Source organism: Eschscholzia californica, unplaced genomic scaffold, assembly GCF_041429995.1.
Source record: "Eschscholzia californica isolate CP2 unplaced genomic scaffold, dmEscCali1.0.p SCAF_3, whole genome shotgun sequence".
NCBI lineage: Eukaryota > Viridiplantae > Streptophyta > Magnoliopsida > Ranunculales > Papaveraceae > Eschscholzia > Eschscholzia californica.
Window position 1 is genome coordinate 44,522,588 of NW_028238420.1, and position 68,959 is coordinate 44,591,546.

The 68,959-nt window shown below is 37.5% G+C and overlaps 7 protein-coding genes, 2 long non-coding RNA genes and 2 pseudogenes across 12 annotated transcripts; 6 read left to right on the forward strand and 5 right to left on the reverse strand.

Annotated features, from left to right (window-relative positions):
- Positions 1–5,965: 5,965 nt before the first annotated feature.
- LOC147550721 (uncharacterized) lies at positions 5,966–12,347 on the forward strand. Of its 2 annotated transcripts, none has more exons than XM_086668837.1 (8): positions 5,966–6,636; positions 6,799–8,499; positions 9,355–9,445; positions 9,607–9,764; positions 9,865–9,916; positions 10,150–10,232; positions 10,530–10,623; positions 11,393–12,347. In XM_086668837.1, exons 2-8 carry the CDS (start codon positions 6,895–6,897, stop codon positions 11,953–11,955), a joined length of 2,646 nt encoding a protein of 881 aa, XP_086524963.1. In that variant the 5' UTR covers positions 5,966–6,636; positions 6,799–6,894; the 3' UTR covers positions 11,956–12,347. The 2 variants fall into 2 exon arrangements, with proteins under 2 accessions (XP_086524963.1, XP_086524964.1); XM_086668838.1 differs by having other exon boundaries at positions 6,179–6,636; positions 6,832–8,499.
- An 11,672-nt stretch (positions 12,348–24,019) lies between these two features.
- LOC147550722 (protein STABILIZED1 pseudogene) lies at positions 24,020–28,308 on the reverse strand (annotated as a pseudogene). Its single transcript, XR_015237451.1, has 3 exons — positions 28,255–28,308; positions 24,239–27,273; positions 24,020–24,091 (listed from the first exon to the last, which is right to left on the reverse strand). The product of XR_015237451.1 is annotated as a protein STABILIZED1 pseudogene (transcript).
- Positions 28,309–30,935: 2,627 nt separating this feature from the next.
- On the forward strand, positions 30,936–33,893 carry LOC147550723 (putative polyol transporter 4). Its single transcript, XM_086667559.1, has 2 exons — positions 30,936–31,538; positions 32,248–33,893. Exons 1-2 carry the CDS (start codon positions 31,331–31,333, stop codon positions 33,618–33,620), a joined length of 1,581 nt encoding a protein of 526 aa, XP_086523685.1. The 5' UTR covers positions 30,936–31,330; the 3' UTR covers positions 33,621–33,893.
- Positions 33,894–33,977: 84 nt separating this feature from the next.
- On the forward strand, positions 33,978–36,938 carry LOC147550724 (epoxide hydrolase 2-like). Its single transcript, XM_086667560.1, has 5 exons — positions 33,978–34,780; positions 34,884–35,098; positions 35,396–35,563; positions 36,041–36,276; positions 36,586–36,938. Exons 1-5 carry the CDS (start codon positions 34,711–34,713, stop codon positions 36,830–36,832), a joined length of 936 nt encoding a protein of 311 aa, XP_086523686.1. The 5' UTR covers positions 33,978–34,710; the 3' UTR covers positions 36,833–36,938.
- A 1,063-nt stretch (positions 36,939–38,001) lies between these two features.
- On the forward strand, positions 38,002–40,420 carry LOC147550725 (epoxide hydrolase 2-like). The gene is made up of 5 exons (XM_086667562.1): positions 38,002–38,277; positions 38,381–38,595; positions 38,895–39,062; positions 39,519–39,754; positions 40,053–40,420. Exons 1-5 carry the CDS (start codon positions 38,208–38,210, stop codon positions 40,297–40,299), a joined length of 936 nt encoding a protein of 311 aa, XP_086523688.1. The 5' UTR covers positions 38,002–38,207; the 3' UTR covers positions 40,300–40,420.
- Positions 40,421–41,237: 817 nt separating this feature from the next.
- Positions 41,238–43,452, reverse strand: LOC147550726 (mitochondrial import inner membrane translocase subunit TIM22-4-like). Its single transcript, XM_086667563.1, has 4 exons — positions 43,131–43,452; positions 42,761–42,951; positions 42,350–42,422; positions 41,238–41,473 (listed from the first exon to the last, which is right to left on the reverse strand). Exons 1-4 carry the CDS (start codon positions 43,297–43,299, stop codon positions 41,388–41,390), a joined length of 519 nt encoding a protein of 172 aa, XP_086523689.1. The 5' UTR covers positions 43,300–43,452; the 3' UTR covers positions 41,238–41,387.
- A 914-nt stretch (positions 43,453–44,366) lies between these two features.
- LOC147550727 (wings apart-like protein 2) lies at positions 44,367–52,045 on the reverse strand. The gene is made up of 13 exons (XM_086665035.1): positions 51,083–52,045; positions 50,375–50,474; positions 49,642–49,981; positions 49,114–49,226; positions 48,040–48,168; positions 47,860–47,953; positions 47,633–47,725; positions 46,888–47,435; positions 46,312–46,598; positions 45,690–45,843; positions 45,305–45,402; positions 45,137–45,215; positions 44,367–44,731 (listed from the first exon to the last, which is right to left on the reverse strand). Exons 1-13 carry the CDS (start codon positions 51,649–51,651, stop codon positions 44,648–44,650), a joined length of 2,688 nt encoding a protein of 895 aa, XP_086521161.1. The 5' UTR covers positions 51,652–52,045; the 3' UTR covers positions 44,367–44,647.
- A 3,665-nt stretch (positions 52,046–55,710) lies between these two features.
- On the forward strand, positions 55,711–59,379 carry LOC147550728 (ribosome biogenesis protein BRX1 homolog 2-like). The gene is made up of 8 exons (XM_086668839.1): positions 55,711–55,948; positions 56,027–56,168; positions 56,790–56,868; positions 56,991–57,115; positions 58,030–58,131; positions 58,257–58,325; positions 58,405–58,503; positions 59,038–59,379. Exons 1-8 carry the CDS (start codon positions 55,755–55,757, stop codon positions 59,170–59,172), a joined length of 945 nt encoding a protein of 314 aa, XP_086524965.1. The 5' UTR covers positions 55,711–55,754; the 3' UTR covers positions 59,173–59,379.
- A 1,776-nt stretch (positions 59,380–61,155) lies between these two features.
- LOC147550729 (uncharacterized) lies at positions 61,156–65,499 on the reverse strand (annotated as a pseudogene). The gene is made up of 2 exons (XR_015237520.1): positions 61,892–65,499; positions 61,156–61,782 (listed from the first exon to the last, which is right to left on the reverse strand). The product of XR_015237520.1 is annotated as an uncharacterized LOC147550729 (transcript).
- Positions 65,500–65,608: 109 nt separating this feature from the next.
- LOC147550730 (uncharacterized) lies at positions 65,609–67,041 on the forward strand. Its single transcript, XR_015238299.1, has 2 exons — positions 65,609–66,080; positions 66,671–67,041. It is a non-coding gene; the product is annotated as an uncharacterized LOC147550730 (long non-coding RNA).
- A 312-nt stretch (positions 67,042–67,353) lies between these two features.
- On the reverse strand, positions 67,354–68,914 carry LOC147550731 (uncharacterized). Its single transcript, XR_015238298.1, has 2 exons — positions 68,634–68,914; positions 67,354–67,821 (listed from the first exon to the last, which is right to left on the reverse strand). It is a non-coding gene; the product is annotated as an uncharacterized LOC147550731 (long non-coding RNA).
- Between the last annotated feature and the right edge of the window lie 45 nt (positions 68,915–68,959).

A 68,959-nucleotide genomic window follows, 5' to 3' on the forward strand; every position in this document is an offset into this window, starting at 1 on the left:
TAGAAATACAAATTACGACGAACTAGATAACATTTCTTAATTTGATTTTTCATATTCTCTAGCTTTTCTTAATCTTGAACAAACACCACCTCAACATTTTAATTAATTAAGTAAAAAACAAGCTTTTTCAACAAAAAAAAAAAAAGTAAAAATCAAGCTAATTAGGATTATCTATATTATATTAATTGATTTTAAAACTCCACACCTATTGCTCACCCCAATTTCTTGTGTGTAAATTCAGATTATTTATCTTAATAATCAACTCTAAGTAACTAACAAAGCTGAAGCCACATCCCTTGTGTTTCACTTCCACCGCCTTTCACCGGCCCTCTCACACATTTTTTTTGTTTCTTTTAACACTTATTATTTCTTCGGCTTAATTGAATATTTAATTTATTTAACAAAGTATTGACATAAAAATGTAACTATTTTATGGCACGTATTATAATAAAGAATAAAATTTAAATATCAGTGATTCGACTCTAGAAGAAATCAGACTAATAATGATTTTTGAAAAAAGTTTATGACCGAGCTAGTTGATACGATATGTTACAAGACATTATTACGGATTAATAGTTGGTCGAATTAATAACTTTTTTTTGTTTTGTTTTTTAATGAAACAACTTTTTTTTTTTTGAACGGTCGAATTAATAACTTTGAGAACTAAAACAATTGGGCTTAGATGGTGGCAATGTCCACAGAGAGGGACAAAGTTGGAAGATAGGGTTTACAGGTTGGTTGGTTAATTGTTAGGGTTTGCTTGGTGTCACCTCACCAACATAGTTTAAATGGAGAGGCCGTTTTCAGATTTAGTTATATAAGCAGTAAACATTTACACATTGTGGTCCCTTTTAAGCCATTGGAACCCGAGTCATTCTTATGACCAACTACTTACTTTAAATTGCTCAACCAAGTACAGCTTGCTCCTCATGGGTTCTATAAATTAATCTCCATTAGATCTCTTTGTTCTTCTATGTCTTGGTACAACTTGTATGCTCCAAAGCTATTGATCTACAATTTATGTATTTTTTTTCTTTTGTTGGAAGATCAAGAGAGTGTTTGATTTTTGCACTTATTAAGTGATTTTTAGTTAATAAGTGCGGGCCGACAATTTTAGGCCGTTTGTTTTTTCACTTATAAGTGGGATCAAAATACGTGCAAAAAGTAAGCTCCAACTTGAAGCTTATTTTTTTGTAAAGACATTTTTATCGTTCTTTGAATATTATAATTACTAATATAATTATAACTAAAAAGAAAATCTTAAACAATTGATTAGTAAAAAATCTTTTTATAACTTTAGCGATGACTCTCTTCCTTCTTCAAACATCGTTCACCTAACCTTTCTCCGAACTTTTTTTCACATCTCTTCCTTTATTAATCACGGAACCACCCAAACTCCACGATGCAACGTGCGTTCTTTCTCCTTCATAATTTGTAATTATTTGAGGTTAATATTTCGAACACAAAATATTCATAAACCGTAATTTTCTTGTATCCAAACTCGCTAACATAATGAATTAATATGAAATGCTAATATGTAAATACTTTAAGGTCAATATAGATAATTTGTCGTTTTTATGTCATTTAGAAGTGATGTAAAACAAACGTCATAACACTTACAAGTGATATCATTCCAAAAACACCCTCCAAGTCACGTATATGGAAAGAACTTCTGGTAAAATACTAAATATAAGGCAAAAGTACAAAACTCATTTGTGTGTTAGACTTATAGGACTATTAAAACCATTTCTTAGATTTGAAATCAAAATTTCCGTCTGTTGGCCATTGACCTCATATTGATATTGGTTGTCTATTACTTTAAGTCAATTGAGGCCGTCCTAAAATATAGAGTTGGGCCGTTGGAAATAATTGGTTATTGGTGATTGAGAAAGTATAAACTGATCCTATATAGGGTGTGGCTGTTGACCACACAAAGATGTTACTAGAGAATACCATTTTACCCTTTTTGTCATTGTTTACCTTTTTTTTTTTTTTTTTTGAGAGAGATCTTCTTCTCGTTGTTTTGTCATTGTTTACCCTTTTTTTGAGAGATCTTCTTCTCATTGTTTTGTCTTTTTTAATACTGACTGCAATGGTCATTACAAATGCATTGATACATTTCTATAAAAAAAAGTATTGGTACCTGAACGTCGATACAATGTGATAAGCAAAATAATTAACGAAATACTAGTGGCCTAAAGTCCGACGAAATTAAATAGCTTTAAAGTCTACAAAAATAACTTTATTTATATTCAAATTCAACATTCCTGGATTTGCACTTCTTCGAACCTCGGACCCTCTTATATATCATTGTTGAGGCATGGATATTTAGGTACAAAAAGACGATTGTTTTGGGGCATTTGTTTTCAGTTTTGGGGCACATAAACTTTGGTCCATTATACTTTGATTCTAATGGACTTAGAGGGCAAGTTTCACCTCAATTTTCGTATTCAACATTTTCACCGTCACTACCACATTCAAGTATTCAACCACCAATATCTCTGGTCACCAACGCTATAACCATTTTCATCAAGTTCCTTTTTCTAATCTCCTCATCTTCTTCTTTCATCATCCAATATCTTTTTCACTCATCTCTCTGTCCAAGAGTAATATCTATTCTTCCTGAGACACATGCCTATCCACTTCAAAACTCCACAGAGAGGGATAGATATGGTGGTTGTGGTAGTGAAAGTTATGAAGTTAAAGATTAAAAAGAGATTTGGACATAAACAACTCAATCTTTTTAATAAAAATTAAACTGTGATCTCGAAATAAATTACAGTCGATTACTATTTACGAAAGTCTATATGTCGTGGAACTAGAAGTGGATGATCCAAATGGTGGTCGAAAGGATATAGGGGAAAGACTTGTATGTTAGTGGAGTGGAATTTAATGTTGACACTTATTCGGATTCTGAAACCACAGAAAGTACCATCTACTCCAATCCTTTAGTTTTCTTTGCAGTTGCCCATCTTATCAATTTGAATTTTCAAATTCCTCTAAATTAGTTAGATTTTGTAGTAGGAAAATTGTGATGGATAGGATCACAGTTCACAAGGGGGAGGGTCTCCATGAATCAATTTCTAATTAGACTACATAAATGTAATAATGTGAATGATGATTTGCACTATAACCTTATTAGCCGAATGTTTATATCGAAAAAGTCAAATGAAGATTTCACATCTTTATTACGTATGTTTTTTGTTGAAACTTCTGCTTCTTTATTTTAGTTAATAAATAGTAAGTAATACCGAGTAAAAAGTATTTCTACCAACAAGAAATGAAGAGTCTGGAAGTACTTTTTAAATTTGAATCACAACCCATTTTGACTGACTATTAAGTTGGACATTAACTAACAATCATGAGGGGATATATTATCATTTAGGTATTACATGTAATAATGACATATACAGTATTTTTGTTTTTTTTTTTGAATTGTTCAGCGTGCGTCTCGAACCCTTAACTTTTAAGGTGAAAGATTATACTTTTCACCACTACAACCAAAAGTTGTTGGCACATATAGGGTTGTTATATGGCCTTAAGGAGTTCTATTAAAATAGTAGTGTTAATTATGAGCATATTCCACCATTTGATGTATCAAAGTGACGGATGCAACATAATCATGTGATTTCAAGAAAATCTTGTACAACACAAAATCGTTAAATCGTAAATCATTTCATAAGAAATAAGTTCACAACCTAACATTTTTATGTTGTTAAATTTGTTTGTCATCAAACTTAAAACTACACGATGATGAGTAAAAAAATACATAGACATTATATTATACCACATTTTCTCATGTACACCAATATGACTAGAGATATAGGTATCATGTAAAATCGGTTTTAAATGATGAATTGAAAGATGCTAAAATTATTTTTAGTGATATGAGATTAGGGGTGGGAATCGGTTCGAACGGGCGGGAAACGGACACTAAGTCAACCGGTCCGGGCGGAACGGCCATAAGTCTTAAGTGTCCATTCGGACTTCCGAACAAAACGGGCGGACATTTCGGATTTTTCTCTAACAAAGTGTCCGCCCGTGACCGTTTTGATAGTCGGGCAAACTGGGTATCGGTCGGTCGGACACCGGTTACTAATGAACAAATAAAAAAAATTATCCGAAATTAAAACTGTTTAGTAACTAAATACAACGTTCAAAACTCCCACTTTACAATTCCAAAAAGTACATGAATACAAAATTAAAAGATAATCATTGAAATTTCTCATGGATTACGATCAGTTCTATTCTTCTTTACATGGATTACGATCGGTGCATTGTGGGTTCTACGGTGTATTGTGGGTTCAAAGGTTACCGATGAGATATTGAGATTTTGGAGGAGAGAGACTAGAGAAGTAGAGAGGTGAAGATAAGATTAAGAAAAGTGATTTATAGGGTTATATATTTTTACTCTTGAAATCTGACGGTTGTAGCTAACCCTACAAATCTAAAGGCTTAAAATCAATCATATAGGCGGGCGGGTATAACAGGTAGGATAAACAAACGTGTATGGACGGATTCGGTCGGGCGGACAATATAAGCGGGCGGATTCGGTCGGACCACCGGGTAAGGACCTATGCCCGCGTCCGTCCGCTTAAGCTTTTTCGGTCGGGGCGGGTACGGACCGATTCGGGCAACGGACGGTCAAGGACGCTTCAGACTCGGGCAGTCGTGGGCGGATTCCGGATTTCCGGACCAAAATTCCACCCCTATATGAGATAGACTTTTGGAGCTATTTTTACTACAATTATGTAGTTTTTTTTTTTTTTTTGAAATACTACAATTATGTAGTTATTTGGGATTTTATGTATGACTCGACTCTGCATTATGTCAATACTATGGGTATTAGCTATTGAGGTTAGGATGACAAATAATATTGGTGTAACTCGTATGAGACTGGTGAGGTGGTTCGACACTAATTAAGAGACCTTGAGAGTGAAGCGGTCAACTCACTAGCCATTAGTGCTCGTGCCTCAAGCTTGGGGAGATACTAGTGGATTTGTTAGTGTTAACATGTGAACTTAGGTGCTGTTTGTTTTTTAAATTATTCAGATCTGAAATCTGAATTGGAATAAATTCAGATTTCAGATGTTTGTTTTCCTAATTTAGGGAAATCTGAATGGTTGGCTGAATTAGCTCCATGTCTGAATGGGCTGAAAAATACTCCACATTTTTCAGACTTCAAAAGAAGTCTAAACAAGGTCCATCATCTGAAATGAGTCAAAATGACAGTTATGCCCCCATTAATTAGAAAACTTCTCTCCAAGCATTTTACCACCACCACAAACCAACCGCCTATACCACGACAACACCCACACCGCCACCACCAACCATACCGGCTCCACCACCAACAACCTTACAATCACCACCACCACCAACCATACTGTCACCACCACCAGAAATCACTAGCACAATCATAAAATATGCCATAACATGAGGAAGATCAAACCCTCACCGGATCTTCTATTGAAAGAGAGAGAGGAAATTCTTCGTCGATCTACTACTGTTCGAAAGACAAGACGATTGAGAGAGAGATACTAAACCCTCACCGTCTACTGTTAGAGAGAGAAAACGATTGAGAAAGAAAGCAAGAAGAAACCCTTCGTCGATCTACAGTTAGAGAGAGGGAGAGAGCAAGACAAAACCCTTACCGATCAACTGTAAGAGAGGGAGAGAACGAGACGAAGCCATTCGCTAATCACTGTTGGAGATTCACTTTTAGAGAGTGAGAGAGGGAGGGTGAGACGAAAACCTAGGGTTTTCTGTAGAGAAATGTAGAAGGAGGGAGGAACTTTTAGGGTTTTTTTTTAGGTTACTGTTAGGGTTTTTATTCTCACAGAGATGGAGAAAGAGGGGGAGAGGGATTAGGGTTTTGTAAAAGGGAGGATAAATAGAGATTAGGGTTTTGTTTGTCCAAAATAACAAATAGGGGTATAAATGTCAAAATGTTATTTCAGACCTAATAATTCAGATCTAGAAAACAAACATCTAACTTGTAAACTAATTCAGCAAATTCAGATGCAGGCAATTCAGTTCAGCAAATTCAGATTCAGCCAATTCAGATTCAGACTATAAAAAAAAAAACAAACAGCACCTTAGTGTCCACCTCCTCCACCAAAGGATGGGGACCCATAAGAGATTGTGGATATATTGATCTTATTTTTTGCATAATGTAATTAACCAACCGAAATTAAAACACAAGAACTTTCAACAAAAAAAAGAAAAGAAATTAAAACACAAGAAATTTGCTAATTTTAAAAAAAACTATATTTTTGATTTAGCCGCGTAGTTAATGATTTTAGTAACAGTAGAGAGTAGAGAGAGAAACAGTAGAAAATTAAGGTTTTATGATCAAACAGGACGAGAACAGGACAGAGAGAGAAAATAAAAAAAAGGAAGAAGAAGAAGAAGAGATTGACCTTTCAATTCATCTTCTTTAATTACTCTGCTCTCTTTTTAGTTGTTGATTACAGAAAAGTTGAAATTCTAGGTATACAGATTAGGTTTATCATAGATCTACAGCAACACCAGTAAGAGCAGCACCACCATCAATTCCACGAACGAACAGAACGAACTTCATCTTCATAGGGTTTCTTCCTCTCTCTCTCTCTCTATACGACTATACCTATTCATTCGGTTAGTTTCTCTCTCTAAAATTTGGATCTGTTCTAAACAAATTTATATTAAGATCATTATTATATCACTCATTCATCAGTATTCTCAGATCTGAGCTACTTCCATTTCCAACTTTCAAGTATTGATCTTATTTTTGTATATCTCATTGGATCGGAATAACAGATCTCTCCTTTCAATTGTACTTTCTCTCTCTAGAGTGAAGGAAATTGCTCGATGTGAGGAGAGATAGAGAGAGAAAGAAATGGGAGTGGATGAACGATGAGCAAACTGGAGGACGAGGAAGAAGAGGAGTATTTTTACGAATCTCTAGATCGGATTCTTTCTTCTTCTTCATCTTCATCTTCTTCTTCTTCCTCAGCTGAAGAAGATAACTGTGACGAATTTAGAAACTTCAGTACTAATTATGCATCAACTAGTCATTTCTCAATTCCTGCTAAATTTCCAATGTCTCTTACTAACTATGATATTTGGACAATGGAACCTTGTTCCGTTGAAGAACGCCGAAAGAGACTTCTTTACCAGATGGGACTCACTCCTCAATCTGAGAAAATCGAGTTCGAGTTGAACGAAACCTTTCTAGTTCGATCCGAATCTGATAGTACATCTCAATGTATTTCTTCATCTTATGATCACTGTAATAATTTGTCTACTTTTTCTTCTTCTACTATTCATTCATCTGATTCTATTCAATCTGTAGTTGATACCCTTCCAAAATATGTAAATAGTCACCAAAATAATGTTGTTCCCCAAGTACAAGATGAACAAAGAAATGGATCTTCTTCTGTGGGTGTTAGTAGTTTTGCTTATCCCAATAAACCTCCTATGAAAAAACAGCATCAAACAGTGGAAGAGATTAGATTTGATTCCGCGAATTTGAACCTTAATCCTAGCTTGATTTCCTCATCCGTTTTGACGAATCCGGGTTGTGAGGAGGTTGATGAAAATTATTCATACAGCAATGGGGTTGTCAAAGATAAGGACTCGGACCCTGTATGCACAATCAAGAATTTGGATAATGGTAAGGAGTTTGTTGTTAATGAGTTCAGAGAGGATGGTATGTGGAACAAACTTAGGGAAGTTGAGACTGGTAAGCAACTCACCATGGAGGAATTCCAAATGTCTGTTGGACATTCACCTATTGTTCAAGAACTGATGCGGAGGCAAAATGTTGAAGAATTGAATGGTAGGAAAGATGGGTCTGACTCTAATGGGAATGGAATTAAAGGAGGTGAAATGAAATCAAAGAAAAAAGGAGGCTGGTTTAAAAACATAAGGAGTGTTGCTAGTAGTGTAGCTGGTCATAGGGAGCGAAGAAGCAGTGACGAGAGGGATACCTCGTCGGAGAAGGGTGGAAGGAGGTCAAGCTCTGCAACGGATGACAGCCAAGACATTGGCTTTCATGGCCCCGAGAGGGCTAGAGTTCGCCAGTATGGAAAGTCTTGGAAAGAACTCTCTGCGCTCTACAAGAGTCAGGAAATACAGGCACACAGTGGATCCATTTGGGCCATTAAGTTCAGCTTGGATGGCCGGTATCTTGCAAGCGCAGGCGAGGATTGCGTTATTCATGTTTGGCAGGTCACAGAATCTGAAAGGAAAGGTGATTTGTTAATGGAGAAATCGGACGATGGGAATTCACATTTTTATTTTGCCATCAATGATTCAACTGAGTTGACTTTGGTATCCTCTAATGTGGAGAATCACTCGGAGAAGAAGCGAAGAGGAAGGCCATCTATTAGCCGGAAATCTATCAGCTTGGACCATATTGTGTTGCCGGAGTATGTCTTTGCACTTTCAGAAAGGCCAGTCTGCTCTTTCGAAGGCCATCTCGCTGATGTGCTTGATCTCTCCTGGTCCAAATCTAAGGTTAGCTACTAGTCTCTATTTCCATTTTACTATTATTTTTGCCTTTCTAATCCTTCTATTACTGTGTTGTTAAGTAAATTGAGGAGTTTGCTTCACAGTAATTCAACGATTACCGACGAGGCACTTTCGTTACTCCTACACTTTATTACATCGTGAACCCAGCTCTTATCTTCTGAAAAGAAATTGCAGTAATTGAAGAAGTTTGAGAACTCATGACGTATGTGGTCAATTTTCATGGGGAGGTGCTCAAGTTCACTGAGAATTCACGCTTTGATAGACTCCATGGATAATCCTTATTACCCATCAACTGTATTCTATAGTTTTACAGTCCACACTGTGGGGGCTCATCCTCGTATATAGCTGTGCTAAACTTAATCAATATTTCATGTATAATCCAGTTGTTTGTGTAAAAGGAAATATTATATTGCAAAGTCGGCAAAAGCTATTGTAGGTAGTTATAGCCTCTGATTGGCAAAGAAATCAACATCCATACCCATTCCATGAAATCAGAGCTCCATATATCGAAGTTTGTTCCTCGATAAATATTTTCATGCAATATAAGCTGCACATTGAAGTTCTTAATCTTACATGTGCTTCATTTTTGTCTTAGTGGAAATTGAAAAACTCTATTATCCCACATTCCGGTCATTTCCATGCTTTGTTACTCAATTAGTCATGTCTATTATTCTTCTTAAATGCTACTGCCGTTTGATGAACATTCTATCTTTTTGTACTTCATTTTTATAGTTTGTGTCGTTCTTTAATGAAATTATGTTTGAGCTTCTGCAAAAATAGTGAGGTTAAGTTTCTTATTTGTGGAATGGTTTTTTAAACTACACAAGTTTTCTTCTGCAGTATTTACTTTCTTCTTCAATGGACAAAACAGTTCGATTGTGGCACATGGCTAGCAAGTCTTGCTTGAAAATGTTCACACATAGTGATTATGGTGAGTATAAGTTATATAATGTGATCTGTAACATGCAATCTCAGTAAGCTTACTTTTCATTGTTTCACTCTAGTTGTGTTTGCAGCCTATTAGCTCTTCATGTTGCATTAAGTTTTCTTGCTTTATGAAACTTCTTTTCTTATTCATTTGCCTTGATGCAGTAACATGTATCCAGTTCAATCCTGTAGACGATAGATACTTCATTAGTGGATCCTTAGATGCTAAGGTTCGAATTTGGAGTATTCCAGATCGTCAAGTTGTTGATTGGAATGATCTGCATGAAATGGTCACTGCTGCCTGCTATACACCTGATGGCCAGGTCTGGGAAATTCTATTCTTTTCTATCACTTGTGAAACTTCAAAGATATTGTAACATGGTATTAAGTGAGGCTCACGAGTGTGTGCATTAACTTTTCAAGGGTGCATTGGTTGGTTCGTACAAGGGGACTTGCTGTCTGTACAATACATCCGGTATGTCCTAAAGACTCCTTCTCTTATTTCTTGTCTTTTGGCCTCTTTCCGTTTTCCTATTATTTCCCTTCAATTATCATTCCTTACTAGTTTTAGAATAAAACAAGGTCTCCTGAATCCCTTCAGTCTCCATGAGTAAATTATCCTAACGCCTAATTATACATTGTTCTTTACATTCTTAATCGTCCGCACCTAATCTTTAAACTCATCTTCTTATCCTTTCTGTCTTTCAGAAAATAAGCTTCAGCGGAAAAGTAAGATTAATCTACAAAATAAGAAAAAGAGATCACATTTGAAGAAAATCACAGGTTTCCAGGTAACAAAAATGGCGTTTTTTGTCTTAATATTATTATAGCCTTGTAAATTTTCATGTTTAGTGAATCATCTCTATAGCTTTTGATGGGATAAGTAGAATCTATTAATCATAAAAAAAGGGATTGTAGAGGGTAGATCATCCAAACAAGGATGACCAGAAGTTCACAACCAATTAATCCAAAATAAGGCATCATATATTCATATCTTCATTGACACATTCTAAATAAATTTGAATTTTGATTTAATTGCGCTTCAACATCTTTATGTTTCGCTCAGTGAGTCTTCTTAATTTCAACAGTTTGCCCCGGGGAGTTCCTCAGAAGTGATTGTAACATCTGCAGATTCACGAATCCGGGTCATAGATGGAGTTGATCTGGTTCACAAATTCAAAGGTACGAGTAGGGGAGAATACCTCTCATTCTCTTTAGTTCTGGACTTGTCATTCTCAACCTCTTAGCTACTCCCAGGATCTTATTCAATGCGTGGCACACTAACTGGAGTTGAAATGAAAGCTAAACTTGAATTAGTTGAGTTAACTCGATAGATCTTTCTCCTTCCAGATGACAAATTAAATGTATTGCAACTTCAACTATATTATAGCGCTGCTGACTTGGAATTTCAACTATATCCCAAAGTTTCTATTCAAGAGAAAGGAGTTGATTGTAGGGCGTGCTGGAAAAATCCAGTAGGAAGAATAACTAGGAAGTAGTGAGTATGTTATGTCTCATCGGCATGATAACCGTATAATGTGGGTGTCTCTCAGGTCATAAATAAGTCTACCAAGCAGTTATGAAATGAGATATTCGCCACAGGAAATTCCTTGATCTCCTTCTGCTTATTCTCTGGCAATTTAGTCTGAAATCTTTCTTGAGATGGTGAAAACTTAAAATTATACTATCATTCTTGTAGAGATGTTAAAGAATAAATAATAATAACTACTTTTGTCATTCACAATATATATACCTCCGTTCTTCTATAAGATTGACTTACAGAGACTACTTGGATGATAAAGTCATATAAACAGGAGATTTTCAGAACCTTATATTATGTTTTGTTTGAGCTAGTGTAATAGTATTGGCATTTAATTCAGTATTTGGATTTTGGAGGTATTTGATTATGTCTTGGACTAATATATTTTTGTTGGGGCAATCTCAATTTCAGGGTTTCGAAACACAAGTAGTCAAATCTCAGCTTCTTTGACAGCAAACGGAAAACACGTGGTATGTGCCAGTGGTGACTCAAACGTATTTGTTTGGAAGCACGAATTCGATTCACAACCAAGCAAAACTAAAAATGTCACTGTCACACAATCATATGAACATTTCCACTGTCAAAATGTATCAGTTGCCATTCCTTGGCCTGGCTTTTCTCGAAATGGAGGAACCCATGAAACTAACACCGAAGAACTCAACGAACTTTGTCATCATTCAGCTTTCCATGCCCATGAAACCACATCATCTGTGAATGGATCCACCAATAGTATCCCACTTCATCGTCCGCTTTCCAGTTCAAGCAACAGTTACTTCTTCGACAGATTTTCAGTAACTTGGCCAGAAGAGAAATTGCTTCCTTCAACTCATAGCAGAAGTCGTCATAGCAGTGCTGATTTCTCTAATGGGATAAAACAACAAGATAAATCAGCTTGGGGTATGGTAATTGTTACTGCATGTCTAAGAGGTGAAATCAGAATATTTCAAAATTTCGGATTACCCGTTCGAATTTGAGAACGGAAGATATCGATAGCCAAATGGTGAAGTCTGTGTATAAAGAAAACTAGGTGAGCAGAGGCTTGGAAATTTTCATAGTTCTTCTGTTCCTTGTTGTCATGTTGTTTGTGATATCTGGATATGTTGGAAATAGGGAAGAGCTTGGTTTTGCCGAGTTTGGATTTCCGTTGATTCTTTTACGGGCTCAATGAAGGCAAACCCTAGCAATGAAGTGAAGCGAACAGATTATTCGATGAAATTAGATTGTCTCTTCCCCTAAATATGTTTAAATCAATTGTTTACATGTAATTATGGAAGAATTTCTTCATTCAAAGGTGAAAAATATAAACCAATTACACAATATGTCTACCCCCTGTTAAATTAATCAGAGGAATAGCTTGCAAATTCAATTATTTATTTCATATTTTACCTCAAATGTGGAATTCTATGTTTTTTTTTTGTTGAAGGGTGGAATTCTATGTTGATGGGGATATTTCTCCTACCTTTATTTTACCATGATTATGTGATGATGTAGTAGAAGACGATCGCATACATCTCCCATGACGCGGACTAGATACACACCATACACTGCCGTCATGGAACGGATCAACAGTACAACCATCGAGAAGTCAAAGTCTGATTTCTGTTTGGAGTTGCCTTGCTTTTTTTTGTTGGAGTTGCCTTGCTTTGTTATGTGGTTGTTTCATTTTTTGTTAAAATACAACAAAGAGAAAGTCTCATAAAATATGAGAAAAATGATAGAAGAGACGACAAAAGTAAATGTTACCCCAAACTAAACCTAAATAGCAATAAAGAGAAAGAGAGGGTTGACCAGAAAATGGACCTATCAATTTTGTGTAGGTCTAGAATAAACTTAGACTTGTAGTCTCTTTAACATTACTCCAAGTAAGAGCTTAATATTTCTCACTTTCACGTCAATTTTCTCTCATTTTTTATTTGGTTTTCACTTTAAATCAGCTCGGTGAATTTCCATTTAGATATGGGGGAAGTCTAATTTTTATAGCCTTTATATCATCTTTTTTAAGAAAATGGGTTGGATTAGAATGCACGTAAATAGAGAAAAAATAGCACAAACAAATTCAAATACATGACCATATTCAATAAGAAAAAATGTATTTTATTTGATTTGATGATCATCATCCTCCCATTGCTACTTCAAATCTGTTGTTATGAATGTGTTGATATCATGAATCCATTAAGTTGCTAATAGTTGATAATACTTGCCATTGATTTGAAATCAACACACTTCTTGTGGGATAAATATAATTTGTGAGGTTTCCCTCACTTTGATTAGAATCATTAGAAGAATGAAAAGATCTTCCAGGTGATGACAGAAAAGAAAGATGATTCCCAAAATTGTTCAAGCTAGTATTTCCTTTAGGCCCCCCTTCTTTCTTCTTTGTGACTAGCTTCCTTTTTAGCCTCTTACTGTTAATAAATTCAAATTTGGGTCCCTATTTTAATGTAAATGCCATAACTACCCTTCCTAATATTTTCAAAATAAAATTATTAGTAAATATCTCTCTCCACCTCACCTCTCTCTCCACCACACATCTCTCTCCCCCTCACCTCTCTCTCAACCACACTCTTTCCACCTCACCTTTCTCTTCTCCGTCGACCTTAAAAATTAAAAAACAAAAAAAAATTCTCTCATCTCTCTATCTAAACACTCCGGCGAAGGGTAACCCCTTCGTCGGAGTGTTTAGAGAGAGAGAGAGAGGAGATATGTGTGGTAAAGAGAGGTGAAGTGGAGAGAGATGTCTGGCAGAGAGAGGTGAGGTGAAGAGAGATATTTTCTAATAATTTTATTTTGAAAAAATATTTATGGGAAGGGTAGTTACGACATTTACATTAAAAGAGGGGGCTAAATTTGAATTTATGAAAAGTAGGTGGCCGAAAAGGAAGTTTGTCAAAAATTAGGAGGCCAAAAAAGAAATAACTCTATTAGAAATGAAGATGAATTAGTCGAACCCATAAATCTGTTCTTCTGGTTATCATCACTACTAACACTATTTCTTGTGCTTGTTGTTAATGGTGGTGGTTTTGAGATGTTTGTTCTCTTGGGCACCGCCCACTTGAGCGTTTCGAAGAGCGACTCCTTTAGTCCAATATCATCAATATGATTTACAAAAATAGCAAAGCTGAGTTCTATTATTTTTTTATTTGAAATTGTCAACGGGTTGTGAGAAATAATTCAAAAAGCACAAAAGGATAGATGAAAGGAAAAAAAATTACAATCCACTCGAGAGAGTCGCTAATTACACCCCTCTTATAATCACGCAATATCCTTTTTAGGTCTTCTCGGAACAACCGGTAACATTTCAATAGGCCCCATTGTTGTTTGCATTTCAGAAAGATAATCTGCCGCCTGATTAACTCACTGTACACATGTGTTTTCCAGCATCCATCAAATTGCAACCGTAGTGCTCGAATCTCACGATAGAGACAGGTAATTTGCCAAGAAATTTCTTTCACATTTTTGGCCCGAACAGAAACAGTGACTAAAGAATGTGTGGCCTACAACAACGGGTAATTTGCCAAGAAATTGCAAACCCTGGTATATATTCCAAGCAATTCATGTGCTAGTACCGACTCTTTCCCTGTTTTAGCCACGACAACAACTTGGGCCTCCTGAATAGCATGGCCGATTCCTGAGATTTCAGATGCCCGAAGTGAGTGTTTAAGAATGTTGCCCACATTCGTTTCATAATTTTTTTTTCTTTATATCAGAATACTCTACATTTTTCTTACACCTAATGTGGGGTTTAAGCATGAAAATTATGTTCATAACTATTTATGCTCAGATGATCTGATTGAGTGACTCGAAAGTTGGGTTAGATTCGAATCAAGTACTAGTCCGTCCTTACTCGAATTCCCGATTCAGTGGTTGCACGATTAAGTGAGTAACTCAGTGAGTTTGGAGAAGTTAATAACTTGGTTGGTTTCCTTTTTCTTTTAAACAGAAATTAGAAGTGAGAGCAAAAGTTTCCAGCCTTCTTTCCTTCATTTTAGTGGTGTAGTTGTCTGATGGTGATAATGTTGATTTTGGTATGATGATGGTGGTTGTGGTTCTGGAAGTAGATGTGTAGTGATAATGTTTATGGTTGTGGTAGTGAAACTGTCAAGGTGTGCCGGGGGTTGTTTAGTAAGTAGGGTTAGTGGTTCTTGTTTACTTACACGGGGGGTTGATGGGGGGTAAGGGAGGTCTGATAATGGTCAATAAAAAGACACAACTTTAGGTTGAGAAAAATTAAAACTTTAAAGAAAGTTAATATTTTGGTTTAAATGAAGTCATAGGATTTGCGATACTAAATAGGTAAAAGACGTATTTAGCTTCTGTTACCAAGCGACGCCTAACAAAAACCCTAAAGTCTAGTTGTCAAGTGTCAAATAAAGATTCTCTTTCCTATGTGTCAATAGAGAGACACTCTAAATTTTTTTGGTCTCCAATGGAGATCTCTAAAATTTCTCTACTTAATACACATGTTACTCTTAAATTGAATATGAAAAAAGTATTTGAAAAGAAAAGGTTTCTATTGGTTTAAATTTTAAAGTGCCACTTAGAGAGTCTCAAAGAGACACTCTAGTTTTAGAGTTTATCTCTCTAGACATTCTATAATAAGTGTGTCCACCTCGTAATAGAGTGTCTAACAAAGTGTTCGATGTTTTTTTTTAACAAAAACTCCATAAATCATATGTGGCACTCTAAGTGTTAGAGATTGAATGTCTCATTGGAGATGCTCTAAGTTGTGCCAACCAAAGTGTGATAAAAATAATATAATTCAAATAAAATGATGCATTATTGGGTGGGAATTGAACCTGAGTTGATTGGTCTCCTCACCAAATCCTTAACCAACTAAGCTAAAGTAAACTATTTGCTACTTCTAGAATTTTTATCTAAAAACATATACAATGTTGAAAGTCCCTTTTACTTCCATTTTTGGTCTTCCTGGAGACCCTTTGACTCTGGAGGTCGAAGCGAGTCCCTTAATATTGAACCAAAGCCACCTGAAGAAGAGTCGAAAGCACTGTTAGTATTAATGAGGGTTTGATCGATGTCTGGTGCCAACATGTGAAGACTAGACTGCCTAGTCGACCAAGTATGGTATTATCGTAAAACGTTTGTATACACCAGTTTAACTCCTCTGCCAAATGCTAATGTGGTTTCGGTTAATACCTAACAATGACAAAAGTTCAGACCAAATAGTAGGCGAGAAGCTTTGGAACAAGATGTGTTCGTCTGCTTCACCCTCCAATTTACATAAAGGGCAGACCTCATCGATCTCCATACCCCCACAACCGCAATTTGGTTTTCATCTTCAGATCCCACTAAGAACTATCCACGCTATAGAAGAATACCTTGGACATTTTACTAGTGTTTGTTGTTATTGTTCTTGCCGAGTCTCCATTAAAGGAGAGCTCTGTGAGAATTGTATAGCTCCAGCTCCAGATCGGACTAAATTCTTATCCAATCGTCAAATCAATAAAAATGCCATCATGGACCAAAATCCAAATGGATCAACCTTGTTGGGAGGCACTGCCCAAGGAAAGTAAAAGGTTACTTTCGGATCAGGGATGGTAAATAAAACAGAAACCAAGTAAAATCTTATATCTAAACGACTTCCAACATCGCCAAAAGGGGCTACTGTGAAAGAGACTGGGTTGCCTTTCCCCCTGCTAGAAAATCCACCATAAGAGAACTGTATCCTGGAAAGGCAAACCAACATGCTTTGCAATTACCGTTTTGATTTTTGTTCTAAATTGGAAGAAAATCTCAGCCATTGATTTGGTATTCCCTCCCACATTTGTGTGAGAATTCGTGCATGTATCAGAATGATGGAAGGGGCAATAAGGAATAGATTATGAAAATTATAGACGTTTGTTTTCAATCTATAGCTCCCCCACCACTGATAGATAGATAGATTGCAAACGAGCCTATTACATGTAAAACAATATTACCCGAGCCACACAGTTTACTAAAGATTTGAAAGTGAAGCTGGAGGAAGAGAAAAAGAATATCATATCTGATGCAGGGGCACCCGACGTGGGCGCTTTTGTCGTGGCCTAACAGCCACGTAGGCCGTCCGGCCATGAGGAGTAGTTTTTAGGAAGTCCCAATTTAGTATGATTCTTAGAGAATCTAAGTTTAGGAAATTATGTTATTTAGTATTTCCAATAATTGGAAAGGTCCAGATTTGAGTCTAGCTATTTAGGAAGTTGCAGTCTTTTAATTATTTAGGAAAGTCTAATTCAAGTCTATCTAGGAAAATCCAAAATCCTATAAAAGGATATCTAGTTTGTCCATTATCCGGAGATTGAAGAGAAAACCCTTTTGAAGTTTAATAAAGTTTAGTATTTTCGAGTTATTTCATCTTTATTTTATCGTTCTTGTTAAGTTTATTCGTCTTCTTTAATTCCGCTGCGTTTCTACATCATGTGGTATTCAGAGCCACTAAAGTTTTTGGCTAATGATTCTGGTCATTTTTTTCTAGACCAGTTAAATCAGTATCAATCGTATTCTATTCGTCAAGAAGATTATATTCAACAAAATTATACTCATCAAGAGATAACGAATCGATGCTCATGTTCATCATGTTTATATGCGAATAAAGACTCGTATAATTATCATTGGAATCCAGGAGAGACCGTACGAGAAACCCCACCATCACCACCTCCGTACTCTAATTACACACCACAATCTTATCCTTATCAATACCAACCGTCACCACCACCACCAACAATACCTCCATCTTATTATTATCAGACACCATACTCATCACCACCACCTCAGTACTCTTATTATACACCACAACAGTATTCACCACCTCTTAGACAACCGTATTCACCGCCACCACAACCGATTTCTTCCGAAACGGTTCAATCGCTAATATCTGATTTAGTTAAGATTCAACATATGTGTGATGACCTCAGAAAAATAATACGTCAACCATCTTCCTCGCCTACGTTGTCATACCATCAAAAAAAAGAAAAAGAAGAGTATGAAGACGTTGAAGAAGATGCTCATGACAACGTTAAAGTTGCAGCAGAAGAAGAACAAGATGAAAAAGAAGCGTATGAAGAAGTTGTGATTAGTGATTCGATCGATACGACTACTAGGACGGACGATATGAATCGATGTGCTAGTGTATTAACTGAAGTAGAGGAAAAGGAGGAGTTCAACGGTATTAATGTTGATAAATCGGATTCCGACAACTTCAAAGACGAACACGATAAAAATTACGTAATGACGGAGGAAGAAAAAGTAAGTAATCAAGACCCTAACTTCTTTAATACTACTGTTGGTGTAAGGATTCAAAGAGCTATTGATGATCAAGTTGCTGCTTTCTTTGATGCTGATGAAGATGACGTATTGATGACGAATGAAGTAAATACTACAGATGACTCTTCCACTAATGAAGTAAATTCTAGTGTTGTTTCCTCTGAAAATTATTCAATGAGCAGGTTGCTAGCTTCTTCTAATACAGGAGCTCAACGAATTGGTGTAAATTATGGTATGTTAGGTGATAATATTCCATCCCATGACAAAGTAGTATCTCTAATCAAATCAGGAAACATTCAACGAACTCGTATATTTGATCCAAATTCGGATGCCTTCACATCTCTGAAAAGTTCTGGAATCGTAGTCATCGTCGGAACATTTAATAACGATCTTCCACAACTTGCACGGGACGAATCATTCGCCAAATCATGGGTTGCAACTCACATTGTTCCCTATGCGAATACCGTTTCATTCAGATGCATATCACATGGTAACGAAGTGATTCCTTCTGAGTTAGCCGACTACATTCCTAAGGCTATTATCAACCTCGATGCGGCTGCCACAAATTTGGGGCTTAAAATTCCAGTGAGCACCTCCATTTTCATGGCAGGTTTAGAGAAATCATGTCCACCTTCTGCTGGTCAATTTACTAAGGAGATTGCTAACAATTTGAGTCCAACAGTAACGTTTTTGTCAACCTCAAAATACCCATTATTAGTCAATGTTTACCCTTCCTTTGCCTATGCTAGTAACCCGAAACAAATAAGTTTACACCATGCATTCTTTGGGTCTGGTAGAGTTGTTAATGATGGTAGATTAAGGTATACAAACTTGTTTGATGCCATGGTTGAAGCAGTGCATGGGCCTGTTGGTTTATTTGACATAGATGGACAGAAGAAGAGCGATCATATTAAAGACGAAGTTCCCAATAAATACAAAACTCTTTCACGGTCGGAGAGAGCAAAAGAGAGTTATTTGGCGAACGCTATCTGGCGAGGGATTATAAAAAACTATGTTAGTGGAATCCTTGGTGAATGCAAAATCGAAACTAGGCTCCCATACACGGATTTGTCAGCTTTGGTTCGTCGACAGTGTGATGCATTAACCCGGAGATTTCATTGGCTGCCATATTGCGATAAATTTGTATTCTATAACGTTCATGAAGATGAACGGGGGAAGGTAGATTTTGGGTGTCATATCAACACTATACGTTTCAACCCCGAAAACTTCATTGACATTGGTTACGCTTATATTGTGGCTCTTCATGACGAATTTTGGGAAGATGGCGAGGCGAATGTTCTTGATTCCCTAAAGTTATTTTTGCGAGAGTCCAGGGCATATGAGATTGGGAATGAAGTTGACAATTTCTTGCAAATTCGTATCCTTCACTGCCAATGCATCCTTCATTCAAAGTGGAAGTTACGAATAGCCTTGGTGGTATTCATCGTATGCGGGTACATCAAATTAATTTCTTCGTCAAAACGGTTCGGGACGAACCTCGTGGGAGAAGGGGAAGCTGATGCAGGGGTAGTGGTGGCCAACGGGCCGTGCCGACACGGAAACAGACCGGCACGGTCCGTTTATTTGAGGACACGGAACGGTCCGTTCCGTGCCGTGTCGACCCGTCACGGGTCTTGCGTGCCGTGTCGGGGCTAGGATTTTAGAGCGCCAGACCCGTTAAACACGACCCATTAGACACGCAGGAACGACACGGAACGGATCGTACACGGCACGACCCGTGGGCACGGAACGACACGAAACGGAAACGGCAATAACGACACGCTAGCAACGGCCCAATTTAGTTATTTGAATTTTTAAGCATTACCTAGGGTGTACTAACATCCTCAAAACACTTTTCATTTTTTATTTTAAAAAGTTACTTAGGGTGTATAACACTCTCTTTTGAGGATGTTGTACACTCCCACCCCATTTATTAGTAATTGGTGTAGTACAAAAGAGGTTTTACTTTTTTTTTTTACTTAGATTTTTTTTTTTGTTGAAACAAACTAAAACTTATTTTCAAAAAAATAAACAAATAAAGTGGTAAAGATAGTCCCACACCTAAACCACAAAATATAAAGTAAATGTGGAGAGTCTTTATACAACTATTTTCCAATAAAATAAACAAAGATATGACATAGACTGTAAAGTTTTTGTACATCACAATTTTTTACTTGAAAAAAAATGTAATATTTCTTTTATTACTTTTTTTTTACAAGTAAAAAATATTTATGAATGGGCCGGAGCCACGGGAGAGACTACGGGAACGCCACAGAACGGCCACGGGAACGACTACGGGAACGCCACGGAACGACCACAGAAACGGCCAGAAACGCAACGGAAACGCCACGGGAACGGCTGGGTCGTTCCTATGGGCCGTTTCTGTGCCCAGACCTTTGTGGTCTGGGCACGGCACGGAACGGCACGGCTCAAGCCGTGCCTAGCGTGGCCGTGGCGTGTCTGACACGCCACGGCTGCCAAACGGGTCGTGCCGGCACGGCACGGCCCGTTGGCCACCACTATGCAGGGGCACCCGGCGTGGATGCTTTTGTCGTGGCCTAACAGCCACGTAGGCCGTCCGGCCATGAGGAGTAGTTTTTAGGAAGTCCCAATTTTAGTATGATTCTTAGAGAATCTAGGTTTAGGAAATTATGTTATTTAGTATTTCCAATAATTGGAAAGGTCCAGATTTGAGTCTAGCTATTTAGGAAGTTGCAGTCTTTTATTATTTAGGAAAGTCTAATTCAAGTCTATCTAGGAAAGTCCAAAATCCTATAAAAGGATATCTAGTTTGTCCATTATCCGGAGATTGAAGAGAAAACCCCTTTGAAATTTAATAAAGTTTAGTATTTTCGAGTTATTTCATCTTTATTTTATCGTTCTTGTTAAGTTTATTCGTCTTCTTTAATTCCGCTGCGTTTCTACATCAATATCACTTCGAATACGTGACAAATAACAGACTATGGTTTTAAATTCACGATTATGTGACAATCAGAGAAATATATTAAAATAACTGACACGATAATTTAACGTGGCTCGGTCTGATAATTATGACCTATATCCAAGGGAAAACAACAAACAATAATAGATTTGTCGATAATCACCACAATTGTGGGTTTGATTAGTTACATTGGTCAGACATAACTAAATGATCTAATTCTTGGAACCTTCTCTTATTTATAGAAAAATTAGATTTTAGGGTTTCCTAGTTTCTACTAACTAAACTAAGAAATTAACATTCAAAGATATATCAAGATATTCCAAGGTATTTGAAGATCCAGAAGATTGAGTTTCATATATTTAGAATATCTTTTGTAATCATCAAATAATATACTTATATAGATATTATCTATTTTCCTAGATTAGTTTGGAACATAAGAAACTAGAGAACCATAATTCACTCTATAAATGTGATTTGGGTTCTATAGTTTAATCAATAAGTTAGGTCTGACCGATATAACCAATCAAATCCACAATTGTGGTGATTATCAATAACTCTATTATTGCTTGCCCGTAATGTGGATCGTAATTATCCGACCGAACCACGGTAAATTATCGTATCAATTATTTCAATGTATTTTCTCCCATCATCATATAATAGTGATTTTAAGCCATTTACTACCCAACTTTACTTTTGACTTGCCCTGGGGCCTGGGGCCATAAACGAACCTACTAACAGGTAAAGAATTCATGCATATTTTAGGCATTTAAAGAATTAAAGTTCACCCACACTATCCAAAGCTGTACAAGAATGTCTGTGGCAGGCCTCAAGTCATCATTCTTTTTTGGCTTTTGGGTTCAACCCATCTTGCAGCCCAAATCCCAATTTGATCTGTACTTTTTTTTTTTAAATAATCAATGTTGGAATGAATTTAAGCATGTGCCATTTGGATCATCTTGAAAAAGAGAGAGAGATTAGTAATATAATGTCAAGTGATTAACCTAGCTAACTAACATTCATGTTATGTGTTATTTTCATACAAATATATAATAGAGTGGAGTGCAGCTAGAACACTCAGTAGAGTTCATTGACTCATGCTGTGTTAGGTCAGGACAACGACAATTGAGCAATCTCAATTGCACTAATCGAAATACGAAATATACGCGAACGAAAAAACTTATCTTTTCACGGCCGTTGCAGCATGGTCCAATCTAAGTTGGTGACTTATCAGCGCCTCATTTCAACCGCCAATAAACAGTCAGGTAATGGAACCTATAAAAGCAACATGTTCGCTCTAATCAAGAGTGCATCAAAAGTTCAATCTCTATCTCTAACAAATATAGACCTTGAATCACACATTTATCAAGCACATATGTTTATATATTTAATATATGGATTCCATTATGACTACTTTTTTTTGTTTATAAATGAAATGTGTACTTTAGATTTCTTAAGAGAGAAGAACTTATTGGTCCAATTACTACTGCTTTGAGTTTGCATGGCTTCTAGGTCTCTAGATTATCTTTCTTTAGGTTTTTTTTTTCTGGGACCTTTTTTTTTCATCTCATTACAAACCTAACTGCTGTGAATGTTCCCCTCCCATCGTGTATACGAATGTTTCCCTTTTTCAGAAGATGCGAATGTTCTAATCTTTTTCAGGAACTAACTAGGCTCAGAATCACCAAAATCGGACGAGAAGCCAGAAAAGAAAGCAGTTGCTGCCTAGGAGCTATCACCATTGACCATTCGACTAAATAGGCTGAGCTTAAAAGTCAATTGTGTCACTCAAGGAAGCAAGTTTCTTGGGCACTTCTATTTCTGAGCTAAGAAGTCTGAGTTCAACCCCCTACCATTCTAAAAAAAACTTCAAACACCCTCTCAATTTTCTGTTTTCTTCTCTTGAAACAAGTTTGTTATAAGAATCTGAGTTTTCTACAACTAAACTAGAATACACAAACCATTTCCTATTTAACCGACGAGAGAAGACCTAATATGAAGGAAAATATTAGCTAACGAGATACCGATTTCTTACCTTCGTTCGAAGTTAGTCGGATGTATTGCCTTGTCAGAATGACAAATAGTTCAGTAATGATTGATGGAAGGAGCTTTGATGGTTCCAAGAAGGCCTACAAAGCTAGCAAAGTCTATAACATGCTCATAATGCAATAATTCCACAGACGTTACCATGAAGAAACTAGAACAACATTTGCTTCTGTCTGATATCCTAGTTGCATCGCTACGACGGGCTTGTTCAGATAGCTTGTTCCATTTTAGGACTGCTATTCCCTCCAGTTCAAAAGTACATTCCAAATGGACTAGTCTCAGAAGAAGAATCTGGTAAGAAAATATGGCATAATATCGGATATGTCAAGTAGTCTGGTAATATCGGATATGTCAAGTAGTCTAGTAACATGTCAAGTAGTCTAGAAACATGTCAAGTAGTCTAGTTAACTTTTTACTATCTGGTTCAGGAGTAAGCGATCCAAAGCCTAACCAAATCTGGTGTTCACTGGATTCAGCTCTCTGAATTAGTTTGTTGAAAGTGGGTATATATGCTCTACTTTACACGATGCGTTAGTTTCTTTTTATAATAAACCTAAGTGAAAACCAAAATACGCCCGTCAAAGTATTTTGTTCATCTGAGGTATATACACGAAGAAATTTCATGTCGGTTGTTGTGATCTAGAAAGAAGAAATATTTAGTTCATTTTAGTAGGAAAGGTAGATAACCATGCATGATGCATCAGTAAGCATGTTTTTTGTGTTTGGAAGCACAAGTCTAGACTCTAGAGCAATCATAAACAATATATCATGTACCAGAAAAAGCTAACTTACCATTATATAGGGAAACCAAGAACAACCTTGATAAGAAAAAAGCAAGCAGTCACAAATATAACTACATAAAGCAAAACCTGGAAACAAGATAAAGGAATCAAGATATTAATGTCTGGTCAATTGCAGTTAACAAGTTCTACTACCTTCATAATTCTACTAACTAAGCATTAGAAATCCAATTCAACACTATGAAATTCGACACGCGAAAATACATGAAAACTTACGAGAAAATTAGTTTCTGCCTTTGTGCGCGCCATTCACTTCTTTCCCCAAGGCAACAGCAGCTTTCTTCAATATGACATCTACTGGCTGGTGAGAGTTCTCGACAGCTTTCGAAATCACCTGCCATTTCTCGCCATGCTTTGGTTCTGCAGCAATGCACCGCTTCAAGACATCCTTCTGGTAGTCCTCAGTCCCGTGCTCAAGTTCAAATTTGTAATATAAAGCCCAGAAATCCCCAATATCAGGTGCAAGAGTGACTGCCGTGTTCAGCCGACTTCTAGCTTTGTCCACCTTCCTACCATGCCAAAACAACTTTGCTACTGCAGCTATTACATGGGGATCATTGTTTGATCTCTTGAGTGCATCCGCGCTTTTGGTTTTGCGTTGAGGAGGAGGAACCATTTCAACTGATTCTGCCCAAAGAATTCCACTCGTAGGGCATTCTTGTGATGCCTTCGCCATCAAAATATCAGCTTCCCTTTTGTTGCCATGTCTTGATTCAGCTCGTATAGCAGCAAGCCAAAGTTCATCGTTTTTAGGGTTCTTCTTCCTCGCCATAGTAAAAAGTGCTCGAGCTCTACTTAGCCCGTGTGTTTTCTCCTCTAGAGTGGCAACTGAAAGCCATAAAGGAATGCAATTTGTACAATGCTTGGTACCTTTCACGTAAGTTTCTTTAGCTTTCTCTAAGTGACCAAGCCGTTCTTCTAATTGTCCAAGCATCAACCATAATTTGAAGAACGAAGGGAAGAGTTTCAACCCCTCCTCTAGTAATTTTCTCTCCTCAGAAGTGTTCCCTAATTCCCTCTCGACAATGGCTGATTTCATCCACACTTTCTCAGTTCCTCCTCTTTCTCGAGCTTTGGAAAGAAGCATTTTAGCTCTTTCAGGCTCATGATTCTCAAATTCCAGCTTCGAAGCAGCAAGCCAAATTTTTTCAGAGTTGGGTATTGCAGCGTAAGCTTCTTGAAGGATTGCTCTAGCAGAAGGAACATCTCCAGCAAGCCATTTCTCTTTGACTCCCATTAGCCATAAATCCTCAGCTTGAGGCATGTAAGTAACTGCCTTTCGAAGTAAAGCATCAAGTGATTCCCTAGTACCATGGCTTTTCTCCAATTCTGCTGCCTTGCGCCAAATACTCTTCTTGGTAACAAACACAGTAAGGGCATAAGCATAAATTGCTCTAGCAGTTTCAATCGACCCTCTTTTCTCACATTCCTTTGCATCAGCAACCCAAGTCCTTTTTCGGTCTTCTTCGCAAACCCCGAAACCAATTGTATTTTTAACAATCGCCTGACAAGTGGCAACAAAACCTGCTTGTTCAGCTGTCCCAGCCTCCTTAATCCAAACTTCCCTATCAATTTCCAATCCTGCCGTCTGTAGAGAAGGAATGGCCTTCTTTATAATCTTCTCAGCCATGGCCATGTTCCCATTAGCTTCTTCGAGTTTTGCAGCAGCAATCCAAATAGCAGGTTCCCTTGGTAGCTTCTCCCTTGCTTCCCTAATAACATCCTTCGCAACCTCATAAGTTTCTAATCTTGCAAGGGCAAGCCAAAATTTAACATGCAAAGGACAACACTCAGTAGCTCTGCGAAGCAAAGTCCTTGCATCATCTTCATTAGCTAAGTCAACAACTGCTTCCCACATTCTAACAGAACCTGAAATTTTTTCAAGACCTTTCCTCAAAACCCGGCTCTTCATAGCATCATCTTGTTCTAACTTTGCAGCTTGCATCCATAATTTAACAGAATTTGGGTTTGCCTTAACACCCCTAGTAATTATAGCTTTAGCTTCTTCAGGGGTTGAGAGTCCACAAGCTGTCAACCATATATCCTCATTGGTAGGGCATAATTCACAACCTTTCTGAATCAATTTCCTTGCATCTTTAAATTTACCCGCATTATGTTCGAGCATTGCTGCAGCAATCCACCCATTTGCATTATGAGGTTTTGTTTGGGTAACAGATTTAAACAACAATCTAGTCTTCTTTATATCAGAAATCTCTGCATAACTTGCAGTTTTAAGACCATTTAGATCCGTAATATACCCATCTGAATCCACTACAGCTAACCCAGAAACAGAATCAGAAAGCTTATCTAATTTCAATTTCATAAGAGTACCTCTTCCTTCCCCAATCGAAGTTAAATCCGTCAGGGGTGTCTGAGACCAAGGGGTTTCGGTGCCACCCGCTGCTCTACTGTTTGGATCCAATGAGGTAACATGTTCATTTTCTTGCCTAGCCCTCTCAAGTAATGTATCAGGAACAGGGCCAAAGCTTTCAAACCTTTTCTTCTTATTCTTCACTGAATGACTACCTACATCAGGAATATTATCCCATTCTTCAGCCGAAACAGTACATAATTTCCTCTTCAAATCTGCAAACTCTTCTCTGATTTTAGGGTTTGAAGCTCTATACTTTTCAATTTCCTCTTTTAACCTAGCTTCTCTTCGATCCTTCCGTCTAGAATCCATCCTATTATCAATACTCTCCCAAATTGCATCAGCTTCTTTATCTTCCTCATCATATTCAGCATTAGCAAACAAACCAACATCATTACCTTCAAATTCATCAAACTTTTGATTCTCATCGTAACCTCTTGCCTCAGCTTCATCATCCTCAGGATATTCACCACCAATTCCTATACCCCTTCCACGACCAACTCCAGACGGACCAGCCCCACAACCAATAACAATCACAGATCTATCGTTAACATCTGGTGCAGCACGAGCCGGTCCAATATCTGACCGAGTAGTGAATCCGGTGGCACCACGACCTAAACCGGCGACATAATTCGGTGGCGGTTCAGAATTGAGGAATTCAAGACGAGGTTTAAGAACAATAGGGGGTGGCATTCCTACTAAAAGTGGAAGATGAAGAGAGATGAAAGAATTAGATTGAATACCTAAATCAGATAGAGTAAGAGAATCGTCACCGATCAATTGACGAGGCGATAAGAAGAGACGCTCGATGGATGTTGAGTTTTAGGGTTTCGAAAGTGGTTGAATTAGGGTTCACGTTAAGAGCTAGGGGTTTGTTAATCTCCGGTTATATGGGAGAAGAAGAGAATGAAGAAAAAGAGCCTTCCGTCCGTCTTTTATATAGGGTTCCGAAGGCGGTTTCCTTCTCCCGCCCAAATACAGTTACGGAAGGCGGTTTACTTCTCCTACAAGGAATGGGTTTCCTAAAGGCGCACCCTTTTATGCTAAAGGCGCCTCGAGTATATGTGACTAGGGGTGGAGAGAAGCCCACGACTGAGGCCTACTCATGTACCAACGATCCAACCTATCTGTCGGCGCCAAGCTTAGCTTAATGCAAGGGCAAAGCTAGGATTTTAAATTAGGTGTGCTAAACCTAAAAATTACTTGATAGCAAATTAATCATGATCACAATCTATATAATAAAACAGAAGGAAAACGATGACTGGGTCAAACATCTTTTTTTAATAAGGGATATCGTCTAGAAGTCTTTCTCAAAATTTAAAATATAGTCTTTCTTAGAAATAAAATTACCTATTTAAAAAACAATAATCGTTTCTTTCTTAGAAATAAAATAACTAATTTAAGAAAAAAGAAACAAAATAAATTTCAAGGGTTGAAAATAGAAATTAAACTCTCTCTTAATAAAATAATAATTAATTTAAGAGAAAAAGAACAAAAAAGTAATACAAAAAAATAATAACTAATAAAAATCTCTCTCTCTCAATAAAATATAACAATAAATTTCGTAACATTTGATGATACAAGTGTTCGTGCCCTAGGGCACGGGATATAAAATAATCTATTTAAAAAATATCTATTTAAAAAAAATAACCGCGTCCTTATTAGAAATAAATTACTATTTAGGGTAAGAAAGTTTCTACTCAGATTTCCATAAGAGGAGTTCTACATATATTTGGGAACGTCTCTACTCAAATTTGGGGAAAGTTTCTACTCAATCCTCAAGTATTTATGGTGAAAATAAGAGGAGTTTTACTCAAATTTTAATTGAACTTCACTTTAGGCTTTAGGGTTTAATCTTCACTTTCTCTTTATTGAACTTCAATTCTATTATGATTTCTGGTGAGTACTCAACCATGTCTTTTAATTATTATTCTTCTTATGCATATTTATCTTAAATTATCGTCTTCATTGTAAATTACAAAGATTGTTGGAGAGCCTATAAAATCTCCATAGTTAAGTTGGTTAATAATGAAACAACTATTACAGAACAACACATATGCAGATTGAGTTTAAGAAAACTAGAGAAAGTTCTGGTAGGCCCACATGCGACACATATGCAGACACATAAATTTACTATCATTGTTCTCCAACAAAGTTTTGGTAAATTAACATAAAGTTTTTTTTTTACTATCATTGTTGTAAATCCATTGTTAAGTTGTTTGTTGTAGGCACATATGCAGTTTGAATTATCATAAACTTTAGTTTTTTTTAGTTGTTTGTTTGATTAAATTTCTGTTTATTTTGTTGTGGTTGCATATGTTGTTTGATTTAACTAAAGAAATATTTTTATCAACACATTTCCTACTTACCAAATCTTTGTAAATCTCCACTGTTAAGTTGGTTAAATTATCATCTCGATTGTTAATTAAACACTATGAAATTTGTATTGGTTATTTACAAAGATTTGTGGTGAGCCTAATTGAATTTGAAAAGAACCTTATGCTATTTTAGATGTTCATTATTTATTTATAGTTCTGGTGAGTCTAATTGAATTTTGAAACACTATGAAATTTCTAGACCTTTTGATGAGTCTAATTAAACGCTATGAAATTTCTGGTAACAATTAGACTATATATTTAAAACCTATAGTGAGTTAAAACCTATTTAAAAAACAATAATCCGTTCCTTCTTAGAAATAAAAATTCTAATTTAAGATAAAAAGAAAATAAATAAATTTCAAGGGTTAAAAAAGAAATTAAAATCTGTCCCTCTCAATAAATTATAACTAATTTAAGAGAAAATAAACAAAAAAATAATACAAAAAAATAATAACTACAATAAATATTTCTCTCTCTTAATAAAATAATAACTAATTAAAATCAATCTCTCAAGTGTCCGTGCCCTAGGGCACGGGATATACCCTAGTAAACATTATAATAAGAGTATAACATCATAAAAAATGTGTAGTTGTCCTAGAACAGGCTAATAATTGGTAGTTGTCCCGATAAAATACGGATCATAATAAAAATTTTATAATATACAATATAGTAAGAGTAAATAACATCATTAAAAAATTTCATTATTGATTGAAGAGCTAAATTTTACTACTTCGCATTTCTAAGGAGTTTGCCAACTTGGTATTGGACGAGCCCATCAGAATTCAGTAATTAACGAGCTCGGGACGACAATGGAAGACTAAGGGGATGTTTTACCTATTCAGCCTGTCCGAGTACCCTAATGGTCGTGCTAGTGCCCTATCCATGCTCACCTTATCTGATTCTTACTCCCACAGGGGGTCGTCCGATCTGATTCCCGCCCAATCTGTGACCCTATCGACACATTACTTTGAATTTCATGAGGGATTTTTTGGAAGTCCACAAAATTTGGATGTATTTTCATGATTATTTTGTAATTTGGAAGGTTGCATTTTGGATTGAACAAGTCAACAAGCTAGAAAATATGGAAGGCAACACTCTTGAATTAACCCATTTCATAAACACCTCATTTTTTGTCCACACATGTATTGAAGAACAAGGAGGAAGAAAACCTTCATTTCAACAAAGAATAGGAACTATTTCAACAAAAAAAAAACAAAGAATAGGAAGAAAACTTTAAGATTGACCTGTTTTTTTTGTTTCTACATATTTACTCTTACAATTTGGTGGTAATCCATAAAAAATACTAGTAGTGTTGTTATGTGAAGCCCACAAAATGACTTATAATCATGAAATTCAAAAGCCCAAAAAGTTTTGCCACAACGGGTTGGATGCGGTCAGACACAATTCGTTTTTACCTAATTTTTTCTCTATTGATAGATTAGATAAAATCTAACCGGGTAGGTAAAAGGGTTGGATTTCATTTGTAAAAGACGGAATTTTATCTAAATCTTTTTCTCTTGATGGATTGGATAAAAACTGACCGTCTTCGTAAGATTTTGAAGAAAACAGTGTATTCTAGCAACCTATATGTCTATTTTTAAAATTCCTCCCACATGTGTGGCATAAAGAAATGCGAGAAATCAACTCTCCAAGAGGTAACCACGTGATTAACCTAGCTCAAAAATCTAGGACCAATAAAACTAGAGATCACTTCAGTTCCACCTCCCAATATATGAGTAACTAGAAATTTTGAGTCTCATATTTGTTCAATGTGTCAATTTAGCTCTCGAGATTATGATTTCGTTAGTCAAATTTAATAATCGATAATTTATTTTTTATTATTTGTCTCAGAAGTGATTCTATTTGTTCAATTTTCTCTATACGGGTCGAAAACTCGTCGTCAACAACGAGCGACTGCCTATAACATACATGTGGTTTCACAAAAAAAATGTAACACAATTATCTTTAAGAGTTATATTTTTCATTCGGTCACAAATTGGGGGTCAAATTAGAATTAACCTAACAAATTATTCCTGTTCTTATAACCTATTTGGCAATGACTTTTGATAGGTCAAAGAAGTGCTTCCACATAATTGTTGACTTCCTTAGTCAACAAACTACAACCATCAATCTAAACTAATCAAACGGTCCTAAACCCAACTTCACATTTAAAACTAAACTTTAAAAAAACCCACCAAGTTGCACTTACAAAACTAGAAACTGATTTTACTATCTTTAAAGATTGAAACCTTTTTCTCTCAGACAATCAAGCTATAGCTATCATGGAGAGCTTCCAGATCTCTACTGACTTTGGAAGAAACGAGGTTACTTCCTAATTACCCAAATCAGATTTCAGAAGAACATCAAAGGGACCCACAATCAAACTTCATCTAGATGGTTTTTTGAACTACTTTTTTCTTCACTAATTTCTTTCTTTCATTCATCTTCCTTCAGATCTGGAAACTTGGGTTTGTTTTGACTTATGTTTTTCTGGTTTGAAAATCTCATAAGAAGAGAACAAAACCCAGAAACAGTTTGATCTTTGTTGTTTGTTAAGAGATGGGGTTAGTGGGTTTACAAGAAAATGGGAATGGAGATGAATTGCCTGAGAAGTTTAATAAGTACCAGAGGATGGATATGGAGGTTAAAGAATATGAAGATGAAGCTTCTCTTCATCGCCGACAGCTTCATCGAAGTCGTGATACTAGGAAATATGTGTTTGCTTGTGCTGTTTTTGCTTCTCTGAACTCTGTTCTTCTTGGCTATGGTACCCTCTCTCTCTCTGTCTCTAGATTCAAATTGATCATTGGATGTGTTGTTTTTGGGGAATACCCATATTATGATTCATCTATATCAGATAGAAACTGTTCTCAAAAAGAGATCTTGGTCAACTATAGATTGAATTTGCTTGTTAGAAAACCAATTGTTCCAAATCTGAAAATAAAGGTTTACTAATTGTTTTCTTGACTCAATCTTAATTTGAAATTAGCTAACTTTACTATACCATTATATCAGGACAACCCATTTATTTCATTTTAGTTGTGATCTGTTATTTTCATTGAACTTCCATTATTGAACCTTAGGGAATCAAGTTGAGAATCATAAACTTTAGGTAATAAGTTCATGATAAGAAAACTTACCCATCTTTCTCTAAATTGCTTTATAACCAATCGGGGGGTGAAACCATAGATTTATTGTCCTAGCCCCACATCCCTTGAGGGAGTGTCCGGAGCCTGAGCTATAAGTTGCACGCTCAAACTTAGTAAGTATCGAGGCCTTTTGGGTCGGCTTGTGGAGCCTTCGCCAGGAACAAGATCCCGTACCGATGGACTTGGGTCTGAGTGTTAAAAGCGGGGACAATATCGATACCTGCGAATGCTTAGAAAGTTACATTTATACCAAAAATGTTTATAGTTCATAACTTCATATATGAAGGAATATATTTTGTCTAATATTAGTCTATACCCAATTTGCAGATGTTGGAGTAATGAGTGGAGCTATTATATTCATTCAAGAAGATCTCGAGATAACCGAGGTACAACAAGAAGTTTTGGTTGGGATTCTTAGTATTCTCTCACTTCTTGGTAGTTTGGGTGGTGGAAGAACATCGGACGCTATTGGTAGAAAATGGACAATGGGTTTAGCTGCAATAATCTTTCAAGCTGGTGCTTTAGTAATGACATTTGCTCCAACTTTCAAAGTCTTAATGATCGGTAGAATTCTAGCTGGAGTAGGAATTGGATTTGGAGTAATGGTTGCTCCTGTTTATATCGCTGAAATTTCACCCACAATTGCTCGAGGATCTCTCACTTCTTTCCCCGAAATATTCATAAATATAGGAATCCTTCTTGGGTATATCTCAAACTATGCTTTTTCGGGGTTTTCCATACATACAGGATGGAGAATAATGCTTGGAGTGGGTATTCTCCCCTCAGTCTTTATCGGGTTTGCTCTTTTTGTCATACCCGAATCTCCAAGATGGTTAGTACTTCAAAACCGAGTCGAAGAAGCAAGAAATGTACTATTGAAAACGAATGAAAATGCATCCGAAGTTGAAGAAAGACTTGCAGAAATTCTTGAAGCAGCTGGAATGAACAAAACCGACTCAGAAAAGGTCGATGAGAAACCAGTTTGGCGTGAACTCTTAAACCCCTCTCCTGCGCTTCGAAGAATGCTTATAACTGGATTTGGAATCCAATGTTTTCAACAAATTACAGGTATAGATGCAACAGTTTATTATAGTCCAACGATATTCAAAGACGCTGGAATTAAAGATAAAACGAAGCTTCTTGCTGCAACTGTTTCTGTCGGATTTACTAAAACAGTTTTCATCTTAGTAGCGATTTTACTTATCGATAAAGTTGGAAGGAAGCCATTGTTATATGTTAGCACGATCGGAATGACTATCTGTTTATTTGGATTGGCGTTCGTTCTTTCAGTATTAGGACATGGACAAGTTGGGATTGGGTTAGCGATTTTGTTAGTATGTGGAAATGTAGCATTTTTCTCGGTCGGGATTGGGCCAGTTTGTTGGGTCTTGACATCGGAAATCTTCCCTCTTAGAGTTCGAGCTCAAGCAGCGGCACTTGGTGCAGTAGGGAACCGAGTTTGTAGTGGCCTTATAGCGATGTCGTTCCTTTCTGTTTCACGGGCCATTACTGTCGCTGGAACTTTCTTCATTTTCTCTTTGATCTCAGCTCTTTCGATTGCTTTTGTTTATAGGTTTGTTCCTGAAACAAAAGGAAAATCTCTTGAGCAAATTGTTTTGTTGTTCGAAAAAGGACATGAAGAATGGCCAACAAGTGAAGTTGAACTTGGGGATATTGAGCATTTAGTGCAGAAAGAGTGAATGGTTCTTCTGGGTTGGGATTCATTGGACAGGGTTGAATCAGTTCTTAAATTATATGACACGATTATTAGCACGACCGGAGCAGAAACAGTTTTTGATCTGATATTGGTGATCACTAAAGTTTAGAGGGTAACTAGGTAAAAGAAGTCATTGTAAACACAAAATATATAATCCTGAAAAAAAGAAGTGGTTGCTGAAATTTGTTGTTCTCGGCATATAATGAGTAAGTAGCATTATGTTTGAAATTGATAGAACTCTTGGCTCTTCCAAAAACTCAGTTTTGATCAATGTCATCTTAAAGAAAATGTCATTGTTCTAAATATGATCAAATCAAATTGGAATAGTCCAAGGTCAAGCCAACCCATTTCCCCGACTCAAAATCAAGTCCAGCTCAGGACCGAAATATAACCTAGACTGACCTGGTTTGTCTACCGTGCTGGCAGGTCGGCCCGATAAAAGGCGAATTCGAAGTTTTCGTTCGGATTAAATTTCCATTGAAGTTACATAAACTAATGTCAAAGGACATGTTAGGAAAACTCATTCCTAATAGGCAATAGATATCTTCTTCTTTAATTACAAGATTTCTTTGAAATCTAATACCACATAGTGTAAAAAGCAGAATCAAGACAATGGATAGCTTCATCTTTAACTACAAGATTTCTTTGGAATCAAATACCAAATAGAGAACAAAGTAGATCAATGAAGTGATTTTAGATTTCGATCCCACTCATTTTAGAATCTAGTTTAGATATGTTCGAAGATCTAAAGTCGGGTAGTTTGAAAGTTCTGAAGCAGACAAAATCACTAGCAGCCCGAAAGTTAAAGGAGTACCAACCCTTATGTAGTATAGAGCGTTTTAAGTACCTGCAGGATAATGACAACCAAAATTGAAAAACAGCCAATAAATGATTATTGGAAGTATACTAATATAAGAACAAAATAGGAATAAAATTTATTTTTAGCATCTTTTTTAGATAAGTAGATTCCAGTCCCATCATAAATCCTCTCACACCCAAATAAATAATTGTGTAATTTCAACAATTCTTCTCTCCTTTCCCGTCCTGCCTTCCTGATTCTCTCTGCAACTTCAATGGAAGAAATACAACACAAGTATGTTGACACAAGGGGCCTCAAGCTTCACATAGCTGAAATTGGAACAGGTGATCTCACTCAACAACCCTCAACCTTCCATGGCTATTCAAAGTTTTCTTCTGTTTGCTCTCTTTTCTGTTTGAAAGCCTGTAAATTTTTTCATGGTTGCAGGAGATAGAGTGGTGGTTTTCTTACATGGGTTTCCAGAGATATGGTATTCATGGAGGTATCAGATGGTAGCTGTAGCAAAGGCAGGATTTAGAGCTATTGCTCCTGATTTTAGAGGATATGGGTTATCAGATATCCCCCCTCAACCTGAAAAAGCTTCATTCAGTGACCTAATTCAAGATCTCGTATCCATCTTTGATTCCTTGTCCATCTCCAAGGTCTGTAATTTACTGTTCTTTTCAGTTCTCATGGGTGGAGTCCTTCCGGCCAGACAAAGTCGGCCCGGTTCAATGTGTCATGTGGTAGGTTACAGGCGAGGTCGACTGGTCTGGTTAAATATACCGGCCCAGCGGAGGACAGGCCAGACTGGGCCCATCCTGGGTCACGGACCAACCTGGCCCGTCCGAATGGCAGGTCGACCGAGCCGACCCATATCAACACTTGTTCTCCTTCTTTTTGATGCTATAAAAGTAGGATTATTCTATATACTTAGAAATTTTGCATTATGAGAGCAGGCATTTATAGTTGGGAAAGATTTTGGAGCAAAACCAGCTTATCAGTTTGCAATTTTACACCCAGAGAGAGTGATTGGAGTTGTGACATTGGGTGTTCCTTATCTTCCAGTTAGTTCAGTCAGATTTAGTTCTGACCTCCCCGAAGGCTTCTACATTTCGAGGTGGCAGGTAATTTAGTGATTTATCAAGTTTATTTTCAACTCGAAAGAGTAGTGCCGACACTGGTCGTATGACAGTAGTAGAACCGATCTAGCCTTCGCGATCTTACTTGCCAATTAGTATTCGACAGGTGAATCTAGTTCGATATATGAGTGAGATTGTACTTAAGTGTTTAAAACACGTCTCGTGCTAGTGAGAAACGGAAGTTTCATCTTAGTCGCACATTGCTTAGGGAGTGCTTCTAGACCTAGGTTATGACACAAGACTGTCTTATATATCGGCTAGGCTGGGTTTGACGCCTAGATTGGTTAGGAGCAGAAGCCTGGGTTGGTCTAGGCCAACGGAAAACCTTGAACCATGTGGAAATAGCCCAGTGAACCTGTGTGGTGCCTAGATTTAGGATATATATAGTTGGTATGAACTCATTGTACTTGGGCAATGAGGGATTATAAGAGAATTCTTTTGTTTCTCTTGCTTTTGTTGTAGGAACTAGGAAGAGCTGAAGCAGATTTCGGACGCCTAGAAGTTAAGAATGTAATAAGAAACATTTACATTCTCTTTTCTCGTAGCGAAATCCCAATAGCAGAAGAAGGAAAGGAGATCATGGACTTGGTTGACCAATCTCATCCTTTACCACCCTGGTTTACCGAAGAAGATCTCTCTGTCTATGCTTCTCTATATGAAAAATCCGGATTTCAAACCCCACTGCAAGTCCCATACAGGTAAACTTCGGTTGTGACTCTGCAAAATGTTTCAAACTTCGATTATGACGCCCCAAGCCTTAGGAGTTATCGATATTGTCCCCGGCTCCCCGCTTTAGACACCTAGGTCCAAGCCCACAGGTACGGGGTTTTGTTCTTGGCGAAGTCTCCACGAGCCCACCCAAAAGGCCTCGTCGGTAAGCTTGAGCGTACACCTATAGCCCAGGCTCCGAAATCACGAGTTATGTGGGACTATCACACAAATGTAGCTACTCATCTTGCTCCTGAGAAACTTTCGTGAATGCTGAAATGAGGATTACTTTTTTGCAGGTCAATCGGTGAAGAAATTAGTGTGACGAATCCAAAAGTTGGGGTTCCTGCATTGCTTATAATGGGTGAGAAGGATTATTTTATCAAATTTCCAAGAATAGAAGATTATATAAGAAGCGAAAAGGTAAAAGAGTTTGTTCCTGATTTAGAGATCATATTCTTGCCTGAAGGAACCCATTTTGTTCAGGAGCAATTCCCTGAGCAAGTGAATCAACTCATTATCAAGTTCCTCAAGAACCATATCTAAATCAAACTCTGTGTTTATGCAATTAAGTACATTTTCAAATATTCTTCACACAAAAATGCGAAAAGTATGTCTCACTTGCTGAAAGTTTGAAGTTATGGTTCGATTATTTGGTTTGTTTGTGAATTTTTCATGGTTACATTAGTAGTGTTGCTTATAGGTCCAGGCCAACCCGTTTTAAAACGGCCTGTCCCAGCCTTGCCATCCCGGGTTATATCCCAGTCCAAGTCTGGGCTTTGATTTGAGCCCGGTGGGCTAGTATGGCCCAGACCGGCAGAAAGCCCGGTTGGACAAAAGCTGTCGGGCCGGGCCAGTCTACTCCTAATTTCAAGCAATTGATGTAGCAAAGGCAGGATTCCTAGAGATATTGTATTCATAGAGGTATCAGATGGTAGGTGTGGCAAAAGGCAAAAGTAGGATTTGAAGCAATTGCTGTTGATTTCAGAGGATATGAATTATCAGATATCCCTCCAGAACCTGAAAAGGCTTCATATCTTGACCTAATCAACCCATCCATTGTCCCGGCTCAAAATCAAGCCCCGCACGGGCCCAAAATATAACCTAGAGGTCCTAGATTGACTTGGTCTGTCTACTGTGCTGGCCACGCCGTCCCGATAAAAGACAAATTCCAAGTTTTCATTGATATTAAATTTCCATCAAAGTCAAATAAAACAATGTCAGAGCACATGTTAGGAAAACCCATTCACAATCGGCAATAGATATTCTCATCTTTCATTACAGGATTTCTTTGAAATCTATTATCATATAGGGTAAAAAGTAGATTCAAGACAATAGATAGCTTCATCTTTAATTACAAGATTTCTTTAAAATCTATTATCATATAAAGTAAAAAATAGAATCAATGAAGTGATTATAGATTTCGGTACCACTCATTTTACAATCTGAAACGGAAGATATAAGAACCGAAGCAAGTCTTAAATCTAGTATAGATATATTGTAAGATCTAAAGGCCGGTAAATTGGAAGTTCTAAAGCAGACAAAATCAGTAGCTGAAAGTTAAAATAGTACCAAAGGCCATCTAGTATAAGTAACTGCAGGATAATGACAACCACATAAAAAAACAGCCAATAACTAGTTTTATTTTTTATTTTTGAGAAATCGACTACGATCTAAGTTAGTCCTTATAAGGCATTGATACATCGAGGCGATGTGATAAGCTTTTACTTCCATGGGATCAAACCTGGGACCTCTGCATTTTCAGAGTATATACACTGAACAACTGGGCTACTAGTGGTTGGCAATAACTAGTTTTATTGGAAGTATACTAATATAAGAACAAAATAGGAATAAATACAGTAATTGTGTAATTTCAACAATTCTTCTCTCCTTTCTCTTCCTGATTCTCTCTGCAACTTTAATGGAACAAATACAACACAAGTATGTTGACACAAGAGGCCTCAAGCTTCACATAGCTGAAATTGGAACAGGTGATCTCACTCAACAACCCTCAACCTTCCACGGCTATTCAAAGTTTTCTTCTGTTTGCTCTCTTTTCTGCTTGAAAGCCTGTACATTTTTTCGTGGTTGCAGGAGATAGAGTAGTGGTTTTCTTACATGGGTTTCCAGAGATATGGTATTCATGGAGGTATCAGATGGTAGCTGTAGCAAAGGCAGGATTTAGAGCTATTGCTCCTGATTTTAGAGGATATGGGTTATCAGATATCCCTCCTCAACCTGAAAAAGCTTCATTTAGTGACCTAATCCAAGATCTCTTATCCATCTTTGATTCCTTGTCCATCGCCAAGGTCTGTAGTTTACTGTTCTTTCAGCTTTCATCCATAGTGTCGGGCCGGACCAGGCCGGTCCGTTTAGATGTGTCCTATGATGGGTTACGTCCCACGCACACCGGTCAGTGAACTGTATATACGGGCCCATCCGGGGACAGGCCAGTCTGGACCCGTCCTTGGTCATGGACCAGCCTGGCCCGTCCGTATGGCAAGTCGGCCGAGCCGGCCCATATGACAACATTGGTTCTCATTCTCTGTGAATGCTATAGAACTGTGGGATTAATCTATATACTTGAAATTTTGCATCATGAGAGCAGGCATTTATAGTTGGGAAAGATTTTGGAGCAACGCCAACTTACCAGTTTGCAATTTTACACCCAGAGAGAGTGATTGGAGTTGTGACATTGGGCGTTCCTTATCTTCCAGTTAGTTCAGTCAGATTTAGTTTTGACCTCCCTGAAGGCTTCTACATTTCGAGGTGGCAGGTAATTTAGTGATTTATCAAGTTTATTTTCAACTCGAAAGAGTAGTGCGGACACTGGTAGTATGATACTAGTAAAGCCAATCTAGCCTTCGCGATTTTACTTGCCAATTAGTATCTGACAGGCGAATCTAGTTCGATATATGAGTGAGATTGTACTTGCGTGTTTAAAACACATCTCGTGCTAGTGAGAAACGGAAGTTTCATCTCAGTCGCGCATTGCTTAGAAAGAGCTTCTAGACCTAGGTTATGACACAAGACTGTCTTATATATCGGCTAGGCCAGGTTTGGCGCCTAGATTGGTTAGGTATCGAAGCCTGGCTTGGTCTAGGCCAACGGAAAACCTTGAACCATGTGGAAATGGCTCAGTGGACCTGGGTGGTGCCTAGATTTGGTATCATATAGTTGGGAAATGAGGGATTATAAGAAAATTATTTTGTTTCTCTTGCTTTTGTTGTAGGAACCAGGAAGAGCTGAAGCAGATTTCGGGCGTCTAGAAGTTAAGAATGTAATAAGAAACATTTACCTTCTCTTTTCTCGTAGCGAAATCCCAATAGCAGAAGAGGGAAAGGAGATCATGGACTTGGTTGACCAATCTCATCCTTTACCACCCTGGTTTACCGAAGAAGATCTCTCTGTCTATGCTTCTCTATATGAAAAATCCAGATTTCAAACCCCACTGCAAGTCCCATACAGGTAAACTTCGATTGTGATTCTGCAAAATGTTTTAAACTTCGATTATGACGCCCCAAGCCTTAGTAGTTATCGACATTGTCCCCGCTTTAGACACCTTGGTCCAAGCCCACAGGTACAGGGTTTTGTTCTTGGCGGAGTCTAGGAGACCAGCCAGAAGGCCTCGTCAATAAGCTTGAGCGTAAACCTGTAGCCCAGGTTCCAGAATCGTGAGTTATGTGGGACTATCACACAATATAGCTACTTATATTGCTTCTGTGGAACTTCCATGGATGCTGAAATGAGGATTACATTTTTGTAGGTCAATCGGTGAACAAATTAGTGTGACAAATCTGAAAGTTGAAGTTCCTGCATTGCTTATAATGGGTGAGAAGGATTATGTTCTCAAATTTCCAATAATAGAGGACTATACAAGAAGCGGAAAGGTGAAAGAGTTTGTTCCTGATTTAGAGATCATATTCTTGCCTGAAGGAACCCATTTTGTTCAGGAGCAATTCCCTGAGCAAGTGAATCAACTCATTATCGAGTTCCTCAAGAACCATATCTAAATTAATCTTTTTATTTATGCAATTATGCACATTTTAAATAATTTTCAGATGAAAATGCAAAACTATGGCTCACTTGCCAAAAGTTTGAAGATATGATTCAGTTATTTGGTTTGTCTGTGAATTTTTCATGGTTGCAAGAGAGTATTGTTGCAATGTTGCTTATCTGTCCGGGCCGCCCCTTTTAAGACGGCATGGGGCTTTCATTTGAGCATGACGGCCTAGTCCCTTTTAAGACGGCATGGGGCTTTGATTTGAGCATGACGGCCTAGTCTTCGGATCAGTAGAAAACCTAGGGTTTGACAAAAGCCGACTGGGACGGGCCGCGATGCTCCTGATTTCAAGCAATTGCTGTAGAAAAGGTAGGGTTTCCAAAATTTGGTGTTCATGGAGGTATCAGATGGTAGCTGTAGCAAAGGCAGGATTCGAAACAATTGCTCCTGATTTCAGAGGATATGGGTTATCACACATCCCTCCAGAACCTGAAAAGGCTTCATTTAATGACAATCCAAGATCTGACTATTCCAACAATCTCACCTCACATTTATTTTTAACTTGGATAGGTATGAGACTTTCTTTTTTTAGGTCTGATATGGGTGCCTGGGGTGGTCTTGGCCTCTCTGAGGACAAATGCTAGCTAAAGAAGTGAAGCACTCTCCATGATACCCTCACACTTCTAAACTCCCAATAGAAGTAGTTTGCCTGGTTTGAAGATCGTCGAGTCATGCAGTTACGAGCGTTCCAATTTGTTCGTGAATGTTATGTGATTACAAAGTAGTAACAAAATCAATGCCATAATCCAATGAAAGGAATGCAAAAGTATAAACATGTGCTTGAAATGGGAGGAAGTTTGACTAAGAGATTTGAAATTAATGTGGCCTTTGAATCAATTGTCCAAGACTCCGAGTAATAATCGAACAAAAATTATGTACGTCATCATATAACAAAATTCTTGGGAGGTTCTTTCTCCTTCTGCTATTGAATTGTTGAACTTATTATCATTCTTTAAATTGAACTCAATTCTCTCTAATTCGAAACTCAAAATACATATTAAAAGGGTGTACAAAAATGAAACATGCATCTAATTTAAATCAATCATGCCTGTCTAAGAATTTCTCAATCAGGACAGAGAATGTTGCAAAACCTGCACAACCCATGCACGCAGCTTGTGGACCAGCTGAAAAGGGTAAATATCAAAACTATTAGTATATTCTTAGCTACTGAAAAACGGAAACTTGATTGAGTAAACAGGCGACAGATTATATAACGTAACAGAAGTAAAGAAACAAATAGTTTACGCCTTCTACTCAACGAGGCGTACGCCTGAGGTGCCGCCTCGCCTTGTGAGACCACACCTCCTTGAGGTGTAAAAACGTATTTCAAAACATTGCTCTTCAGTACGCATCTTGAAAACAAAAAATAAAAAAGACCTATAAGAGCCTTAGAGGTTTCTCCATGAATATAAGAACAGGTTTCTTGTTTGTCCTCTGGTTTCTTGGCTAAAGAGCAAGTGTACCAACAATCAACCTTATACAACAAAGCTATTCACAAATCACAATCACATCCACAAAGGCAACAAGGAGCTTGGCGTGTGTTCCCTAATATTGATTACATAGCTATCACATTTATACTTTTTCGGTTATTAGGCCTTGTCTATCTTAAAATGTATTTTGATGGCTTGCCAAATGTGCAGATAAAAATGACCATACAAGAGGTAATAAAACTTCACTACGCTGACGAAATTCATCCTTGGTTTTGGGTTCAAACAATGTGATTTCAGGAAAAGATAAGTATCCGTGTAAAACTACTAAAACTTGGAAGTAATATAACACAAACCAAGTAAAACAAACCCACCGAAGAAAAGATAAAGAAAGATCAACAGAACAAACTTTGTTATTTTTCTCAGTCTAGAATGGACTAGAAACCTTCCTATCCCCTACTCTTATTTCTCAGGTAGAAACTAGAATGCGATTCTGAGGTTGATGATCAAGATCCTATCTACTTGCCTCAAGTAATACTGTTTCTCAATATAACGAATAACAATATGACTTACCCCTTATTGACAATCCGCCTCCAGTAACACATCCCGCCACAGCAGTATTTGTGGTGTCATGCTTTGCCCGCGCCTGCACAATCTCAAACCGTTTATTGAGGGGATAAACACATAGAACGAACAAATATAAATATAAGGTCCTATTTGGTTTATGATCCATAGATAAGAATAATATCCCCCAAAACGTGATTACTTCGGTCATTTTCAGAAGCAATTCTCATTGCTTTCAAAGACATTGTGTTCATTTAACAGTACCACAATAATTGAACACCATGAGTTCTTAAATACAACTCCGGTTCATAGATTGTGTAATACGTAGTTCTTTAAGACTCTTCTTCTAATCATGAACTAAACTAAAGTTTCGACTAAGGTTAATTACTATGCAATCAATTTAATCTTATGTTAATATACCTTCTCGACAATGCATTCAGCAGCTGAAAAAATCACACCCATAACTGCAAAAGTTTTGGCAGAAGTATAACTCCTCCTACCCATCTGCTTAGCCGTATGAATAAATTGTTGTTTAGCACTCATTTCATCTTGCATTAAAGGATTATCTAATGCCCCAAGTAACAACCCCATCATCAACCCTAATCCACCTCCTACAACATTGAATAAAAATTGCAAATTACAATCCCAACATTCAGAAAGTTAACACCTTTATACATACTAAACAAAACCCACAACTTGAAATCGATCATAAAGCATATGAAATCAACAAACTGAAGCAAAGATCAAACTTTTATGAATTGAAACCTAGAGAGAGAGAGAGAGAGAGTACCCATTACGCCGCTAACAACACTACGAACAGCACAATTATTCCAGATATCTTGACCACGAACTTCCTCAACTGTGGGTAATCTAAGTGGCTGAACTGGAGGTTTCTCTGGAGTTTCTGGGTTTGAAGAAGTGGGTGGTGGTAAAGATTCAGACTCTGAAGTAGCCGCCATTGTTACTTTCAACTTCAACAGAATAGGCTAACAGGTATCAATGGCACAAATCTAGAAAACAAAACCTAGAGAGAGAAAATCAGAAAAGAGAACATAAGAAGAAGAGATACCGCCATTAGAGAGAATTGATTCGTGCGAAAAAAGAAAACCCTTAAAAAAGAAATGTTCTACTCGTACCGCTCATATACCGAGCCAATCAGAACTCTATAATCCTGCGGCTCTAACTGCAGTCATAAGATCCAAGTTTTACAATCTTAACCGTTAGATTAAAGAAGTACAATTGACCAATTGAGCCCGTTTGTTGACTCAAAACACACTCGTCTTGGATACAAGACTTACAAGTATACAACCACAAGGTGGAGGAGAGAAGTCTGTCTCTGTGGTGAGGTTTCTCTTCATTTGTAAAACATGGGAGTCCAAACAGCAAATCAACTATACGAAAAGGGGGCCTTCAACCATCGTTGTCTTTATCACTTACTGTTATTCTTCTCACTTTATGTCGTTTTCCTCTCTTTTTCCTCTTCTCTCTCCTCTTACTGTTGTGGTGATAAGGAATTTTCTTTTCACATTGAATAGCGAGTGAGGACAAAGAGAAAATAGTGGTAGTCGGAAGTGGTGCAAATGAAGTGGTGGTAGTCGAAAGTGGTCGGAGTGGTGTAAATGAAGTGGTGGTAGTCGGAAGTGGTCGTAGTGGTGTAAATGGAGTGGTGGTAGTCGGAAGTGGTCGTAGTGGTGTAGATGAAGTGGTGGTAGTCGGAAATGGTCGTAGTGGTGTAAATGAAGAGTAAAGTTAAGAGTGCCTTGTTTCATTCCCACACGCCAAAAGCAGTTTGGACTTGGCCACCAGTCAAGCCTCAATAGCATTTTCACAGGGCACGATTTTTTATTTTTAGAACTCTGAAGTGATTGTGGTACTCTCGTTGTATGCTCTCTTTTCTGTTAAGAAAATTTTATTAGGAATATGGAGTCTGTCTATCCACAAGATCATAGAAAATGTTTAGTTAGTAGAGATTAAGCACATGTCTAACATTTTGAACTTACAAGAAAAAGAAAACAGACACCTGATATTTTTGAATTCTGATATATTTTGTAGTATACAACGATCCATCTGGCGGGTGTACAAACACATTATACACCGAGATGGCGAAACGAGTATTGGAAGAATAATGTAAAAAAATCCAAAAACAAGAAAAGGAGAAAAAATATCAGACTGAAGATTACAAGCTTGTCTGCATATTCCAATTCAAGGTATTGTTCTAGTAATGAAAAGCTATCTGCTAATACAGAAGAGAAATCTGACTAACAAATATAATTAACTCTTCAATGACTTGCCGGCGATGATCAATTATCAGCTCCTTCTGCAAGATTCGATTACTTCACTTACTGCAGTATGGGTTTCCGCTGAAATCATGTTTAAAGACAAATGGAACGCCTGAAAAAAGAAAAGCACGAAAAGTTCATCGCAATAGCCAAAATAACACTATCATTCGCAGTCCATATACGAGAATGATTACATGGATTGGCTCATAAGTCAAGTAATTTAGTTGTTAATTAGATTACTTCGTTCTTCAACTTTTTTTAATTCATCGATGAATAAGTAGGAGAGTTTGATACTTCGATATTATCAGCTGGCAGGATGTGGTCAATATCTCATTTCTAAGGAATAAGCACGATAAGAGAGAAGGTTATCTCTAACTAATGAATGAGGTCTTTTTTAGGTTGCAATGACTGGGATGTTAGAATTGAATGAGAAACGAAAGAGTCTATAAGAAATCATCTGTGGGTTTTATGCTCTATACTTACTCAAAGGAAGAAACGAGTGGGAGGCATTACTTACCACAAATCTCTCCAATACAGGAACAAGAATCCCTAAATTGTGATCTGGAAGGCAGCTGGTAATAGCTTCACGTACATGCCTGAAGCAGCAGATACAATCTTGAGTTATACGGTTCACGGGAAAAGTCACAGAAGAAAATAGAAGGGAAGGGAAAAGAAAGAAACTCACGTTTCAGTCGAAAGGAATGCAAGAAGTAAAGCTGCATAAGCTTCGATGATCATCTTCTCAGCTTCATGCTCTCCTTGCAGCAAAGCAGCTTCCTCATTCTACAAGAACCCACAAAATTAGCGAATTTTAAAATGGAATTCACAATCATATCCCTTATGGAATTAGTTTCAGAAAATCAAATGTTATTCAGGAGCTGTTTTCAATTTCCTAGCACAAAATTTTGCTGTATAGGGCAGGGTTGAAGGATCTCACACCCAATACATCTTCAAATACAGAATTTACCAATTTTTTTATGACACTGAAACGGTTCTTTATGGAAGCAATTTCAAGAAATCAACGCGAGAGAAATCATAGTAATTTTGCATATGAAAGTCAAGTCACATACCGATGACAGTAACTTTCCATCTTCAGCTGCCTCACCAGCTCCTTGGTTGGCCAAAAAGATGGAGCAAAGCAATGAAACCACATCTATGCGAGTTTCCTTCTCTTCCGATTTTCTCTGAGTAGGTAACGTGACACTGGCAGCTGCTAGACGTGATCTGCATAGAACTCTATGAATGTTAGGAGAAGAGTTGTACGTAAAAATAGTATGAAACGTTACAGATAAACGAAATTCAGAGTCGCTGATAATATAAACTACATTTGAGGATGGGGTCAGAAATCCACAGTGAACAAAGTAACAATCAGGTTGAAACCAAATCTGAATAATCAACTTCAACTATGCTGTTTAGTCAGGAATGACGGACATCACACAGTTCAACCTCTCAATAGAGGGTGCAGACTTCCTAACACTTCGGAAAATGTCGCACACGTAGGTATTAAGGTATATCCTTGCTACAACTTTCCTCTTTCAGCACATTGGCAGCATGGGAGCCAGTACATCAAGATATTCCCACATAGAGTACATATCAATTTACCACTACAATACTAGATATGCAAACAGAAATTATTTAAGCTAATTCATATGCTCATTAGGTAGAAAGTAGTGCAAGAAAAAAACACATAACCTGTTTCTGCTATCCTTCTCCACCAAGTTCACAAGCAAACCCAGAATAGCAACAAGGAAGTCTAACTCTTGATCGTTCAAATGCTTTTCATTTGAAAGTTCCAGTTCGGGTCCTTCAGGAGTGCAGGAAGGCGAAAAGATAGTGTGCTCTGTTTGTTTGCTTGAATATATGTATGAACTAAATGATGGGAAGTGGCCAACTATCAAACTAGACAAAGTCTCCAACCCTCCACATGCAGCAATCTGCTGACATCCTACAGGATTGTCATTTGTTAAGTTCATTAAAACCTGCCAAGAAGGGCAAAAGTTAGTTTAGAAACAGGGTTATGTGGCCCTCCTAGAAAACATGAGTACGAGAACCTCAGTAGTAAATGGCCATCTCTCAAATGGGTCTTGAACATTAACCACCCACGACTAGACTAAAGGGAAGAGTGTAGGTACTGATCCATCAAAATTAATGACACAACTGAAGTAGGCATATGACATGTAGCATATTATGACAAGGTTGAACAAGGAGAGCTCTACACCCAAAGTCTGAACTGCTTAAAGATCTAATCCACCACACAATGAGAGATACCTTAACAGCAGTGAGAAGACAGTCCGTCAGAATGGTGGGTTTCTCTTCTTCAACTTCTTGTGAATCCATGATCTCTGATGAATAACATATTTCCTCCTTGCTCGATGCACTCTGGCTGCTAATTATCAGTGGTTCACACTGATCTTCAAGTTTCCTAACTGTTACCTTGCTATTTTTCGTTCTACGTACTTTTTTCGTTGATACCACATCCCACTTTGAAGGTGCAGCCTCATCTTCATCAAATGCAAATGGATCTTGGCTGTCATCTAGATTTATGCATTCGATGGTTTCAGTAAGGCTGGGCTTCTTACTCAATCCACCATTCATCTTCAGACTGTTAATTTTTATGCCTAGACCACCATTTGAGATCCTTGTGGTTTTATTACATGAACCTGACGTAGTTTGAGAACTAGAAACAGAATACACCGATTGAGAAGTAAAAAATCCCTGGAGTTCCTGAGATACTTTATAACTGCTTGTTTGGGAGGCTTTATCCATGCTACAACACCTTCCAGAAGAGCTGCTAGATAAAATCCCATCCCCATCCACTGCAAATTGATAAAGAACCCAGTTTTTTATGTTATGAATGACTCGGGAGATGATATAAACGAAAGTAGGATCAAGTTATCCGATGGATATTATGAAATCAGATCAGATAACTGATGGGTAATCAGATGATAAATAAAATAAAAGGTGTTGGGTCTTGAGTGGGGAAGTAAAAGAAAAAGAAGTTCACAAAAATTACCCTTTAAATCTTCCTTCACTAGCTCAGAATCATGGCCATTTCCATGAGATTTACCATATCTACAAATATTCGAACTATGGGGCAAAGAAAAACCTACAAGAAAAGTTAGCAACTATTAGAATCCCGAACCAGACTACATCTGAAATTGGAAGTGGTCCATGGGATACAGTGAATGTTAGGAATCAAACCAGAAACTACTAGAGCTAAGTACTGCAATGTTTTGTTACCTGAAAGAATTCTGATGACACCTATCATGAGGTTCATGAAGGATATGGGAGATAACTTTGAGTCAAATTTCCCAGTCATCGCGAGTAAGTGGCTCTATTAAGAGTTGAAATTTAAGTTAAGACATCACATTTTGAGAATGGTAGAATTAGAAGCAACACAAAAGCACATTTAACTTGTACCTGATTATCGGTACTTAGAAACGTGGCATTCTCCATAATCTTCAAACATTTAAGAAGAAGTACAACAGTTTGTAACGCCGAATTATCTTTAAACTCCCCTGTAGAAGGAAAGCTCTTTTGTGACCATCCCTGCAAACATCTGATTGTATGAGAATTACCTACTAAGAGACCAACACTTGGAGCAGAAAATCAATTTTTTTATCAGGACTGGTGTGTTATAAAAGGGATAACAACTTTTCACACGGTCAAATGGATGACATGATAAAATAAGGCAATCTATTCCAACCAGATTGCCATCCAAGAAATATCAAGATAATGCCTTAAATTATTAGGTGGAATAACAAAACATGAAGAAATATGTATGGAGGTAATAGCTTAATCGATTCCAAAAAAAATAAAAAATAGCTTAATGGAAATGTACAATCTTGCTAATATACTTATTGTGAAATTAATAGATAAACTATAATCATCGTAATCGCACTGACTGGCATGTCAAAGAATCAAAGTTTTATCTTAACCTCCATCAGATATGATGAACTACGTAGTCGGGTTTGGGAATCAGTTGAAGTCCAGTGCTGGGAGCTCCTCCATTCCAGGGAAGTCACTTGGAAGAGACTTGGACTCATTTACACATTTTCTATATATGTATGCTTAAGATTCTTCTTTTTTACTCATCTTTCTCTGAGCCTACCTCACCAGATTCTGCCAGGGCTCTGCCTATAGGCAAGTTCAAATTAGTCGGGAGTCTGACTACTAAATGAGTGAATACAACCAAAATCATAATTCATTGGAATCAGACTTCTCTGGTAAAAGGCAGGCTTTTGAGATTCATAAAACATACTAATTTGGCGCAAACTCGTCTTGTTAAGGCTTCAAGCCTTCAACAACCTCAGCAGGTGAAACTAACGAAAATTTCCTCTATGTGTGTGAGTTAAAAGGGGAAAGAATTAGTCCACCTATTTGTAAGACTCAAAGTTTCAGTGTCGTCACTCAGCAATAATGGCGGACCATCATTCCAGCTAGTTTATCATCACATAACTTAAGGAACGCGAATTTATAAAATCAGGGCCACACCTGCATAATGGAATGACAATTCCGAGCTACATTAAACACAGCATCAAGTCCTCCAAGTTCTCGTAACCTTTCCTTGAAGTTTCCTCCAACTCTTCTAACTGTACCACTTGTGTCTGAACAAACATAACAGCAAAGAAAAAATGAAGATAAATCAACATTGAGGGGAAAGAATTACAACCTGTGGAATGCAACAGACAACTAAAGCATATAGTTTCTGTCGAGAACAAGGTGTATAATTTGTTCGGCAGAAGTTTGTCCACAACTGTGGGTAAACCTTCTACAGAAAAAGAAACACCAGTGGAGGAATTTCTGATCATTCTCATTTTGCAAACTTGGGAGCTTACAGATAGTGTGAATACTAAAAAGAGTAACAGAGTAGTATCACAAAATACCAATACCTGATGTTAATCTTATTTCTCTTTCAAAAGGTATTACTTGGAGATGATTTTCTTAATGAATAAAGTAGAACCACATAAATAAGTCAACCTACTTCCAACAGCTGAAAATAAGGAAAAGGACAACCCCTACCTTCAAGAGAAACAGTAGTTAAGCATGCTTTCTCCATAGTTAGTAATGCTATCCATTTAGGGCTCAACTCTGGCCTTCCAATTCCACCATCATCGCCGTTACTTGCCTCTATCTCATTACAACTTACAAGAATATCTTGTACTTTTGACGTTACGGCAGTGGAGCTAGCATCTACCTTTGTCGTTGTATCTCTCAAGATGTTGGGCTTCCTATGCAATGTTAGAAGCTTAGACCCAATAGTTGGCGCTTTTTCTTCAGTACTAACCGGCACTGATGGACTCAAAAGGTTGAGAAGAAAGTGGATACAAAGAGGTGAATCCAGAAGGTTATCATCCTCACCCTGAAAGTTAAGAACAGTAGAACGATAGTTCATTATCCAAATATTACAATCTTAGTGCAACCATAAAAATAGTCACAGAGAGAGTGTGATGCATGTTATAAGTCATGCTAAAGCTGCAAGTTGCCAGACTCAATCATGCTTAACTCCATTTTTTTCATTTTGCATTGCCTTCTTTATCAGGTAGAACAAAAAAGGCACAAATATATAGTCTTCGTCAATATGGTCCTCCATACTACAATGCCACGCGTGTTAGCTTTCTAACAGAAGTCACTCCGTAAAATGACTATAAACTATTTTGCACGAGTTTGTGGATCAATTTAGAATGGAAGCCACACCATTTCACTTCATAGCGCATGTTGGTAAAAGAAGTTCACAGATAATTCAACTACTTACGTCACTTGCTAAAATGTAGAGAAGAGCTACAGCAGCAAGATTACTAGGAGCATCATCAAAGCTGAGACCTAGAATAGCGTCAATTATGGTCTTCGCCATCCTGAACAATGACATTTTATAAGTCATGAATATAACTACAGATAAATAAGAAAAAATTGACCTAGAAAGTGAAAAAATGGGAAACATGCAGTGATCAAAAATATAACATCACAACATCTTCTATGCGGTACTTCGATGTCTCGAGTCGGCCTCTAGGTATGGTTACAAAACTAAAAAAGCAGACAACTTCACCAAGAATTACAAGATAAAACCCCAGTGTCTCGAGTACATAATGATGACGCTTCATCCCAGAACAAAATATGGATTGAAGAGTAGAAAATTGGTTTTCCTCAATAATAGAATTCTTAGCCTTAGCAATACTAATCTTCCTACTCAAGCTCCCAAAAAAAACCCATGTGGTTCTACATCCAAAAAATATATGAGGGTAGATTATTGATTCATCTAAGGATCTTAAGTTTCAATTTTTTGTTTAACTGATAAGTTCTGTTAGGAGATCCTACCAAGTTCCTTCCCTGGCTCCAATAAACAGTACCCATATGGTAGTAATTAAGCCCTTTTAATGGTCATTTAAGTTTGCTAATTCCTCAAACTAATGAATTCTTATAATTAACAAACCAAATAAAAACAAGATTTTGAATCTTCACTTACCCTTGAGTTCTAAGAAGCCGACGTTGCTCTTGAGTAGCACAAATTGATAAAAGAGCTAATAAACTAGCTCGACGGATTCGAGATGGTTGCCCTTTTTTAAGCCCATCCAAAGCAAAATTCACCTCATCCACATGCTCCATCATTTCCCCAAATTCTTGTGCCTCCATTAGAGTCGAAGTAGCCAATACAGAATTTGACCTAATAACCCCTTCTGAAATCGAAGATTTAAATTTCCCAATTTCTTTAAATTCTCGTATAGGGTTTTTCTTCGATTTCTTACTCTTTCGAAAACTTCCGTTCTCTTGTGAAGATGAATCAATCAAAGGAACTCTTGGTGGAAGAAAAGATAAAGAATTTTGAGACGAATTTGAACCGAAATTGTCTGAATCGAAAGTCCAAGGAGCTGAATCTTGAGAAGAAAACCCAACGTTGTTGTATACTTCTTGAGAACTTTCTTGAGAGAGAGAATCTCTGAAACTGAATGTATCATCAGCGTCTCCATTAAAGCTAGAATCTGAGTAGCTTCTAGTTAAACAACTTTTCCGACGACCGTAAGTTCTAACGATCATCTTCTTGATCTTATCTTGAAATAGAACCCTAGAGAGAGAGAAAACCTAATTGCATGAAAGGGTAAATTTCTAGAGAGAGAAAGCTTAGAGAGAGAGAGATAGATTTGATTTACAGGTTGAATAAAGAACAAATCAGGAGGAGCTGAAAGTGAGAAAATCTGATTTTTCGAAGCCGTAAAAAAGAGAAGAAGAAGAAGGTTTGTTTTTTCGGTGGTTGAAATTTTTGTGTTAATTTGATTTTAAACGTTGGGAGTACGATAAAATATCCTAGGTTGAAAGTTATTTCCGTTCCGGTTCAAATTTAGACGGCCAGGATACTTAAAATTGGTGGAGGAGTATCTCTAGGTGGTTTTGCTTTGATTAGAATGTAGTTGATGGTGATTATTCGTAAGTTGGATAGTTTTATATATGGCTGAGATGTATAGTATCTCTTACTCCCCTACCAGTGGTGATGGATTATGGTGCTACCGTCATTGGATCACCCAAAGTCCATGAATTAATTCCTATTTGGGCCCCAAATTTGCTATCAATTTAAAAATTTGGCCTCATATTTGTCCAACATGCCAAAATAACCTAGGAAATCATATGTTTGTTAATCAATTTACAGTCAATTTTTCTGCAAAAAAAAACTTACAGTTGATTCTTTTTCCTTGATACCCTTCTTTCATAAGCATTCCTTCTCTTCCTTCTGCCTAGAAACTATTTACTGACGAAGGTCGGTCGACCATCACTCGACGACTGGTTTCTGGTCAGAAAAAATAGATAAAAAGGTTTTGTTTTCCCTCACTCTTCTGATGACCACTACCATCTCTAACGTTATTTTCGTTTTTTTGTTTCAATTTTGTGTGGAGGTGAAAATGTCCTCGATAAACCGTACTTTGGTTGGGGTTTCCTCGTATCATCGACGAAGATGCACTTCACCCAAAGTTTGGAGGAAACTCAACCAGACAAAGGGTTTCGTTAAGGTATTTTCATTTTTCTAGCAAAATAGAGTTAGAGATGGTGGCGGCGGGAGCGGTGGTCATCGGAGAAGATAGGAAAAAAAAGCATTTTTGTGGGGACCAGTTTGTTCCTGCGATTGGTTGTAGGTTATAAGAAAAATAAATGGTACATGATGGAAAACACAACAAATAATTGGTAAGAAGGGACATAAAGACAGTGTAAATTTCACATGACATTTGAGGCTATTTTGAAATGGTAGACAAATATAAAGTAAAATTTCTAGTTGGTCACAAATTGGTGGTCAAATTAAGTTTAACCCTCCTCTTTTAATGTACTGGTTGAGACTCAATAATTAGAGTGTCAATGGCTAGTTGCGGTTTCTGTTTCCCAATGTCCAAAATTGGAACTCATTAAAAATTACAATTCTGGATATAAGTGGTTTTGGTTCTATGATAGAAGTCCAAAGCTGGACTTGTAAAAAGTGCGGGTACTCGTCGAATATCAAGTATTTATCGATTTTCTTTAAGACCTACAATTAAATCATTTTTATCATTATCTAGGAAATACCTACTTCATCCAAAATCACAATTATTTCATTACTAACGTATGCCCAAAATTCGTTACCAAGAGCATCCCTAAGAATCAATGACTAATAGGCTTACATGCTAACCAAACTCATAAACTAAATGATAAATGAGTCTGGCCCGCTCATCTTCGAGTACCCGAAATAATGAGAATATGCGCATATATTGGATAAATATTCCAACGCTAGCTCTAGGGGATCAGAACTAGAGAAAACGTTCACAACAACTCTACGACAGTTGGTCGAATAAATATGCACGATCCTCCCTCGCGCCAATGTATCTGTTAGAGGCGTTACTATTATTCAAGGTATCAATTGATCAAAGATATCGTCAATACACCCGTTGAAAGAGTTGTTGCTACTATCCATATTTCAAGAGGGCAACTACATGTGTTACTACATTCAAGACGACAACTCAACACAAGGTGACAACCGACCGCACAATACTATATAAGAACGAGGAAAGTCACATACAAGGCATCTCATTCTTTACTGAACAATGTACGCCTACTTACTTTCACTCTCATTCACCCAAAAGTGAAACAACCTTACTTTCTCTCTCATATAAATGTTATATCTTTATCTTTCATACATGCATACTAAAAGAAGATGACCTCACTATATCAAGAAAACGCGACCTATCTTTCTCTGGTCATTTTACCGAGGACGACGATCTATCGCTTTCTCTCTTACTTTATCAACGAGGGAAACCTCATAGAATGATACTTCCTTTCACCCGGTGTAAGACAGTCTCTCTCCTGACGACCAAAGAGTGAACGTACTGGACTATTTTATCTCTCTCGACGACAAAAAAGTTACGCAAACATACCTTCCACTCTATCACCTTATCTCCTGACAATCGTCTTGCTTAGATAATATTCGTAATTTCATACCTCCGTCTTGGTTTTTAATTTTATATTTGTCAAACTTACTGACTTGGCCGTCGAAGTCTCTTTGACTGACACTACCCCGGTGTTCCAAGGATCTTATAGTCATTTGTGTTATGTTTCTTGTCACAGGTTAAGTCCAATAGCGTTGCCAGTGCCCACAAATTAATTATGAGTGACAGTCTGACTTTCGATCAACGACCACGTTCCATTGACTTTCGGTTCCAGTCTCTCACAAGCACCACCTATTTATTAAGCAATAAATGGTTGGGTTATTAAATTAAAACAAAATAATTTTTTATACATTAAAAGTTCATATAAAATTAGTTATTAGATATATTTTGATTATTAATTAAAAAGGTGGCCAATATGTGGACAAACGAAATTCTTATGTGGACAACTGAAGTTGGGTGTACAAATAATAAATTAAGGGACGTATGAAATTCATAACTGGACAACCGACTAATAAACCTAGCAGTAGCCATTTTTGCAAGTCTATCTAAGTCAATCGAGAAATAGAGTTTCTATTTGGACAACTGCATTATCATCCAAACCCTAATAAACCTAGCAGATGTTGTTCTCCACATATAAAATTCATATGAATTCTTTTTGAACAGAATCAACCAACACGCCATAATAATCAAAACTTCCCAAAATCAAAAACAATTTTTTTTTTTTGATATACCCATTTCTTAATAAATGATTTTGGTGAGGATTAACTCTGGGAAGATGAAATCTCGAGCATTGAAGAAGGATTACGTAGGACTAATTGTTAGATTGGTAGAAGGATTACAACAAGGAGGCAGTTAAGCCGAAGGTTGGTATGATTTACTGTCTTTTTAGAGAGAGAGAGAGAAAGAAGAGAGATAGTAAACGAGGTTGAGAATAAACAGAAGATAAAAAAGGGTGGTAGAAATCGAAAATATTATGTTATATGTACGAGTGGAAGATTTTATCAGTCCAGAGTTTAACTTTGTCAATGATCACAATCGAGTTGATTCACGGCAGTAAATTCTTAGAAAGAGAAACGATGAAGGATGAAGATAGAGGTTGAGGATGAAGGGGGGAATTATTTTTACACCTATTGTTGTTGTTGTCCACATAATACTTTTGTTTGTCCATATATTGGCCCCCATTAAAAATATTGAAGTAAGTGAGAAATTTAGATGACCTTAAAATTTACAACAAGGTTGCACAATCCGCCTCATTGGACTTTCACTTAAACCGCATGTGAGAGAAACAAAGATTTCTTTTTACAACAATGTTACACAACTCGCCTCATGGGACTCCCACTTGAACCGCATGTGAGAGAAACAAAAGCTTCTCTCTCCCCTCACATGTTCAGTCACGAAGAGAGAAAGATTTTGTTTCTTTCACATGCGGTTCAAGTGGGAGTCCCATGAGGCGGGTCAAGTATACCTTTTGTAAAATTTACAAAAGAAAGACCACGGTTAGGGTATTGGTACCGTAAGGTCCGTAAGCCGTAACCATGGCTAGGGATCGGGTCGACCAAGGGTTGGTTGTACCCAACCCGTTAAACCTAATGGTATTCTGAGATTTAGGGTTTTGGGCCTCCACTGTTATTTGACTTATAAACTACTAGGGTTTCTGTTGCTCAAAATTTGTGAACAACTCTGCTAGTGAGAGAGGCAAGGTATCTCCTTTCTTCTAGTTTTCTGCAGTTTACAGAAATGGGTAAGAAACGAAAGCTCGCTCAAGTCTCAGAACCACCTCCAAAGGATGACACAGCTCCAGAAAGACCTAAAAGAACACTCTTGGGATGGAAAGACAAAGACAAAGTCGAAGAAGAGAAAGAAACTAATTCTCCAATCTTCAGGAACAAAGAGAAAGTTCTTGTTACTTGTTCTCGTCGTATAATTTACAGGTAAATCATTTATTCCAAGTTCACGTTTTGTTTTATAATCTGGGAAGTTTATGGATTAAAAATATTGTTGATTTTTAGGTATCGGCATTTGATGTTGAATGTTGTCTCACTCTTGCCTCATTGTAAGAAAGATAACAAAGTTGATTCAAAAGAAAGCAAAGGGGCAGCTCTTAATGAGTTAGTTGAGCTTAAGAATTGCTCTTCTTGCTTGTTTTTTGAGGTAAAAAAGTGTTGATCTTTATAATGATTTTATCGTTCTTGCTTGCATAGTTAGAAGTATTTAGTTAGGGTTTCTATTGTGTCCTTTTGTGATGTTCTGGTTTCGTTTCCGATTTTTGGGTGATGACCCAAGCCCCAATAGTTATATGTGTTGTCCCCGCTTTTGACACCCACTCCCAAGCCCATCAGGAACCTTGTTTTGTTCATTGCCAAAGCTCCATGACCTCACCTAAAAGGCTTAGACATAAAATGTTTTGAGATCAAACTATGTCCCAGGCTTATCACATTCTCCCATCCTCGGAGATTCGGAGATGAGTTGCCATGGGTCTGATACCGCCTGTGACTACTCAACTGCCATTGGTATCGGGTCCTGCCGTATTTTTGATCTTTTCGGGTTCTGGTTTTTGTTCATGACATAATCTCACGGCATGACCATGAGATGATACAACAATAGTATCATCTTTATTGAAGCTCTTGTTGAGATGCTCCTATTACCTTAAGGACGACAATAGGCTGTTTATAACTGCCGGCCTCATTAGTTTACAAGAAGAAAACGTTTCTTTTGTGTTTGAATTTTCATCGTTCTTGGCTTATACTGTTATACATTTTTCTTTATTTACAGTGCAGGAAAGCTAAGGATCTTTACCTCTGGATGGCTAAGTGTCCAAATGGACCGTCTGTTAAATTTCTAGTTAATGCTGGTAATGTTTCTGGTTTATGACTTTGAGTTTTCTTCAAGATGTTGTATTTCTCCTGTTTTAAATTGAACTTGATGAAGCTGATGGGACTATGGGACTGATTGTGTCAAATTGCCATCGTTTAGTGCATACCATGGAAGAATTAAAGCTTACAGGAAATCATCTGAAAGGTTCTCGACCACTTTTAACATTCTCCTCCAACTTTGATAAAGACCCTCACTGGAAGCTTTTGAAGGAAATGATAACACAGGTACTTGTAGTTTCTTACTTCTCTTTATTATTGACACAGTGGTTTGCATTTTCCTTTCTATATGTCTAGTTCGAAAAATCTTTACTCTCTTCGCAACTACCTCTCGTAAGTGGTTGAACTGAGGGAAAATAGTTCAGAGAACAGAGAATATTAGGTAGATCGTGATGCCAACATGATGTATGTGTAGACTTGAAGGTCATTCAACTTAACTGGTTATCTAATGAGATCAAACTGAGGAATCCCACTTGGCTGTAATAAAGGCTCAGAGTAAAGGGGTTGGATGCTCCAACAACCCTAATTTTGTTCATCCATTGAGATTAAAAAAACTCAAACTAAAGGCCGAAGAAAGTAAGATCTCGAGGATGTTTAAAGCCGAAGAGAGTAAGGATTCTTCTTCTCAGTGAAGGGGAGGGCGGCAGTCCCTCTCTGGTGGTGTTTAAGGCAGACAGAGTCGGTGTGCGATAAGCCCATTTGTTTCAGTTTTGTCAGGAGCCTCTGTGGTTGTGCTTTTTGCTGCTCCTCCCTATGACGGTGGGGGGGGGGGGGGGGGGGGGGGGGGAGCAGGCTATCTGGTGTATTGCTCCTATGTAATTGGGGAGGTTTCTGGTTCCGGGTCACCTCCCCGGTCCTTTTACTGTTTTCTGTCATAATTCTTATTTCTTTTGTATCTCCCGCTTTTTCTAATATTAATTCAAACTTTCAAAAAAAAAAAGATCTCGAGGATGTGTAAGTGAAAGTGTTGCCTTTAATTGGGAGGTGATCTTTGCCTCATCCTAATGTCCGACTTTTCTTGTACAATTTTTGGGAGGAGACAAGGATGATTGAGAGGATGCTTCGTTTTAACTAAACCTTTTACAGTTTACTTGTGAGCTATTGTGATGGTCTAATGAGCTGATGTCTTTTTTTGTTTGCAGATATTTGGAACTCCAAAGGAACACAGGAAATCTAAACCTTACCATGACCATGTCTTTGTTTTCTCAATTGTTGATGATCATATATGGTTTAGGAACTACCAGGTACAAATATTCTAAAGCTTCTAAATTATACATTAGTGCACGCCACAGTTTCGTTGTTTTGTGGATCTATTCAAATGTGCTTAGTCCCTAATCTCTTAACTTTCGATATCGGTTTTTTCCTGTAGATTTCTGTTCCTCACAATGAAGCAGAGAAAGTGGATCGTGGTGGTCTGGATAAAATGACTCTCGTCGAGGTATGTTATCTTTATAACTTAAGACCTTCTCAAAGTTGCAGTGAAAATCATAACTTAAAGCTGTGTTTGTTTTGAATAGGTTGGTCCAAGATTTTGCTTAAATCCGATCAAGATATTTAGCGGCAGCTTTGGTGGGCCGACTTTGTATGAAAACCCATTTTATGTGTCTCCAAATCAGGTTAGAAGATTACTACATCTCCACTTGTATTCTTACTATCACGTGTGCTATGATATGCGAAGAATGGTTATGATTTCTGAATGATGAGTTAACCATTAACTGGTTCCTAAGATAGTATAGTCAATGTCGGGTGAATGTTCTCATAATTGTATAATGCTTTCTGGATCATTTCTCGAACCACCTGAAAATCAATACCGGGCTCTCACTACCCAAAAAGCAAGACCTTGCTTCGACAATGCGAAAAGCAAGATCGCCCTATAAACTTCATGCACTGCTGGAACCCATTGATCGATTCCCAACTAAATGGAATTAATTAACGTACTTGTAACCTTGATTAAGAGAATCCCAGCACTCTATCATCTTTTCTTTTGACTTCACCCATTCGGATAATGGTGGTTGTTATTCTCGTACTCATTTCATGCGGGCCAATGGTATCAGACTCTTATCTTTCGTATGAAAAATGTAATGTGATCTCTTTGTATCGACAATTTTGTTTGTTTATTTATAGTGGTCGTCTGTTCAATGCATTTGCAGATTCGAGCAATGCAGAAGAGGAAGAAGGCAGGGAAGTATGCGAAGAAGGTTAAAGCAAAGACAAGGAGGAAGGAGCACGAGCAATCTAATCCATTGGAGCCTGATGAGTTTGCAGATATGTGGAAGGAAGAATAGTCGGACTATTCTTTCAAAATGGTATTCATTGAATTCCAGCCGATTCCTTCTGATGGAATTTAATTTGTATACGTTAAAAATTTTGATCCTGTGGTTTTTGTGGAATTGCTGGAGAATAGTTGTACTATTTATTTCAAGGAGTGCTACAATTACTTATAATTTCGGGATTTCACCTAATGCATCACAATTTTTATCTTTGATTCTAAATTGTTACTGTTCAAACAAAGTAAGCTTAACTGGAAGTTCAGAACTAAACCAAACACTACCTGGGGCCAATTTATGGTAGCTAGGTACCCCTCTTCAAGAGCTAACCATAATCCTTCATGGTTGAGAAAGTCTGTCCAAAAGAATCAATCATATAACTTGGGAGATTGGTGATGTGCGTGGTCAACATAAGGTCTGATCCTTGGATTACTGGAATTCAACCGTTCGTATGTCCTAATAATCAAGGTTATACTTTTGTCTCCCAACTTATCACACATAATAGAAAATGGAACCAGTAAGCTTTATCTAATCTATTCACAAATGACATCCAACAAAGGATACAAGCCATCCCACATACCTCAAGATCAGATACCCAAAAGTGGATGTTATCCTAGTCTGGAGATTACACAGTCCATCCCAAAATCCTCCTACTACTATTGGCTTAAGTGGTAGCCTTTCCAAAGTTTGTAGAAACATTTCTTTTCTATATACTCAAAAAGAAGAAACTCAAATACAACTCATCCAAAATTGCTAATTTACGAAGGAACAGTTCTTCCTGCTTCTGGTCTACACAACCAAAATTCAAATTTCTACATGTGGTTGTACACTTTCTAAATTTGGATGTCAATATAGACCATTTTTTCTCTCTAACAATATTAGAATTTCTATTTACTGCACTTTGGCATCTTTGGAAACAAAGGTGTGAGATCATATTCAGAGGCAAACACTTACAATTGGACCTTCTGGTTTATAACACAAGAACTTACATACATACTCTAAACAATCAATCTCAAAGCTTACCCTCTACTTTTCAAGGCAGGCGGCTCAATTGAACTCTCCCCCTCCAGGCACGCTTAGTAAGCGGTGGTGGCGCTCCATTCGTTAGGTTGGACCTCCGCTCTTCCCCTCGCTAGTCCTTCGTGCATGAGCAAAGCCGCCTTCTTCGAGGCTGCCTGGAAAAAAGAAGAGTAGCGCGCTAGCACGCTACAACTAGCAGCCTGCTTCTAAAGGCTTGCGCGCTACGGCTTTCTCTGATAGGCTCGCTTCCATTCGTTAGGTTGGAGCTCCGCTCTTCCCCTCGCTAGTAATTCGTGCATGAGCAAAGCTGCCCGCTTCACGGCTGCCTAGAAAAAAGAAGAGTAGCGCGCTAGCACGCTACAACTAGCAGCCTGCTTCTAAAGGCTTGCGCGCTACGGCTTTCTCTGATAAGCTCGCTTCGCTCTTGTTGCGGAGCTTGCTGCTTTTTGCCGTAGTTTGCTGCTTGCAGCCTCAAAACGGAAGCACGCTAGCGCGGCTCGCTTCGCTCTGAAAGCAGAGCTTGCTGCTGTTAAGCTTGGCTTTATGGTTCATTTGTAACTAATTCACTTATATCCTCTTTGGTAACGAGGTTCATGATTCTACAGGTAAACAAGTCACAGGAGAATCTCACATAGATGAAGGTAAAGGTCTGACATCTTTGAAAGATATTTTGTGGGCTGCAAATCATGGAGTAAAGCACCTACTTTTGGAAGGAGACTCACTAAATCTTAGCAACTTTTTGAATGACGATTAAAGCTCAGTACATTGGACAGCTAAGCATGTGATTAAGAAAGTTAAATAGCAAAGCTCATCATATTGCTATTAACTCAAGGAAATCTGGTTTAACATACTACTCTTGCTCTCCTAACTGCCTTTCTTCCCATCATAGCATCCCTGTAACAAACTCTTTAAATTTGAAATAAATGTTACGATTTGCCTTAAAAAAAAGAATTAGATGAAAAATGCGGTCACGATATTCTCTTATCGTAGTTTTAGTCTAACTTTATTTAATCTTTTCTAACTTTCAAGATCGAAACGTATCTGCCTAAATTACAAATGATACATTTGATGATATACCGCTAAAAACGGCTTGGATTATATTTATCGTATTTGACAATCTAATTGAACTCCAAAATTAGGCATTGTGAAAACCATTTAATCTATACATTAACTTGTAAAACTGAAAATAGCAGCTTTGGTTCTTGTATTTACCTCAATGAGATAACACAATTCTAAGCTCATTCATCAAAGGTTTCTTCCCGTGTTACTCGCCTTCACTTAACTTCAAGAGGAAAAACACAACTTCACTCATATCAGGTCAATCTTAAGGATCATGATTGGTGCAAGATAAACACAGTTCAAGAAGTTCTGCAACTCTCGATTCCTCCTCTTCGCCGGGTAGACTTGGTATCATATGTTCATCCAAAACTATATGAATTTTATTAGGTTCGTTCTTAAGAGCCGATTCTACTAATTCACGCAGAGAAATCGGTGTAGCATTCTCTTCTATGGTCCCTGTCGGCCTTTTCGCAGTTAAGAACTCCATTACTAACACACCGAAGCTGGAAACATCCACCTTAGTTGTAACTTTTCTCATATACGCGAACTCTGAAAATATGAATATGTCTAGTTAGAACAAATTGGACCAAGGACTTGACAAATATATATACATAACAAGTACTCCAAGGAAATCAGGAAGAGGTTAAGAAATGATTACCAGGAGCCAAATAGCCAATTGTGCCTTGGAATGCTGATGAGATGGAAACACCATTTCCATTATCGAGATGAATACCCAGAATTTGAGCTGTCCCAAAATCGCTGACATGAGCCTCCCAATTTCATCGAAGAGAATATTCGAAGGTTTTAAATCACAGTGAACAATGGGTTCACCATAACCTGAATGCAAGTAAACCAATGCATTCGCGACAGAAACACAAACTCTCAACCTCTCAGAGAATGTCCATCTTGATCTGTCTGAGCCAAGATCATGTATAATGTTCTCTAAGTTCCCATTCTCCATGTACTCCAAAACCAGAGCTTTCATATTTCCAGTCTCCCAAGCAAAACCTATTACCTTAACTAAATTTCGGTGTCTTAAATAGCTTAAGGTTTTCAGTTCCCTGTCGAAAAATTTACTGGATTCTACAGAAAGTTGGTGTATGTTCAACTTCTATGCGGCTATCCGCTGTTCATATTCTAATCTACCCTTATAAACAATACTTAGACCGCTTCTACCAATCACATTATCTTCGTTAAAGAAATCAGTTGCGGTTTCTAAATATTTCCTATCAAATCTTTTGAGTGCAGGAGTTACAGAATATTGGGCTTCTGAATCTTTAACCTCCTTTGCTTTTGGCTTATTGAAGAACTTGCAATGAATTAAAACAGCAGAAACCACGATGAAGATTACAAAGATAGAGCCAAGAACGCGAAAATTAAGATAGCCTTCTTGGAAAATTGCTGAGGAGTTTTGCCGTTGTGTTCGTTACATGCTCTCAAACTTTTGGTCCCACAAAGAGCAAGATTACCTTCCAAACTTGATGAACTGAGATTTCTAAATATGCCCTCGGTTGGAACTTTGCCTTCTAGCTGATTGAATGAAAGGTTGAGATGTTTAAGACTCGAGAGGTTCTTGAAACTCTCCGGAATCTGTCCGGTGAACTTGTTCAGAGAAAGATCGAGAGAGTTCAAGTCTGTCGGACTTGAAAACTTTCCAGGGAGTGACCCACTTAACTTATTGCTTGAAAGATTTAAGCTCACAAGGAACTTCATTTGAGAGAAAACCTCGGCAGGAATTTGACCATCGAGTGTGTTTCCGGACAGATCAAGCAATAACAGATTAATGCAGCTTCGAAGTGTTGCGGGAATGGTTCCAGACAGATTATTACTTGAGAAATCAATGGCTTGTACCATTCCCATCCCACCAAGCTCATACGGGATGTTCCCCGTCAAAAAGTTGTTTGATAAGTTCAGATAAAACTGCATATTTTCCATCCTTGCTATAACAGATCCAGGAATTGGTCCAGTAAGACGATTATGTGAAAGATCAAGCGTTAAAAGCTTGTCAAAACTGTTCAGGCTTCTTGGTATAAACCCAGTGAAATTGTTTCCATGCAAATCTAAGTAAGAAAGCATCTCAAGTTTTGAGAACTGATCTGGAATGGAACCAGTAAACAAGTTCAGTTGCAACCTAAGCTCAGAGAGCTGTTTTAGTTCAAAAATTTGCTCAGGAAATCCACCTTCCAGAGAGTTATCAGCTACCAAAAGCTCTTGCAGGTTTGAGAGCTTCGATATCTCAGATGGTAACTTCCCAGAAAAGTTATTCCTAGATACTTCCAAACTGTTTAAGAGGCTCAAATTCCCAATCTCTCGAGGAAGCTGCCCAGAAAAATAATTTCCCCCGAGCCGCAAAATTCTGAGTTTCAAGAGTTTGCCGATGCTCCCACTCAATGACCCACTGAAATGGTTAAGTGCCAGACTCAAAATTTCTAGATTGGTGCAGCTGAATATGTCTTCTGGAATTTCACCGGACAATTCATTTTTAGGGACGGCTAAGACGCTGAGATTCCGCAAGGTTCCAAAACCGTCAGGAATTTTCCCCGTTAATCTATTATAAGCTAACCCTAATTGAGAGAGATGGGAACAATTAATTATGCTAGAAGGAATAGGACCTTTTAGGAGGTTGTTATTCAGATACAGTCTCTCCAACTTATGGAGTGATCCAATATTTGTTGGAATTTCGCCTTCAATAGAATTGACACCCAGAGACAAGTACGTCAAATTTTTCAAGTTCGTCAAAGAAGAAGGGATAGTACCAGTCAGGTTATTTAGGTGCAATGTCAAGACTTGAAGTGATCTCAGATACCCAAGTTCAAAAGGTATCGTTCCGGTTAACATATTTTCTGACAGACTCAAAAACATCAATGACTTACAATTCGACAAGGTGGGAGGAATTGCCGAAGACAACCTATTTCTGTATAACCTCAGTGATTCTAAATAGACGAGACTCCCGAGCTCGGGAGGAATATTTCCTGTTAGCTGATTATTATACAAGTTCAAGAATACAAGTTTTTGACATTGGCTTAGCTCAGGCGGGATTTTTCCACTAAACTGGTTTTCGTAAAGCTGAAGAAACTGTAACTCTGACAGGTTTCCAATCTCTGGAGGTATTGCCCCAGACAAGCGATTTTGATAAAAATCGAGATTTTGCAAAGACAACAGTCCCCACATGGAAACAGGTAAAGAACCAATGAAATTATTCCTATAACCTAATAAAAGTTGAAGGTTAACTAAGTTACCGATACAAGATGGAATCATACCGGTGAGATTGTTGGTGTTGAATGCCAATCCAGTCAAGAATGTGCAGTTGCATATGCTCTCAGGGATGCTTCCTTTTAACATATTCTCTCCCAAGTCCAAAATCTGAAGATTTTTCAGCTTCCCCAACTCCACTGGAATGAACCCTGAAAGCAAATTTTGGTACAACACTAACTGATTAAGCTTCTTGAGGAACCCCAATTGGTACGGAATGCAACCTGTGAATGAATTTGAAGTTAAGTCAAGAACTTGCAAACTTGATAGATTTCCAAGAAACGGCGAAATTTGGCCTTCAAGTTCCACTTTAGGAATAATAATCGAAATGACAGTGGAAGAGGTGTCACAAGCAACACCAGTCCAATTGCAATGAGGGGTTTTATCAGTCCAGTCTGATAACACTCCAATTGGGTCATGGGTAATTGATTCTTTGAAGGCATTCAGGGCTTCAATTTCAAATTTTGAGTTTAGGGGTTGAGAGAAAACTGTTGCTGAAAGAAGATATGAAACTAAAAGTAACTTCAGAAGAACATCTTCAAGTACCATTCTCTTTCTTTTAGAGAGAGAGAGAGAGAGAGAGAGAGAGAGAGTAGAGTGGATTGAATTGAATTGAAATGTGACCTCAAACTCCACTAATTTATACCTAAAAAGAAGCTTACTAATCTTGAATTATCAAATTTGAGTTAACTGATGAAAAGGGGAAAAGTCGTTTTCGTGCATAGTTGTAGGGTGACAGTTATGAAATTTGATACTAGTTATTGAATCTAGCTAGGTTATTTACTGAAGGAAATGAAATAAGTAGAGGAAAATTGAGATTTTAGCAATAATTGAGAAACGAAACCCTAGAATTCAATACTACAAGTCAATAACCAAAAAAGAACAAAAGTGAAGGAAGACTTAACCTCCAACTGCATGAAAGATAATCTGTTTTTTTCTCTAACTAGAAGTGCAAGTTGCAGAAAACAGCAATTTGCACATGAAGAATAGACTAGTACATCATTTTGAGAAAAGTCATGAAGAATAGACTAGTACATCACTTCGAGAAAAGTCATGGAGAAAAATTAGTAACGGGCTAACGGCTGCCTCTTTGTGAAAAAAGAAGTTCCAACTATTTTGATTTTACAAAAATGATGCTATGCCCGGCGGTTTTCCCGGCCCAATCCCGGCCAGCCGAGTTGGCACGCCAACCGGGCATAACATCCTGAGTTGGCAGCATGAAGAGGGTGATTTTTCAATATTTACAATTTGATCCCTCAACTTTGAACACTTCTGAGTTGAGTCCTTTTTCTATTCATAACCAAAACACGGGATTTCACTTCACTTTCCCTCTTCCAACTAAAAGCCAGGGTTTCGTGCCAACAAAAAAAAAAAAATTAAAAGCTAGGGTTCCCTTGATTTTGAACTCTCAACTCGATAACAGCAAGGTTTTGCTTCAAATCACTCGAGAAATTTTGCTCCTTCACAAGAATCAGACTGTTGGCGTTAGACTTCTCTCTCTCTACAAATTTCTAACTCTCTCTCTCTTTCTCTCTCTCGAGCTCGGGTTTGACATCAATCACCTCCTAACAGTAGCTTGGTTTGAAGGTGTGAAGGTACTCTGCTATTTTACCTTTTCAGTTCTAATTTTTGTGAACTTTGTATGAATCTGCCCTAAATTGATATCTAGATTTCTGATTTGATGAATTTGGGAGAAATTCCCATGCAGTTAAAACCATTAAAATGTTCCAAGTTGAGAGCTATAAAGTTAGATAAACATCATTATGTAATTCCCATGTCTCCATTTTAAGGAAGAAGGGTTTTGATGTATTGTTTTGTTTTTAAGTTGCAATTTTGCCCTAAAATATTGTGATCGTCTCATTTGTCGTTGCCCTAAAAAGTTATTTACTGTTTTGATTAAGATTATATTGGACTAGCAATTACAATTCATGCCTTAGTTTAGGTAGTCGGCTATACGTAATTATCTATAGTGGCAATTAGAAGTTAGAACTCCTAAAAATGTAGTCTTTGGTATGTGTCTCATTAGTGTGTTCTAATCTTTTTGTTACTGTTGTACTAATAATTCATCTAATTTGTTACTGTAACTGTACTAAAATTTTCATTTATGTTTATCGGTTTTTTGGTTATCAATTATGTTTATTCCTTTTGTCTTACGTTATCTTTTCGGATCATTTTCCTGTTTTAGATGGGAAGATGTTGGAGATGCAATCCTGATATTTCCATGAGTTGAAGCACCACAATGCACTACATTTCAAGATCTCAAGTTAGTAAGTTATCTCCTACAGCCATAGCTTTCAGTTGAGATAATGAAGTGAAGATCCTAAAGCTGGGTTTATGAGGGTTGTTCCAAGATCTAAAGATTCCTGAAGTGAAAATGCTGACGTTTTCTACCTCGAAACATAAGACGAGCACCTATAGTCATGTTTATAATGGTAGTAGCTTCCAAAATTTGTACCATAAGCAATAGTATTTTTGTGAGTTATGTTCTTGCAAACGGGTGTGTAATGTCTTATAAATAACTTTTGATTATTGAATGAAATTTTCGGTGGAAGTAAAGGTGAGAAATTCCTTTAATGTTATGATCTGCACTTCTTAGTTTAAAATGCTTCTCTAGAAATTCTATAGCAGCTCTAGGTTTTGAAGAGCTATAACATCGCCAAATGGTTGCAGTTGCAGCCAAAATACTGCAATGGTGCAACACCAAAATGCTTCAATCTACTACAATCTACTACAATCTGCATATACACATGAAGGGTTCCCAGGATAAAATAAAAATCTTCTTCATTTTACTCCATGGATGTCACATGAAGAGATTAAACAAGAATATGACTTGACTATAAACACAAAACACCAGAAAAATCACAACAATTAGTTGTAAAAGGAGAATTATTATAAGAGACCATAAAAATGACAGATGGATTACAGTAAGAGAACAATCATAAAACATTAACTACATCCATAATGAAATTAGTGCAGAAGAATAAATTTTTGTTCGAAGTAGAACTAATCACAGTTTTATGTAAAGGAACATTAGAGACACTGAGAAACTAAATCTGTTTCTCAATCTTGTCGAGGTTCTTTTTAGTTGAAGTTTGCACTTTTGACAAATCATACTTAAAGAGACAGTCGATAACTCTAAACAGGACCATCCCACTAGCACTGCTTTCCAACCTTCACTTCTATCAAATGACTTTATACTTCCTTAGGTGGGTTCGTGCCCTATCTGTTAGCTCGCTCCAATCGAGCGCCGAGCAAATCTAGTCATTCCAATGCACGGTTCACAAGTCACGTTCATGTCCAATTTCCTCAGCATTTCTTCGGTTTCACCATCATCATCTAAAACAGAAAATAAAAAAAAAATGGCAAATCAGTGCAACCCAAATTTGAATAAGGGACTATGTAAAAACATCACCACAGTTAATTGTAAAAACATCATCACTTTCTTTGTAAAAACATCATCACCCGAGAATGACATTAGCAAACAGAAAGAAGACTTGTGCGAAGTTACAGTACCAACTGTAGGTTTGGAGCTCAACGAAGTTCATAACATTTATAACATATAATTACGGCAACAAAACCCAAATTCATCAACAACAACATCAGTAAAACTAAACCCACCAGAACAAGCACTAAAATGCCCTAGATGTGATTCTTCAAACACTAAATTCTGTTACTACAACAATTACAATCTTTCACAACCAAGACATTTTTGTAAGACATGTAGAAGGTATTGGACTAAAGGCGGTGCTTTACGGAACGTTCGTATCGGTGGCGGTTGTCGTAAGAACAAGAGAATTAGCACAAAATCAAGTTCTAGAAATGATTCATCATCAATAGATTACTCTATATCTCCTTCTTCATCAGAAAATATTAGTGGGTTGAAGTTTTTTCCTAGTATTTCATCTCCTTCTACGGAGTTTCAACTTGGTGGTGGTGGTGGTGGTGTTGGTGGTGGTGTTGGTGGACTACCTTTTTCATCAAGACTAATTAGTACTAATGGGGTTTATAATCAGTTTCTTCCATATGGAGATCAAAACCCTAACACTAGTTCTACTTCAACAACTATATATAATCCTTCTTTTATGGGTTAGCAAAGAAAAAGAGGTAAGAGAGATAAATAAAGATAGAAGAAGAGATTAGAATCTTACCTAGTCTGATGAAAGGTGGAAGAATGAAGAACCCTACCTTTTGCTCCCAACTTTCCTCTTTGTCAGCAAAATCGATTTTGCCCTAGCTTTTGAGTTTCCTGGGGTTGAAATCGATCGAGTGAAGAAGCAAAATCGAGTGCTTTTGAACCAAAAACCACAACTCAAAAGGGGAAAGGAAGAGGGGAGCAAAATCGATTTGAGAGAACTTTTGGAGCAAAATCGATTTTGCCCTAGCTGTTGGAGGAAGAGTGGTTGAATCCCGTGTTTTGGTTAAACTGGAGAGGCCTCAACTCCAAAGGCTTAAAAGTTGAGGGACCAATTTGTAA

Bases quoted from the DNA above. Each gene is read 5' to 3' on its own strand.
- LOC147550725 (XM_086667562.1), top strand. From the start codon at position 38,208: ATGGAACAAATACAACACAAGTATGTTGACACAAGAGGCCTCAAGCTT. The intron at 38,278-38,380 runs GTGATCTCACTC...TCGTGGTTGCAG, and splicing joins CATAGCTGAAATTGGAACAG to GAGATAGAGTAGTGGTTTTC. The intron at 39,063-39,518 runs GTAATTTAGTGA...CTTTTGTTGTAG, and splicing joins TCTACATTTCGAGGTGGCAG to GAACCAGGAAGAGCTGAAGC.
- LOC147550728 (XM_086668839.1), top strand. From the start codon at position 55,755: ATGGGTAAGAAACGAAAGCTCGCTCAAGTCTCAGAACCACCTCCAAAG. The intron at 58,132-58,256 runs GTACAAATATTC...TTTTTCCTGTAG, and splicing joins TATGGTTTAGGAACTACCAG to ATTTCTGTTCCTCACAATGA. The intron at 58,504-59,037 runs GTTAGAAGATTA...ATGCATTTGCAG, and splicing joins TTTATGTGTCTCCAAATCAG to ATTCGAGCAATGCAGAAGAG.
- LOC147550721 (XM_086668837.1), top strand. From the start codon at position 6,895: ATGAGCAAACTGGAGGACGAGGAAGAAGAGGAGTATTTTTACGAATCT. The intron at 9,917-10,149 runs GTATGTCCTAAA...TCTGTCTTTCAG, and splicing joins CTGTCTGTACAATACATCCG to AAAATAAGCTTCAGCGGAAA. The intron at 10,233-10,529 runs GTAACAAAAATG...TAATTTCAACAG, and splicing joins AGAAAATCACAGGTTTCCAG to TTTGCCCCGGGGAGTTCCTC.
- LOC147550726 (XM_086667563.1), bottom strand. From the start codon at position 43,299: ATGGCGGCTACTTCAGAGTCTGAATCTTTACCACCACCCACTTCTTCA. The intron at 42,952-43,130 runs GTACTCTCTCTC...TCAATGTTGTAG, and splicing joins TGTTGTTAGCGGCGTAATGG to GAGGTGGATTAGGGTTGATG. The intron at 41,474-42,349 runs GTAAGTCATATT...TACCCTTTTCAG, and splicing joins AGGCGGATTGTCAATAAGGG to CTGGTCCACAAGCTGCGTGC.
- LOC147550723 (XM_086667559.1), top strand. From the start codon at position 31,331: ATGGGGTTAGTGGGTTTACAAGAAAATGGGAATGGAGATGAATTGCCT. The intron at 31,539-32,247 runs GTACCCTCTCTC...CCCAATTTGCAG, and splicing joins CTCTGTTCTTCTTGGCTATG to ATGTTGGAGTAATGAGTGGA.
- LOC147550724 (XM_086667560.1), top strand. From the start codon at position 34,711: ATGGAAGAAATACAACACAAGTATGTTGACACAAGGGGCCTCAAGCTT. The intron at 35,564-36,040 runs GTAATTTAGTGA...CTTTTGTTGTAG, and splicing joins TCTACATTTCGAGGTGGCAG to GAACTAGGAAGAGCTGAAGC. The intron at 36,277-36,585 runs GTAAACTTCGGT...ACTTTTTTGCAG, and splicing joins CCACTGCAAGTCCCATACAG to GTCAATCGGTGAAGAAATTA.
- LOC147550727 (XM_086665035.1), bottom strand. From the start codon at position 51,651: ATGATCGTTAGAACTTACGGTCGTCGGAAAAGTTGTTTAACTAGAAGC. The intron at 46,599-46,887 runs GTATCTCTCATT...CCTTCTTGGCAG, and splicing joins GTCTTCTCACTGCTGTTAAG to GTTTTAATGAACTTAACAAA. The intron at 44,732-45,136 runs GTAAGTAATGCC...TTCTTTTTTCAG, and splicing joins CTGTATTGGAGAGATTTGTG to GCGTTCCATTTGTCTTTAAA.